General features: G+C 50.0%; 3 protein-coding genes across 3 annotated transcripts; 2 read left to right on the forward strand and 1 right to left on the reverse strand.

Moving 5' to 3' along the window:
• Positions 1 to 2,305: 2,305 nt before the first annotated feature.
• CIDEB (cell death inducing DFFA like effector b) lies at positions 2,306 to 7,434 on the forward strand. The gene is made up of 5 exons (XM_056863651.1): positions 2,306 to 2,358; positions 3,395 to 3,539; positions 4,653 to 4,802; positions 5,859 to 6,049; positions 7,296 to 7,434. Exons 1-5 carry the CDS (start codon positions 2,318 to 2,320, stop codon positions 7,432 to 7,434), a joined length of 666 nt encoding a protein of 221 aa, XP_056719629.1. The 5' UTR covers positions 2,306 to 2,317.
• Positions 7,435 to 8,767: 1,333 nt separating this feature from the next.
• On the reverse strand, positions 8,768 to 17,891 carry NOP9 (NOP9 nucleolar protein). The gene is made up of 10 exons (XM_056863595.1): positions 17,687 to 17,891; positions 16,359 to 16,766; positions 15,014 to 15,139; positions 14,390 to 14,531; positions 13,486 to 13,675; positions 11,887 to 12,027; positions 11,654 to 11,782; positions 11,275 to 11,505; positions 9,854 to 9,959; positions 8,768 to 8,956 (listed from the first exon to the last, which is right to left on the reverse strand). Exons 1-10 carry the CDS (start codon positions 17,889 to 17,891, stop codon positions 8,799 to 8,801), a joined length of 1,836 nt encoding a protein of 611 aa, XP_056719573.1. The 3' UTR covers positions 8,768 to 8,798.
• A 4,524-nt stretch (positions 17,892 to 22,415) lies between these two features.
• Positions 22,416 to 41,857, forward strand: RABGGTA (Rab geranylgeranyltransferase subunit alpha). Its single transcript, XM_056863652.1, has 17 exons — positions 22,416 to 22,474; positions 22,530 to 22,644; positions 24,749 to 24,859; positions 25,700 to 25,821; positions 25,903 to 26,090; positions 27,388 to 27,585; positions 32,735 to 32,818; positions 33,412 to 33,494; positions 33,580 to 33,681; positions 35,561 to 35,666; positions 35,770 to 35,821; positions 37,471 to 37,559; positions 37,718 to 37,806; positions 38,350 to 38,466; positions 40,024 to 40,137; positions 41,469 to 41,556; positions 41,709 to 41,857. Exons 1-17 carry the CDS (start codon positions 22,416 to 22,418, stop codon positions 41,855 to 41,857), a joined length of 1,866 nt encoding a protein of 621 aa, XP_056719630.1.
• Positions 41,858 to 69,120: the final 27,263 nt, after the last annotated feature.

Consider the following 69,120-nt stretch of genomic DNA (forward strand, 5'->3'; position numbering starts at 1 on the left):
GATCTGCCCTCCCATCAAAATGTCACCCTAGAGTGCCCCCTAGAGGCCAACCAAAGAGAAAGAAAAGGGATGCTAAGTTACAGTAAATGTGTAATTTGGGAAGAAGATGCATCAGATATGTTATCCAAGATGTTGCTCTGTGGTTAGATCTTCAGGAAAAAGCCAAGCCACAAGTGAATCAAGACTGGGGGATCCTGCCTAAATCTAAACCTGTGCCACCCAAATGTGGGGACCCAGCAAAGCAGAACCAGACGGACAATGAAGCTGACTCTGGATCAGAATTTGAATTACCAGTGAGTTTCAGATTCCTTGCATGCACAAACTTCCCATCTTGATAAATATATTTTTTATCCCACACTCCCTACTTGGGCTTTCATTTTCTTTTCTCTTGCAGGACATCGACCCGACTTACACCCTTCTCGGCTACCCTTGCTCCACGTTCTTCCAAGCAGAAAGCAACCCCCCTGTTGAGGACACCTGCATGTATCAGAAGCCTTTATGATACACCCTCCCCAGAGACTTTTTCCTCCCGGACCCTCTTCTCTCTAGGGTCAAATTCTCACAAACCAAAGTAGAAGCACGACATTTGAGATGCCGTTTGCTTTCTTCCTGATTGTACCTATTGTCTCCAGGATCAGAGGAGCCTGCCTATTATACTGGGTGCTGTGGAGCACAGGCAGGATGCTGCTGCTGCAACCATCTTGCTTGTGGGCTTCCTAGAGGCACCTGGTTGGCCACTGTGTGAACAGATTGCTGGACTTGATGGACCTTGGTCTGATCGGGCAGGGCCTTTCCTATGTACATTCTTCTCCCCACCCCACAAGTAAATTTATCCCAAGTAACCCCCTTAAGAAAAGGAAGGTAATAAGACTAAGATAATTTAAAATATACACATTTAAATCCAATTACATGTTAAAAGAATACTGAATTCTCCTAGAGTTGCTAAGTCTGGGTTGGGGAATTCCTGAAGATTTAGAGTGGGGAGCCTGTGTAAGGTGGGATTTGGGGAGGGGAGGGACCTCGTCAGGGTATAATGGCCACCCTCCAAAGCAGTGCTTTGTTCAGCGGAGCTGATCTCTGTTGGCTGGAGATCAGTTGTAATTCTGGGAGAGCTCCAGGCCCCACCTCTGGATTCTGAATCAACCAGGATTCTGAATCAGCACCACATTAATCAGTGAAAGTTGAGGAGTTTTAGATGGAGTTTTAGATGGGATAGTCAGCCATGTTCTACTTTGCAGAAGCTCTGACTCGGAGAGCATTGCATTCGAAGGATGTATCATTAAATAGTTTTTAAATGAGCTCCATGTTCCACATAACAGAGGCTCATTCCAGTTGAATAAAAAGATCAGGTAGTAGGTGGTGTGAAAGACCTCAACCTGAGACCCTGGAGAGCCGCTGCCGGTCTGAGTAGACAATACTGACCTTGGTGGACCAAGGGCCTGATTCAGTAAAAGACCACTTTATATGTAAACTACACCTCCTGCAGCTATTAAATGGATTTATTTTAATTTGTGTTGTGTCCAATCCCACCCTACTTTTCAGATCCACCAAATCAGTTTACAATAAAATGAGAATTTGACAGGACAACCGAACCTCAAAGTCAGCCATCAACAGCAGCTGAAAGAGCAAACAGCCAATGGAGAGTTCTACAGACCAAAAACCAGCCTCCACACACACAAAACCCTCCAGAAGAGCCAGCGTGGTGTAGTGGTTAAGAGCAATGGTTGGAGCGGTGGAATCTGATCTGGAGAACCGGGTTTGATTCCCCACTCCTCCACATGAGCGGTGGAGGCTAATCTGGAAAACCGGGTTGGTTTCCCCACTCCTACACAGCTGGTTGACCTTGGGCTAGTCACACTCTCTCAGCCCCACCTACCTCCCAGGGTGTCTGTTGTGGGGAGGGGAAGGTGATTGTAAGCTGGTTTGAGTCTCCCTTAAGTGGTAGAGAAAGTCAGCATGTAAAAACCAACTCTTCTTCTTTTTCTTAATTGGCGCAGTCCCTTCAACCACAACCATCCATTAACTCAGGCCAAAACTCCACTTTCCCCTGTGGTTCCTTTCTCTTCACAAACTTCTTGAGGCATTGCAACATATGAGCACCTCTCTTGATAAAATTGGCCAGCATTAAAAGCCAGACCGTCCAGCTGGCTCCCCCCGCCCCCCACCCGCCTTATCTGGCCCGGCGTTTGATTGCTCACCTTGGAGTTTGTCCCCTTCTCCTCCACTCCTTCCGCTAGAAGCTGCCTGGTTCAGAGTCCGGGCAGACATCACAGGCTGCCTGACAGCTGCCCCCCGCCACCCACCTCCTCGCAGCCCCATGGAGCACCTCAACTCTTTGGTCCCGTCTGCTCTGTTAAGGTGAGTAGCCGTGGCTGGGTATAGGGTTGCCAGCTCCGGGCTGGCAAGTTCCTGGAGGTTTGGGGCAGGCCAGGAGCTGGACAGGAATGTAATGCCCTCGAGCCCACCCTCCAAAGCAGGCCATTTGCTCCAGGGGGACTGGTCTCTGTCGTCTGGAGATGAGTTGCAATTCTGGGAGTTCTCCGGGACCCACCGGGAGGCTTTAGGGTAGGGGGAGAAAGGGGGCTGGAGGGTGTGACAGACAAAGGGGGTCAACTGGAGCCTTCTGTGTACAACCCGGGCATGTGGTATTGCCTGCCCTCTTCCCCCCCCCCCATGCCAGAATCGGTCTTCCTCTTTTTGCCACCCAGAATCTTTCTGGTGTCTCAACTAGACGAGAATATGAGAAAATCAGCTGTGTTTGAGTTCACAACCCTCTTAAATCTCACACCACGAGTGAGAAGATGGGGGGTTGGGGGAGATGAGTTCACAGAAAACATAGGGTTGCCAATTCCAGGTTGGGAAATTCCTGGAGGTTTGGGGAGGGTGAGGTATGGAGAGGGACAGGGACCTCAGTGGGGTACAGTGCCAGAGTCCACCCTCCAAAGCAGCCATTTTCTCCCAGGGAACTGATCCCTGCAGTCTGGAGATTGCCTGTAATTCTGGGAGATCTCCAGGTACGGTTGCCAGATCCCTCTTCACCACCAGCAGGAGATTTGGGGCGGAGCCTGAGGAGCGCGGGGTTTGGAGAGGGGAGGGACTTCAACGCCATAGAATCCAATTGCCAAAGTGGCCATTTTCTCCAAGGGAGCTGACCTCCATCAGTTGGAGATCAGTTGTAATAGGAGATCTCCAGCTAGTACCTGGAGGTTGGCAACCCTATCTCCAGGCCCCACCTGGAAGTGGGCAACCCAACATTCTGAACCAGCACTACATTGATCAGCAAAAGTTGAGGGGTTTTAGATGGGACGGGCAACCATCTCCCCCTTTGCAGACACTCTGGGTCACATTGCAGGACCCAACTTGGGATCATCGAAAGAATTTCTGTGTCCGGCAGGTCAGTCTCCAGCGCAGGATCAGGCCTCAGCCGGCGCATCTGGGCCCCAAGTCCTCCACCCCAGAGGCCCTTCCGGGTCTGCGACCACAAGCGCAATGTGCGGAAGGGGCTGATGGCAGGGACCTTGCAGGAACTGTTGACCAAGGTCAGTGTCCATCTCTTGCGCCGCTCCCCAGCTCCTGTCTCTCAACTGTGCCTTGTTCGGGACTGTTCCATTTCAACCCTAATTATTCACCTCTTTTGTGATCCGTGGTTTTGTTTTAATGTTCTTGTACGTTTACATTTTTTCATTGCTTACATAAATTAAATGCCTCACAATAACAGTTTTTTCATCAAGGTGGAAATCACAGTGGCCTACCTCACAGGGCTTTTCTGAAAGCAAAGGCAGAAACACATGAAGCTGCCTCATAATGAATCAGACCCTTGGTCCATCAAAGTCAGTATTGTCTACTCAGACCTGCAGCAGCTCTCCAGGGTCTCAAACCAAGGTCTTTCACATCACCTACCTGCCTAGTCCCTTTAACTGGAGATGCCGGGGATTGAACCTGGGACCTTCTGCATGCCAAGCAGATGCTCTACCACTGAACCACAGCCCCTCTCTCCCTCCCTCATATGAAAATCAGAAGCAGGGCTGGGTGCATGCCAGAAGTCCACTGGAGAGCAGGAAACCAGCAGAATACCACCTTGTTGGGATTCATCTTCCTCATCAGCTCCAGTTACTTCCCTTTAATTAAAAAAGCAATTTTCTAGTCCTTATGAAAGACATTCAACAGGCTGAAATCTTACAATACAGATAGTTTGCATTCATATAGTTATGTCAGCATTCAAAGAGCTTCATACACACTTTATCTTGTTGCGATTCTTACCCAACAGTCCTGTAAGGTAGGCCAACATCATACCCATGTTCCCTCCTCAGGGGCAGTGCCCTGGGATCTTGTGGTTGCTGCGCATTATTGGTGGCTTGTAGTGCAGCATGTGCAACTTCTTTGCTATTAGGCTTTTGAAGAGCTCAAAAGGGCAGAAGGTAGCTATTTTAAATAAATAATAATATAGGCAGGTTATGAACCTGACACTTTTCAGGGCATCAAATGTGCAGTGCCCAGACCGAGGATGTCAGTGTTTTCTTTTAGTCCAGGACGCAAAAAGCCCTGCCCACAAACAAACAGCAACGGCAGCATCTTTAGCACGGAAGCCTCGACTTGCCTGTTGTTCCTTAGTGTGGAAGCCTCAGCCTACCTGTCGTTTTCTCTCTGCTCAGGCCATGGAGACATTGCTGCTGTCTGGGGTTGTTTCCTTGGTGCTGGAGGAAGATGGCACGTTGGTGGAGAGCGAGGAATTCTTTCACGTTCTGGACGATAACACGACCCTGATGGTGCTGAGCAAGGATCAGAAGTGGAGCCCTGGGAAGGTGAGCGGGGGAAGCAGACCAGAAAGAGAGGGGGGGGCGTTCCCTTAATGGGTGGACAGTCAGGTGGGTGGGTGATAGGGTTGCCAGCTCTGGGTTCGGAAATACCTGGAGAAATTGGGGGCAGAGCCTGAGGAAGGTGGGGTTTGTGGAGGGGAGGGACTTCAATGCCATAGAGTCCAATTGCCAAAGCGGCCATTTTCTCCAGGGGAACTGATCTCTATCAGCTGGAGATCAGTTGAAATAGTGGGGGAGCTCCAGCCACCACCTGGAGGTGGGTGATCAACAAACCTTTGAACTCATCGATCACATTTTTTATTCCATCTTCCCTACAAGGAGCTCCAGGTAGCATACGTGGCTCTCCCTTCTATCTTCACAACGTTTTATCTTCTGGGGCCGGTTAGGTTGAAAGAGCCTCAACATCTTCATATCTGAGATAAGATTTGGTTTATCTTATTTCATCAATTGTAGGTGTTAAGTAGCAGACCTAATAGTCCAGACAAGCCCAATCTTATCAGTCTTTGTGAAGCTAAGTAAGGTCAGTACATGGATAGGAACCACCAAGGAAGACCGGGGCTGCTATGTAGAGGCAGGCAATGGCGAACAGCCCCCAAACGTCACTTGCCTTGAAAACCCTACAAGATGGAACTTCGCAGGGTTGCCGTGAGCTGGCTGCAACTGGACGGCCTTTAGGAGCAGGATTGTGGGTCAAAGGGAGAAATAATCTAATTCTGATAAAGAGTCAGGGGTACAACACTTAGATGGATTAAAAAGGAGCATCCAGTTTTTAAAACCTTGTTTTTAATAGGAAGGTTTCCAAACACTGCAGATGGCCAGCACAATTTCAGAAGAGGCATTCCTCCTTTCTGTTCACACCCAAGGGGACGCCTCCTCCCTGATTGCGCCTGCTGCTGTAATCCGCAATCCATACAGGCCCCCAATAGTGCTTTGTGGTGTCACAGCAACAAACAGTGGTGATAGTCTAGCGCGGGAGAAAGCCTTCCTCCGCCCAGGCCAGCCTGATCCGCGCAGCCCTCTCTCTTTCTCTGTCCCCTCCAGGGTGGCAGCCGCTCATACGCGCTAAGCCGAGAGAAGCCCCGGGACAGCCGGGACATCGCCCGCATCACGTTCGATGTCTACAAGCTCAACCCCCGCGACCTCTTTGGCAGCCTCAACATTTCGGCGACCTTCTACGGGCTCTACTCCATGAGCTGCGACTTCAAGTGCCTCGGGCCCAAGAAAGTGCTCAGGTGAGGGGCCCCCACCCCAGGATGAGGCACAACTGGGGGGGGGGGCACACACACCATCTTTTGAGTAACCGTAATGCCAACTATCCCAAATGCTAGCTATCCCATAGCTACCAAGTGGCAGCGTTGACTATCCCTCATTCTAGAGAAGAAAAAGAGTTGGTTTTTTATATGCCGACTTTCTATACCACTTAAGGGAGACTCAAACCGGCTTACCATCACCTTCCCTTCCCCACCCTGTGAGGTAGGTGGGGTTGAGAGAGCTCTAAGAGAGCTGTGACTTGCCCAAGGTCACCCAGCTGGCTTCGTGCGTAGGAGTGGGGAAACCAACCCGGTTCACCAGATTAGCCTCCACCGCTCATGTGGAGGAGTGGGGAATCAAACCCCGGTTCTCCAGATCAGAGGCCACTGCTCCAAACCACCGCTCTTAACCACTACACCACGCTGGCTCTCTATCCTGCCCTTTCTTCAATGAGATCAGTGCATGATGCAGTTTCCCTTTCCCTCCTCAAAAGCTTTTCTCCCTCTCCCATATTACTAAGAATCTGGGTCCATCCACTGAAGCTGATGGGTGGGAGATTCAGGACAAACAGACGGAAGTACTTCTTCACACAGCGCATTGTTAAATGGTGGAACTCACTGCCCCAGGATGTGGTGACGGGCTGCCAGCTTGGAAGGCTTTAGAAGGGAGTGGGCAAATTCATGGAGGACGGGGCTACCAATGGACAGTCATGATGGACATTAATTCCCTCCAGTATCAGCCGCACTAGGCCTCTTTAAATCAGTTGCTGGGCAGTTACGGCCAGGAGGTTGCTGTCATCCTTATGTTCTTACCACGTGAGGTAGATTAAGCTGAAGAGATGCGACTGGCCCATGGTCACCCAGTGAGCTTCTTGGCAGAACAGGAATTTGAATTTGGCCTGCTCAGATCCCAGTCCAACTCTCTTAACCTCTACATCACACTAGTGTCTAATCCCCTCCTTCAAGTGATAGAAATTCCCTTCAAATTTAGCCAATTTGTGGCAACTACATAGGGTTTTCAAGGCAAGAGACTAAGAGAGGTGGTTTTGCCATTTCCTGCTTCTGCGTAATGACCCTGGACTTCCTTGGTGGTCTCCCATCCAAATACTATCCAGGGCCAACTCTGCTTAGCTTCTGAGATCTGACTAGGTTGGGCTAGCCTGGGCCATCCTACTAGCCTACCCTTCATTTATAGCAGCTCTTTTTTCTTCCCCCCTGCCCCTGAAAGGGAGATACTGCGGGTGGTCTCCGGCATCATGCATGGAATCGGGCACATCCTCTTGGGCGCCTCTCACTACATCCGTCACCTCGTGGAGGGCGGCGAAAACTGGCAGTCACACAGTCGGCTGCGTGGCTACGAACACTGAGCTCTCCTCCTCACTTCCTCTCCCGAGACACCAAGGCAGAATTTCCTCACCGCAACCCCACCCAAAAAAAATCACACGGCTGCAATTTCAACGGGGACAGCGATTTAAAACTAATAGGGTTGCACTGGACAACAGGGACAATAAATAAAAATAGGGTTGCACTGTAAAAAAGGGCTCATGAAGTTACTTGGAAAAATGATTAGAGACTGATCTACATTACTGTGTGTCGTTTGCTGTTAGCAGGAGCCTAGTATGTAATTTTTGCATCGTTTAATGTGTCGTGTTAACACTTATGCTTTTCTTCAGTCTGGAACCAACCAGAAATCTTTAAAAAAAACAGACTTCTACAATCCTGATCCTATTTAATTGTTTATCGAATGGCCCATCCTGTTGATTGTATTTACTCACTCTGTGTAATCTGCCTTGAGTCCCATTGAGAAAGGCAGACTACAAATAACATAAATAAATAATTTTTTAAAAAAAACAAAAAAGATGGGGCCTCGAGTTCCATGTTGATTTTCTCCCGTGGACCGACATGGAGACCCAAAGACTTTGCCCTGTAACTTGGGAAAGGGCGAGCCCTGCTAGTTTAGACAGTGGCGGTCTTCCATCGAAGCGGATCACTGGCTCTTCTAAGCCAGTAATGCCTGCTCCAATTGGCAGGAGCTCTCCAACATTTGGCCGGGAAGCCCTTCCAAAATTTGTGGCACAAGATCCTTTTCCAACCTGGGGGGCACCAGGGATGGTTCCTGGGATCTTGGGTTTGCAAAGCATGAGCTCTACCCAACAAGCTTTGAACTCAGGCCCCACACTAGCCAGGGCTCACGAACCTTGCTGGGTTTCTCCATGTGTCCCATGGCCTAGCAGTGCTGTTTGATACAACTTGCAAGAGCACCAACCGTCTGGGCTCATTGCTGTGTTTCTCAGCAGTACTGCACGTATGCACCAAGGCTTGTTCTCCTAAAGAAACACAATGGCCAAGAGCTGGAGAGGGGGGCGGTGAGGCCTCAGCAATGCACACTCAGCAATTCAAGGATCAGCTATATCAGCTCCCACAATCCACCCGCCCCCCATTTAATTCAGTAGCGCGGTTCTCCCAAAAGAAGTTCACAGCCAAACAGGTAAAGAAATAATTATCTTAATAACTGCAGAAAAAAACAAGATCCATTAGGGACTAGACAAGAGAATACAAGGGTGCCTCCAGCACCCTCTGGCAAAAGTCTTCCAATGTCCTTGTGATGAGAAGCAGCAATGAGCACAAACACATGGCGCCCCTTTCCCACCCCCCCAGAGGCCAGCCCTCCAGTGCAAAAGGCAGTTGCTACCATCTTTCAGCCAAGAGGGCACACCCTCCTTCTTCCAAGTCAGTCCTCCAAGATCTCCGCAAAAAGCTCCCTTCGCTTCTTCTCCGCCTCTTGGAGGCGGTCCCAGTCCCGGCGGCGCTTGAGGAAGTGTGTCAAGGCGAAATTGCGGACCAGGTGGTGGCCAAAGGGGTCGTTCCGTAGCTTCTGTTCGTGCTCCGCTACGAAAGGAAGGAGGGAGAGGGAAGTGCATCGTGGGAACCAAGGACCAAGCCCTGCTTGGCTGGAGGTGTTTTGGACATCTGGAAGCAGGGCTGGGAGCATCCCTGGATGGCACACAGAGTAGACAGTGCTAGGCCAGATGGATTGGTGGTCTAATTCGGGAGAAGAAGGCAGCTTCCTACGTTCATAAAAAGGTATGGAGGAGCCATGGCTCTATGAAAGAGCCTCTGCTTGGCATGCAGAAGGTCCCAGGCTCCTTCCCAGGCATCACCAGTTAAAAGAATCAGGTGATGTGAAAGACCTCTGCCTAAGACCCTGTAGAGCTGCTGCCAGTCTGAGTAGACAATATTGACCATGATGGACCAAATGTCTTGATTCAATATCAGGCAGCATCATGTGTGACTGGGGCATCTGGCAGGGCTCCATGCCTTTGAACACATGAAGCCGCCTGATACTGAATCAGACCCTTGATCCATCAAAGTCAGTCTTGTCTACTCAGACCGGCAGTGGCTCTCCAGGGTCCCAGGTGGAGATCTTTCACATCACCTACTTGCCTAGTCCCTTTAACTGGAGATGCTGGGGATTGAACCTGGGACCTTTTGTATGCAAAGCAGATGCTCTACCACTGAGCCACAGCCCCTCCACTCCCTCAGAGCCGCTGTGCATAAAGACCCCTGAGCACGAAAGAGGAAGAGGCTCACAAATCTTTTTCGGAATTGCTCATAAGGCAATCATCCCAGCCAGGATGCACTTCTCATTTGGGCCACTGGGGGCACTCACTAAGAACAAACAGAATTCACCCGGATCTCTGATCCACGGCCAGTGAGTGGCTGCTTACTCTCACGGGGACCTCCTGCAGAACCATCTCCCTGGTTGAAGGAAAAGGGAAGTCTTACCCAGTTCCTGGGCCATCTCCCGCTTGGCTGGGAGCGTGGCTCTGCTCCAGATGGCATCCAGAACACGGCTCCCGTGCTTACTGCAGGCCAGAGGTAAGTAGTGACCCTGGGAATGAAAAAGGAAGAGGAGGATCAAGGGACACATCACGTACACAGGAAGTTGCCTTATAATGAGTCGGGCCCTTGGTCCATCGAGGTATTGCCTGTTCAGACTGGCATCCGTTCTCCAGGGTCTCAGGTGGAGGTTTTTCACATCACCTATTACATGATCCTTTTAACTGGAGATGCCGGATATTGAACCTGGGACCTTCTGCATATTAAGCAGAGGATCTGCCACTCAGCCACGTCCCCTCCCCACAATCTCTCTTATTCTGTGTGATTTATTCTGCTGCTGGTCATGAAGGTGAGAGGCACAGGGTGGTGTAGAGAAATAACACCCCCGTCCCCCTGTCCCCCGGCTAAGGAAAACACAAAAGCGACCCTTTCTCCAGCTTCTGAGGTTGCTCACACATTTTCAAGAGTCTTTTATCCAACGTGGCACAGAATACAACAGCCCCGGGTAGGAGATAACTCCCTCAGTCCTGCAGTGTGTGTCTCACTCCCTCCAAACATGAGATAGTTTATTCTGTTTTAAACTGTTATGCCGCCTTTCCATCCCATCAGGGTCCCCAAGAGGCGCACATCAAAAATGTTAAAATATTTGAACAACTGAAAATGTGATTAAAATCATAAACTACAGTAACACACACAAACACCACCAGAACCAGGAAGGAGGGCCAGTAATTGTTACTGGGAGTATGCCGAACAAAACAAAAAAGTCTTCACCGACTTGGGGATGACACCAATAGAGGGGGAGAGATGAATCTCCCTGGGGAGGGAGCTCCAAAGTTTTGGTGCCACAACCAAGAAGGCCCTTTCTCAGGTTGCCACCTGTCTAGTCTCAGATGGTGGGGGCAACCAAAGCAGGCCCTTCGAAGATGACCAGAGTGAGTGGGGAGGTTCGTATGGGAGAAGGGGCTGTGGCTCAGTGGTAGAGCATCTGCTTGGCATGCAGAAGGTCCCAGGTTCAATCCCCAGCATCTCCAGTTGAAGGAACCAGGCAAGTAGGTAATGTGAAAGACCCCTGCCTGAGACCCTGGAGAGCCGTTGCCAGTCTGAGAAGACAATACTGACTTCGATGGACCAAGGGCCTGGCTCAGCAGAAGGCAGCTTCATGTGTTCATGGTGGTCCTTAATTCAATAAAAACACATAAACCACCAATACAAGAACCAGGGAGGAGGGCCAATAATGGTTATTAGCGGTATGCCAAACAAAGGAAAAACAAAACAGTTCTCTTGCTGCTGCACCACTCTTGCCGGGAGTTCTGCCGCTTCCGGTGATAACGTGCTTATTTTGGCCTCGGTGCCACGGCCCTTATTACCTTAAGCAGGCGCAGAACTTTGCGCCTCTGCTTCTCGGCGACGGAGGGGCTGGCCAGGAGGGCGTCGAAGACGTGGCTGCCCGCAGGGTCACAAGCCAGCGTGACCAGATCCTCGGGAGCCATGGCGGCCAGGCTGCGCAGAACAACGGAAGGGTCGGCGAAATGCAAGCAGTGCTGGAGAACCAAGGAGCCGTGATAGGAGACGGAGCTCAGAGGGCAGGAAGGGGCGGCCTGCGGGGGTGGGGGGAGAGAGAAAGACCCACAGATGGGAGGAGGCACAGCAGCCAAGAGCAATTCAGGCGCATACCCTTCCCTCCTCTTTCCCGCTCTGGCTTCCAACCCCTCTGTTACCCAACCCCTCACTGCCCCAAGAGCCTACCTGATCCTTTGTTGCCGTTTCTTCCTCCTCCTCTTCTTCCTCGCCATAATACACCTCATAAGCCAGCAGAGAGGCAATAAGTGGGGCACACACCAGCTGGCGAGAAGGGGGCTCCCAGCAGTGGAAAGCCTGGGGGGGGAGCAGGACAGGAAACAGCAGTGAGGCCAAACTGAACAACGGGGTGTGAGAGTTATAGACGTGGAGAAGGGAGGGAAGAAGAAGGGATTTCTCACCTCCAAGAGTACCTGCAGCGCCTCCTGCTGGTGAGCCCCGTGTTTTCTGCAGGCGCCCAGGAGTGCCGTGACCACACCCAGGTGCTCAAGGGCCAGCATCTCTTCCAGGCCAGGGCTCAGCTCTTCAAACAGCCTTCCTAGCTGGAGAGGAAGAGGAAGAGTTGGTTTTTATATGCCGACTTTCTCTACCACTTAAGGAAGAATCAAACCGGCTTACAATCTCCTTCCCTTCCCCACTCCACAACAGACACCCTGTGAGGTAGGTGGGGCTGAGAGAGTGTGACTAGCCCAAGGTCACCCAGCTGGCTTCCTGTGTAGGAGTGGGGAAACAAACCCAGTTCACCAGATTAGCATCCACTGCTCATGTGGAGGAGTGGGGAATCAAACTCAGTTCTCCAGATCAGTCCACCGCTCCAAACCACCACTCTTAACCACTACACCAAGGAAGGGGAGAATGAGGGAGCCAGGAGAGCAAAACACATGCCCACTTGGCTCTATTTCCCCCTTCTCTTACCCGCCCTCGGTTACAAGATTGATTGGGCCCATCTGCACAACACCACGCTGTGCACATCTGCCCAACACACTGTGCCAATTTCATGGGCGGCCCAGAGAGTCGCTGCCCTTTTACACAGCACAGTTTCGACCCCTCTTCCCTGCGTCAGCCAAGTAAAATTCCCCCTAAGGCAAGCGTTTGAAGAGCTCACTCGATCAAAGCAAAAAGTGCACTGCAGAACAGCTCAGCTCCCTTTCAAGACTTCAACCTATCCGCAGGTTAGCTGGGGAGATACAGCTGAGTTCAGATCCGCTGGCAAGCCCTTTAGATCTCAGCTCTCTTAGAAACCAAGGTATATATATACCCCTCTGCAATACAGGGAGGTGCCACAGCTCAGAGGCAGAGCATCTGCTTGGCATGCAGAAGGTCCCAGGTTCAATCCCCAGCATCTCCAGTTAAAGGGACTAGGCAGGTAGGTGATGTGAAAGACCTCTGCCTAAGACCCTGGAGAGGGGCTGTGGCTCAGTAGTAGAGCATCTGCTTGGCTTGCAGAAAATCCCAGGTTCAATCCCCAGCATCTCCAGTTAAAGGGACTAGGCAGGTAGGTGATGGGAAAGATCCCCGCCTGAGACCCTGGAGAGCCGCTGCCAGTCTGAGTGGACAATACAGACTTTGATGGATTGAGGGTCTGATTCAGTACATAAGGCAGCATCATGTGCTTGCATTCATACGAAGTCACCCCACCTCCTTAATGCAATATTTATGGGCTTGAAGCCAGCATGTCACCCCACACATCACAGCCGCAACAGCAACACAGATTTCAAAGGCTCCCCTACACAGTTACAAACATGGACGGAACCATTTCCCCAGCTCCACCCCTGCTGGCCGACAGGAAAGGTCTGCACCAGGAAAGTGACATGGTCGGCCACAGTATGAACAGAGAGTTGGACTTGATGGACCTTGGTCTGATCCAGCATGGCCCTTCTTATGTTCTTATGAGAGGGGGAGGAGCAGATGGCCCACCGCTCCACCAGTACAGCTTCCCGGGGACTGCAGCCAGCCTCCAGGTGGCCCCCACAAGCCAAACGTCGAGGGTTCTCACTCACCAGCTTGCAGGAGGCTGCCTGGATGAGCCGCTGCAGAGTGAAGTTAGCCACTTGGTGGGCTGCCAGGGCCTGCAGCTGCCCTTTCACGTGAACCCTGTAGAAGGAGCGCAGGGCCTTCGGGGACGACACTTCCAGCACCTTGTCCAGAACCCGGCTGCACGTCGCGTCCTTCAGGAACACCAGGAGGGCACTGGGGGGAAGAAATGTCCCAGTCAGAAGAAGAGTTGGTGTTTATAACTTGATTTTCTCTATCGTAAGGAGTCTCAGACCAGCTTACAATCTCCTTCCCTTCCCCACAATGGACACCTTGTAAGGCAGGAGTGGTTGAGAGAGTTTGGAGAGAACTGTGACTAGCCCAAGGTCACCCAGCTGACTTCATGTGGAGGAGTGGGGCATCAAACCCGGTTCTCCAGATTAGAGTCTGCCACTTTTAATCAATACACCATGCTGGCTCTCAGGAGATCCAACACACACCCACAGAACAAACATACAAGGTCCGCCCTGCCACACTCTTAAAAGCTATCAAAGCTCATCTTCTGAGCCTCAGAGCCAATCAAAAGTCAACCACAGCATCCCTAACCAATCAAGGGAGCTGTAGCTGGGTTCACATGTGAGTCGTTGCCAGTCAGCCAATCGCAACTCACACCCATTCTGGCCAACAAATCCAACACATATTTATCCCGCCCATCCTGAAGGCAACCTGCGTGGTTCTCCCCTCCTCTATTTTAGCCTAACAACAACCCTGTGAGGTAGGTTAGGCTCAGAGTTCAAGATCATCCACTGAGCTACAAAGTGGAGCAGGGATTTGAACCTGGGTCTCCCCAGTCCTAATAAAACACTCTAACCACTACACAATACCGGTTCTCAGATCTAAAAACACACCGCAGCCAATAAGATGGCTTACCTTTGCCCAGCAGCCGGGTTGCAAGAGCTCAGGTAGCCAATCACAGAGCAGCACAACTGGGAACAAGCTTCGGGCAACTTCCTGTGCAAGACCTCCATCGCCACCTGGAGGCAGAGGCTGAAGAATTTGTTGGTGATGAAATCTGGGAAAAGGGGGAGGTTTGAGAAGAGTTCAGACGGCACAGGAAAGGGCTTTCCATACCCACCCACTGCCTCTCCCCATCTTAGATCCACGACCCTGAAGGTTCTTTTAAATAAGGTTGCCAACCTCCTGGTAGAACCTAGAAATATTCTGGAATGACAAGTGATCTCCAGATGACAGTTCCCCTGGAGAAAATGGTTGCTTTGAAAGGTGGACTCTATGGCATTATACCTCTGCTGAGGTCCCTCCCATCCCCAGGCCCCATCCTCCAAATCTACAGGAATTTCCAAACCTAGAGCCGACAACCCTATTTTTAAGCCGTGCCATCTGTTTAAGGGGATCCTATTTGGGGGGAAAGGAAGCCCAGAAATGTTTTAAATAAGCAAAAATCAATAGATGCTTAATTTCAAAATGCTTCTTGCATTTTGGAGGGCCACCATAGACAGCAAATGCCAAGATTCCCAGCAAGTGGCACCATCTCACCAGAAATAAGCTTCTGAAAGCTTTCGCTGAACCCCTGCAAAAGAGTCAAGAAGGAGTTTGGGACCTCAAAGTCCACGGGTGCCTCGCTTCCCGATTTGGCTTGCTTGGTTCTGGAATGCGAAGACCCTGGAGGGTCAAGGGGGGGACAGAATGAATGAATGAATGAGAGAGAGAGAGAGAGAGAGAGAGAGAGAGAGAAAGAGAGAGAGAGAATCAGATGAATTCAAATGCAGAGATTAACCAACAATTACATACCAGATAATTATTTCAAGAATGCATGACATCATAACATGGTTACATCACTCAAGTAAAAAGATGCCTTTGCATGCAATCATATCGATACTTCTTGTTGCCCAGAGTGTTTCTTAAAGTCCACACACACTGATGGGAGTCTAAATTAGCCACAACCATCCAGGAAAAGAGATGGGGGGGGGAAGGCACATACCAATGGGGAAACCAAAAAAGAAATTGTACTGACCAGAAGGAGTGGACATTAAAAAAAGAAAGATGGGGGGGGTGCAGGGCTGATCTACATGTTCAGAGAAAGCTCGTGGTATAGCCCTCCCCAGATTACTCCACTTCAGGATGCAACTGGAGGAAACCACGTGTCTGAATGTTCCCTTCTTTCACATACACCCTGTGGGCACCATGGCGCCTGCTGACACCTTCCCTGGTGCCCACCAAGTGCTTTTAGAAAGTGGGTGGGAGCAGGGGTGCCTTTTGCCCAGCAGGGCTTTTGATTGGCTGGGCAGAATAAAAGACATCCTGTTAAATAGAGCTTCGGCCTGAAATGTGGCAGAGGTACTAAAGACGAAGAAGACGAGTTGGTTTTTATATGCTGACTTTCTCTACCACTTAAGGAAGACTCAAACCAGCTTATAATCACCTTCCCTTCCCCTCCCCACAAGAGACACCCTGTGAGGTAGGTGGGGCTGAGAGAGCTCTAACAGAGCTGGACTTGCCCAAGGTCACCCAGCTGGCTTTATGTGGAGGAGTGGGGAAACAAATCCAGTTCACCAGATTAGTCTCCGCCGCTCAAGTGGAGGAGTGGGGAATCAAACCCGGTTCTCCAGATTAGAGTCCGCTGCCCCAAACCACCACTCTTTACTACTACACCATGCTAGCTCTCCACCACATCGAGTGTGTGTGTGTAAAAAGTGCCGTCAAGTCACAGCTTGTAGGGTTTTTTAGACAAGAGACGTTGAGAGGTGGTTTGCCATCACCTGCCTCTCCGTGGGCTGAGAGAGTTCAGAGAGAACTGTGACTGGCCAAAGGTCACCCCAGCAGGCTTCATGTGGAGGAGCCCCATATCTTGCGGCTGGTTTGCATTACCATCTGCACTTACCTAATACCTGGAGCCCCCGACCCCCGTCTGAGCCGACTCTGGCCCCTCCAAGCGCCTGCAACAAAGTCCGCACCACAAAGCTGGCATGGGCATCCAAAGCGAAGGCCGACAACTCCCCCTGCACGGCTCTGCCCAGCTCCAAAACAAGGTCCTCCAGCGTCTCAGAATCCTCCGCTCCATCCTTGATCAGCAACAGGGCTCTCAGAATGGCGGCTTCCAGGATGTGGGCACCGCAGGAGTGGCAGGCCACCAAGCGCAGGGAGGGGACCAAGGCCCTCAGCAGGCGGCACAAGCTGGCAGGAGAAGCTGAGGACACCAGGGCCTGCAGGAGCAGAGAGCCAGCAGGGTCCAGGGACAGAGGCACGGCCACTGCCTCCGCCTCCTCCAGAACGTTGCTGACAAACAGACCTGTGGATGGGAAGGGAGAAAAATGCAACCCATCAATAATGCTTCTGTGTGACGGAAGAATGTAACATCACAGGCAGTTCGTTTGGGAATCAGCTTGTTACATTATGGTGGGGAGAGGACCAAGGGGAAGGAGTTACGCCAACCCCCAACATTCCTATCCTACCATCACCATCCATCTTTCAAGATTTGATTACGCACTCCTCCAACCTTCCTAAGGACTAGAAACTTGGGGGCTTCTTTAAGAACCTTCAGATGCATCCAAATGCACTGAATCGAGGTAGCGCCATAGAATATACAGAACTCCAGATAGGGGTTGCTTCACTAAATGGCTTCAAGCCAGCACTGAGCCTCAGAACCTATTTCTCTTTGATACCAAGGCCCATTTCCAAGGCATGGAAAAACAGCTGCAAAGGGGCATTTTCTTCATGGGTAAAAGTAAAGGTCCACTGTGCAAGCACCGAGTCATTCCTGACCCATGGGGTGACATCACATCCCGACATTTACTAGGCAGACTTTGTTATATGGGGTGGTTTGCCAGTGCCTTCCCCAGTCATCTTCCCTTTACCCCCAGCAAGCTGGGTACTCATTCTTCTTCGTGGGAGAGCCCTCAAATTCCACTTGAACTTATTGGTCTGTGGGTGAAGACAGGGAACCGCAGCCCCCAGGAAACGGTTCAACCGTAACATCTTTCAGATTACAGGTTAACTTCTGCTGGGTTAACCAACCATCTTCTGCTGTCCACCCACACCACTCCTAGCCACACGCCCCCTCCCACAACACTCCCCACTAGCTTACACACTTAAGGTAGTCAGGAGTAAAAATTTCCAAGTCCTTTCCCTTTTTAATGCAACGCCTGCCACACAAACACAATCAAGCAGATAACCACATATCTACCTTATCCCCCCCAAAAAAAGTCTTACCCTTCTCCTCATCAGAGCCAAACCCAGATTTCAGGGTTTCATGGGCCTTTTGGAAATATTTGGCTTCTGCAGGCTCCAATCTGGGGAGCGACCCCTCCTGGCTCGCCTTCGAACCTTCCTTCTGTGCCGACGAGACAGCGGAGCCCTCTTTTCGGGGCCTCTTTCTGCTTCTGCCTCCTTTCTCACATTGGGGAGGTACCCCCATGGCTCCAACAGGGTCTCACTACAGAAGGCAGCCTGTGGTAGGAAAACAGCAGTTACTGGAGAATGAAGGAGGGGGGAGCAAATGAGAACAGAAGGGGGATTAACGGAGGAAGGGCCAGGGAGAGCTGCGTTCAAATCCAAAAAGTAGGCTGGGTGACCTTGGGCCAGTCACAATAGTCCCACCTAGCCTACCTTACAAGGTTGTACTAATGACAAGAGGATAGGGAAAGAAACGATACACCACCCTGAACTTCATGGCAGGAGATTATTAATAATAATGATTAAAAAGACTGCCAGCACAGGGAGAGGGGAGAAGGACAGGGAAAAAGCACAACTGCCATTCTCTTTCGTCACAAGGTACCCATGCTTTTTATTTTAGCCCTTGATAGGGCATTTTATATATGACTTTTATACAGGTCGGTATGCAATGTTTGTTTGTTTGATTTTCTTTATACTGCCAATAATTCTATTTATTGATTGATTTTATCTCTACCCCACTCTTCTCCCTAATGGGGATCCAAAGCAGTTCACATCATTCTCCTTTCCTCCATTTTATCCTCACATTCACCCTGTGAGGTAAGTTAGACTGAGAGACTGTCACTGGCTTCCATGGCAGCGCGGGAATTCAAACCTGGGTCTCCCAGATCCTAGCCTAACCACTGGTTTTATTACAAGCCGCCTTGAAAGCCATTTGGCTAAAAGAGGTGGGCAGATGGGCAGGAGAGGGCTGCAACACCCAAGGCTTGTGAAATCAATAAATAAAATCCAAGTGGAGTTTTACCTCTGTCGCTTCAGTACTAAGTTAGGAGGCTGCATCACCTGTTGAGCTGCTGCCTGTGCAAGGCAACTGTACTTCTGTTGATGCAGCCCAAGACCGCATTTGCCTTTTTAGCTACCGCATCACACTGCTGACTCATGTTCAGTGTTTGGTCCACTAAGACCCCAAGATCCTTTTCACACCCACTACTGCTCAGACAAGTCTCGCCCATCCTATAATTATGCATCTGATTTTTCCTACCTAAATGCAGAACTCTACATTTGTCCTTGTTGAAGTGCATTTTATTAGTTCTTCTAGCCCAATTCTGCAGCCTGTCAAGATCATCCTGCTCTGTCTTCTACCGAATTTGCTACCCCTCCCAATTTAGTAGCATCTGCAGATTTAATAAGCATCCCCTCTGTTCCTTCATCCAAAATCATTTATAACCCATGCACGCTTGCTCAGAAATAAAAGATCTGCTCGGCAGGGTTTTAAGATTTGGACAAGGAATAAAACTAGCCAGAGAGGAAGGGAGGACCAAAGAGGCATTTGGGGGTCCAGGACTCACCCAAAGGACTTCCCCTCTTGCTGCTGCAGCTGCTACCGACCCGGAACCGACAAAACCTTCCCCTTCCGGGGCTGCTTCGGTCCCGCAACGAGCATCGCAGGAGTCCAGTCCAGCCACCTCCCACCATGCACCGCGCGCTCAGCATGCCACACTCATCGCTCCCCGCAATGCATTGCGCGCAAAGAGAGGGGAGGCTTGCCACACTGCATCCCGTCATGCACCGTGCGAGACAGATTGCCTTCTAGCCCACAATGCATTGCGCCTAGCCTTGGTTTAACCCCATGCGTGCCTTTACCCTTTAGTGGATGGGTTCTCAATAAGGGGGGAATTCCCCCCGGGTGGGGGAATTTTAGGGTTCCGGGGGGGGGGATTGGAACCACTATTCAGCAAAGAATGATGTCCTGTAGATTATGTGCAATCTGTAAAAGTATAGTTTGTTTTTAATTTAATCTGCGACATTCAATAAAGTTTACGACTATCTTGAGAAGGGGGAATTATATTCTGAACAATGGTGAAAGTGGGGAATGGAGCAAAAAAGGCTGAGAACCACTATTTTAGTGGGGGGGTTTCTTACATTTCTGTTTATTCTGATCGTTTTTAAACAGGACAGTTTGGGCCAATTGGAAAAGTAATTGGTAAAATTTCTCAGAGTAATTCTTTTTAAAAATTATTGGGTGATTTTAAGTAACGTGGGACTGGGATCTCATCTGCCACTGGTCCATTATCCATTCTTAGGATGATTTCTGTAGGTTTTTTGAGGGGGTGGCTTCACACTTAAGAATATCTAGGAAGACAACTTCGAACTAAAGAAACATGGTTAGGATGAAGTGCTAAACCGATTGCTAGACACAGACTGATTGATTAATATTCTCTCTCAAAAAAGCAGCTTTCTCAACGGTTGGAAAATTCCTGGAGATTTGGGGATGGAGCCTGGGGGTGGGGAGGTGCATCAGTGGGGTATCATACCATAAACCAGCCCTTTTTTTTCATCTGAACTAATCTCTATGATTGAGATCAGTTGTGATTCTACAATGTCTACAGGTCCCACCTGGAGCTTGGCAACTCTAGCAGCACTGTGTTGGGGGAAAGCTGTAGGTCACTTGGCGTATTAAGGAGTACTATATTTAGAGAAAGGATAGGGAGGAGTTACATTCTTCCCCTCCCCCAATTTTTGACTTTGGAAAGGCATCATTTTTTGCTGCCTCTCAAGGACATAATTTGGGGTCATGAAGATGTGGTGCCTGTGTATGACAGGCAGGCCAGGAACACAACAGAGGAATTTTCTAATTTCTAGGGTTGCCAACTCTGGGTTGGAAAATTCCTGGAAATTGGGGGGTGGAAACTGGGAAGGGCAGGGTTTGTCTCCAAAGCAGCCCTTTTCCCCAGGGAAACTGCTCTCTTAGTATGGAAATCAGCCGTAATCCAAAGAAATCTCCAGCCTCCACCTGGAGGTTGGCAACCCTACACAGAACTCCTTTCTGCCGGGCAGCTATTAACAGCATGGAGCCTTGGTCAGAAATGAATGGTGTCCCTCCCAATGTTGGTGTATGAATACCATTTTTACAGCTCACAGGAGGCCTGCAGAATTGGGTTCAACTCCCCCACCCTCCCCCACTTGCCTTTCTCCCTGCCTCTGGCACCAGGTTTCTGGATAACCCTGTTGAAAGAGGCATAACTATAATCCTCTCATCCCAGAAGGCTTCTAGGAAAGGCCAGATCCGGATGTGTTACATTCCCTTCCTAAAATAGTCCTGAGCCTGGAGTCTCAGGGAGTAATTATATGAAAAACTCTTCTTAAGAAAAAAGGATCGGACAGATCTGGTCAACCAGGCGTTCCCAGCCTAAGGAATATAATTCATGTCCAGATGTCACTGTCTTTATTTTTCTTTCCTCCTGGCATTGACTTGAGCCACATCTGTTCAGGGTGGGAATTTCTAGATGCCTGTAGGTGTGACCCGTTCCTTGCCAACACCAGATATTTCCCATGTCTGCTTCATAATAAAGCAGAAGCAGTCTTCGCGGAGAAGGCAGAACATCCACATTGGGGTGGGGCGGGGGAAGGCAGTCTTCCTTTAAAATAATAATAATTCTATGCTGGTTGAACAGCTTGATTTGAGTCCAGCAGCCCCTTAAAGACAAACAACATTTTCAGGGCATAAGTTTTGGAATGTCAAAGCTCCCTTCGTTAGATACTCTTGAAAGCTTACACCTCAAAAGTCTCTAAAAGGCTACTGGACACAAGACTAGCTCTTCTCCTACTGACCTACCCTCAGAATCTATGCTGGTTGTAAACGACTCCAGCTACAAGGTGATTCGAATAATGAATGTCATAGGATCTGTAGTGGCCTGCCTAATACAGGATGGCCAGTTTCCAAATGCTACAGTACTCTTTTCAACCAGGAAGAACAAAAGAGCCTCTTAAGAAGAATTATGTGCCACCCGGAAGCAATGATAAAATCTCTCCCTCTCGAAACCGAGCACTCTAAAACATGAACACTCATAGCGTTCTCTTGCACCTTTGACACCTCACAGTTTCCTCTCCGAAGATGTCACGGGCAGAGCCGAAAGGAGAGTGTTGGTTTTTTTTAATGTCCAGATTTATCTTCACTTGACTCACATTCTTACTGCCAGAAAAGCAGCAGCACCCACCCACTAAAAACTACAATTAGGAGCAATTGTTCACCCATAACAACATCACACTCATGCAGAGTCATATCAAGGAGGGGGATGCTGAAAGCTCAGGTCTTTGGAGAGGAATGTTGGATTCGGTGGGAAAAGAAGCCTGCAGCATTTTATTTCCTCCTTCGCCCTTTTATTTGAAAAATGATTCATCTGTGCTTAATCCCACAATGTTCTTTCAGTGTTAGGATTCCGTTCTGAAACACGTGTGTGTGTGTGTTTGTTCACTCACTCATTCGTTTATTCATTCAAAACATTTATTGGCCCCACCTGGAGGTTGGCAACCTATACAGGAGTCCTGCTGGACACCACTATATAGCTATACCCACTAGTCTAATTTCTCCTAGCCCATGAATGACTCCACCCACACCCCTGCTCTGCTTCAGGGCGGCTTGATGCCAAAGTTCCTTTCTCTAAAGTTGCTATTATTAATCACGTGTTTTCAGGGCCATTTTTTTTTCAAAGTTCAGCCACCACCGTCCCTTTAAGAAAAAAAAAACCCAAACGCTGCCCCTTTAAGAATGGGGACGCTCTGGTCCCTCCTGGAGGATTCGACTCTCTCATTCCACGTGCTCCAATGGTAGGTTCCATCTCCGTTCCGCAGCAGCCCATTCTTCCCCCTCGCCACACCCCAGGTGGACTCGTCCACACGCGTTCCCCCCCCCTCCCGTTGCTGTCAGAGCCGCTACGGACGAGACCACTCGGCTTCGGTCGGTTCCATATCTTCCTCTCATCTCCCCCTCCGGGCTGGTTGGTATCGCCCCCTACAGGCTTTCCGGAGTAGCCCAGCGGCTCCCTTCCGTGATCCCCTCAACGCCCCCCGGCTGCTTTTGGAATGGTCTGTTCCTTTGGGAGTCTGAACTGATTTCCGTGGAAGAGACCATTTCTTCTGTCCAATAGGGGTGGGCAGGGAGCTAGGACGTTCATGGGGAGGTAAAGCGGAATATCCCGGGTGGAAGGGAAGGCCGGCCTCCCCAGTGCTGAATGGGGAGGGGCCGTGGCTCAGTGGCAGGGCGCCTGCTTTGCGCGCAGAAGGTCCCAGGTTCAGACCCCGCCACCTCCACTTAGGTGCACGACAGCCCTTCCTGGATGGCCACGCTTGGTGAATCCCATAATGCCACTGGGCGTTTGGGTTGGGAAGGTTGCAACGTGGTCTGTAGAGTTGCTACTTGGCATATCCTCACCTGGCTTGGCCCACGGGAAAGGCGTGCCATAGGGTTGCCAGCTCTAGGTTGGGTAATTCCTGGAGATTTGGGGGTGGGGCAGGGTTTGGGGAGGGGAGGGAGCTTGGCCATAGAGTTCACTCCCTGAAATTTCTCTGGTCCCCAGGGGAACAGATCCCTGTAGTCTGGAGATCAGCTGTGATTACAGGAGATCTCCAGGCCCCACCCAAAGGCTGGCAACCCTGGCCACTCTTGACGCAAACATGGCAGCATGGAAAAGAATAAACTGCCCCCAGCGATCAGTAATAAAGGGACAATAATACCGGCCCATCTTACAAGGGTTGTTGTGAAGATTGCTGGTTAATGTGCTGTCTAGGTCCTCGGTGTGATTATTCAATTATTTCCTAAATTGCTTTCAAATTCCCGCTACCAGCCAAAGCATTGGCTTGGCAGCCTGTGCTTCCGTCCTGGGCTTGTGGGCAGGTAAAGGGAGGTGGGGGGGGTGCCATGTGCAGACCCAAGAGGATTCCAAAGGTCTAGCAAGCTGTCCGTCAAACGGTGCACTTTGCAGGGAGGGGGAATCCAAATGATCCTTGCTCAGCTTGTGAAGCTCACAGGGAGGCAAGGCCTGTTCTCTCGGCCAAGCCTACCTTGCAGGGCTGTTGTAAGGATGCAGTGAGAGAAGGCGGTGCTGTCGCCAACCCTAAGCCTTGAAATTTAGGTGTGATCAGTGGTGTCACACCCCCCCCCCCCGGTTGTGCTACGCGAGAGCCACTGTGGTATAGTATATAAAACGCAGGACTCAGATGAGGAGGGCCTGAGCAAATCCCTGTTGAACTATAGGGGTCCTTTGGCCTATCACTTCCCTCTCCCCCAGCAATCTGTGCTGGCTTTGATTTGAGGAGGAAGCAGGGGGGAGCTGTGCCCACCATTGGCTTGCACTCCTTTGTAGGAAGGCGAGATAAAAATAATTAATAATGAAAAATCTTCCCATGACGCTCCCTTTGTTTTTCTGTCCTAGGAGACGTGATTAGTTCATTTCCCCCTTTGGAGTTGTTTTTGCTGTTCTGCTAGTATGGTAAGTCGGGGGTCTTTCTCTCCCCACCTATCTATCCCTTGGCTAGAGAGCCAACATGGAACAGAGGGTAGAGTGTTGAACTAGGATCTGGGAGACCCAGGTTTGAATCCCCGTGGACGCTTGCTGGGTGTCCTTGGGCCAGTTACAAACTCAGCCCAACCTACTTCATAGGGTTGTTGTGTGGATGAAAGGGAGAATGTTGTAAGCCACTGGGACCCTGTAGGGGAGGAAAGTGGAGTATAAATGAAGTTAATAAAAATAACTTCACCCAACTGGTCTCTGTCAGGATATTTTTCTTCCTTCCCTCTGGACGTCCATACACAAACTCCCAGACTTGTACCCCACGCAGAGAGCGCCTCTGTCACCTCCCGCATGGTTGTTGTTTTTTTGCAACAAAAGAAAAGAGGTCCACACCAAACCAAACAAAGACAAAAAACAGCAATTGGTGTAAGGGAAAAGTATTTAATAATTAAATTGCCCCAATGCGTTTCGAATACCCTTCCTCAGCAGGATCTTTCTTAAACATCCGAAGCAAGCAATGAAACGATCATGAATACTTTTCCCTTGCACCAATTGCTGTGTGTTGGTTTTTTCCTCCCGTTGCCCATTGCAGCATGGCCGCCTGAAGGTCAAAACGACGGAGGAGCAGGCGGAAGCCAAACGCCTGGAGCGGGAGAAGAAGCTGCACCATTATGTGACGGCCACCAAAGCCATCTTTGAGAAGGTGAGAATTGGAGGAGGAGAAAGGTGGGAGCAGACCCTCGGGCGGGGCATCAAAGGCGTTGAGGTGTATGAGTCATGGAAACGGGAAAACGCGATCCACAAGCCCTTTCCTCCGTAGCAAAAACTTAGGAGCTAGAGTGCAGGGTGACCTTGACCCCTGGCCGTTTCCCATCGCACTGGGTGGAAAGGCCTGGCAATACCAGCCCTGGGCTACCTCCTCTGCTAAAGCCCAACTCTGCTGCCCTAATCCTCATGGTAGAAAACCCCTCCTACGTTGGGGATTGGGAAGGATGGACCGGGCAATTACGGAACAGACTTTCAGCTTCCCTTTCTCCCATAAGAAAGGCCCTGCTGGATCAGACCAAGACCCATCAAGTCCAGCAGTCTGTTAACACAGTGGCCAACCAGGTGCCTCTAGGAAGCCCACAAACAAGGTGACTGCAGCAGCATTGTCCTGCCTGTGTTCCACAGCACCTAATATAATGGGCATGCTCCTCTGATCCTGGAGAGAATAGGGATGCATCATGACTAGTATCCATTTTTATTAGTAGCCATGGATAGCCCTCTCCTCCATGAACATGTCCACTCCCTTCTTCAAGCCTTCCAAGTTGGCAGCCATCACCACATCCTGGGGCAGGGAGTTTCACAATTGAACTATGCATTGTGTGAAGAAATACTTTCTTTTATCAGTTTTGAATCTCTCACCCTCCAGCTTTAGCAGATGACCCCACATTCTAGTATTATGAGAGAAGGAGAAAAGCTTCTCCCTGTCCACTCTCTCCATACCATGCATAATTTTAGAGACCTCTATCATGTCTCCCCTTCATGTCTTCTCCCACAGAGGAAGATGGGACAAATGGACAAAGAAGCCTTGGAACTGACCAGCCAGATCTTGGGTGCCAACCCAGACTTTGCCACCCTCTGGAACTTCCGGCGGGAGATCTTCCTTCATATGGAGGAGGAGTGAGTGAGGAGGCAGGGGCGGGATGCAAGCAGGGGGAAGGGACGGTGATGTATAAGCCCAAGATGCGTTTTCTACCACAGGGCGCCGGAAGAGATGCAAGCCCTCTGCAAAGCAGAGCTCTCCTTCCTGGAGTCCTGTTTGCGCATCAACCCCAAATCCTACGGAACGTGGCATCACCGCTGCTGGGTGATGGAGCATACCCCAGAACCGGATTGGGCCCGCGAGCTGGAGCTGTGCAACAAGTTCCTGGAGAGTGACGAACGGAACTGTGAGCCTCCTGCCCCCTCCTTCCAGCCCTGCAACTGGGATGTTGAGAACTTCTTGGCCTTGTCTTTCCAGAATAGGCCGCAAACCTATGGGGGCAAGCCTTGTCCTTCCTCTGCCTTCCATAGGGGAGGGGCCGTGGCTCAGTGGCAGAGCATCTGCTTGGCATGCAGAAGGTCCCAGGTTCAATCCCCCGGCATCTCCAGCTAAAGGGACTAGGCAAGTAGGGGATGTGAAAGACCTCTGCATGAGACCCTGGAGAGCCGCTGCCGGTCTGAGTAGACAATACTGACTTTGATGGACCAAGGGTCTGACTCAGTATAAGAAAAGGGCAAGAGTCCAGTAGCACCTTAAAGACTAACAAAAATATTTTCTGGTAGGATATGAGCTTTCGTGAGCCACAGCTGACTTCTTCAGATACAGCTAGAATGTGAATCCATCTGTCTTTTAAGTAGAGGAGAGTGAATTCAGACAAGCATTAGTATGTAAATGTTAACAGTATGTAAATGTGAATAGCAGGCGTGATGTGATAAGGTGTGGTATGCAGAAGAGTCTGTGATGTCCAGGGAAGAGATGGGATGGGTCTCTCTCCCCTGGACATCACAGACTCTTCTGCATACCACACCTAATCCCATCACACCTGCTATTCACATTTACATACTGTTAACATTTACATACTAATGCTTGTCTGAATTCATTCTCCTCTACTTAAAGACAGATGGATTCACATTCTAGCTGTATCTGAAGAAGTCAGCTGTGGCTCACGAAAGCTCATACCCTACCAGAAAATATTTTTGTTAGTCTTTAAGGTGCTACTGGACTCTTGCCCTTTTCTACTACTGCAGACAGACTAACACGGCTACCCACTGTGACTCAGTATAAGGCAGCTTCATGTGTTCCACCAAACAGATGCCATTGATGCTAAATAAGGGCCCATCGGTTGGCAAGCAGAGGTCCCAGGGGGTGAGTTGATGGACCAAGCTTTGGGTTGCCAACCTCCAGGTGAGACCTGGAGCTCTCCTGGAATTACAACTGTCCTCCACACGGCAGAAATCAGTTCCCCTGGAGAGAAAGGCAGCTTCAGGGTTACAGACTCTATGGTGTGTCCTCAACTGTCGGTGAAACCCCTCCCCCAATTCCCCCCTCCACAGTCTCCACCCCCAAATCTCTAGGAATTTCTCAGCCCAGATGTGGCAACCCTCGCCAAGCTCAGGAGCTCTTTGGGGGAGTTTGTTTGTGGGGTGGGCTGACCTCCGACCTTCACACTTTCCTTTTCCCCCCCTCTGTGCTTCACTCTGCAGTTCACTGCTGGGATTACCGGCGCTTCATGGTGCAGCGGTCCCAGGTCCCTCCCCAGGACGAGCTGGACTTCAGCGACAGCCTCATCACCCGGAACTTTTCCAACTACTCCTCCTGGCACTACCGCAGCCGACTCTTGCCGCAGCTACACCCAGATCCCCACCAGCAAGGCCGGATCACGGAGGAGGTCCTTCTCAAAGGTTGTGCATCTGGGGAGGGGGAGGGTGGAAGGAGGGAACCAAGCCTGTATCCTCCCATGATGCCGCATTTCTGCATCATGAGAGGATCATGGGAGGGGGATACTAACCCGCTAGAGCAGGGGTGTTAAACTCATTTGTTACGAGGGTTGGATGTGACATAGATATCACTTGGTTGGACCGGATGATGCCTTGCCAGCCCAAATCAGAACTGGGGGGTGGTGGCTGCCTTGGCTGGTTTGCGGGCCAGATAAGAACTCTCAAGGGACCAGATCCAGCCCACGGGCCTTATGTTTGATCCCCCTGCGCTAGAGATCCAGAGTGTTGTATGTGCCATACTGGTAACAAACATAGTGAGCACATGAATGAGCATGTGAAGCTGCCTTCTGCTGAGCCTATCAGCACGCGAGGCTGCCTTTTGCCGAGCCAATCAGCACGAGAAGCTGCTCCCTGCTGAGTCAGCCCGATTCTCCGCCTCTCGGGGTTAGTCTTGTCTACTCTTACCAGCAGCAACTCTCTAGGGTTTCAGCTAGAGGTCCGTTGCATCACCCGATCCTTCCAACTGGCCGTTCTAAGCATTCTTAGACCCTAGTAACTTCCACTGAACCAAGTGGGACTTCCCTCCAGGTGTCTCAGATCGGACCACAAGGTCCTCTTTCCCTTTTAGAGGGACCAAAACCACAATGTTGCCTCCCGCTGGGCACCCTTCAAGATTCCCACGGTGCTTTCAGCCTGACATCTCGCCATCCAGAAAGGGCTGTGCGGGTCAGAACTGGTTAAGGGAGAGTGCTGTTTGCATCTCTCCGGTGACTCGGGAGGAAGTGGCTGCCTCTAGGTTTCGAAGTGGATTTATGGGCAAGTTGGATGACAAAGATTCCTGTCTCCTTTTCCCAGCTCAGGAAAGGACTACCTGAGCAGCCCTCTGTTCCGTCATGGCCCCTCCTCAGATGTAGCGATGGCCACAATCATAGAGGGCTCTAAAAGGGGATGAGACAGATTCCTGGAGGGGAGATCTATCAGTGGCTACTAGCCACTGGGACAAAAGGGAACCTCCACGTTCAGAGGCAGTCAACCTCTGGATCCCAGTGCCAGGAGGCACCATCAAGGGAAGGCCTCAGGGCAGGGCAGGGGAGGGGGACATGAGGGGGCAGTGGGCTGCTCAGGTAGTCCTTTCCCAAGCTGGGAAAAAGAGACAGGAGTCTTTGTCATCCAACTTGCCTATAAATCCACTCTGAAACCTATAGGCAGCGTGGTGTCGTGGTTAAGAGCAGTGATTTGGAGGTGGACTCTGATCTGGAGAACCAGGTTTGATTCCCCACTCCTCCATGTGAGCGACAGACGCTAATCTAGTGAACCAGGTTGGTTTCCCAACTCCTCCACATGAAGCCAGCTGGGTGACCTTGGGCTACTCACAGCTCTCTTCGAGCTCTCAGTCCCACCTACCTCACAGGGTGTCTTTTGTGGGGAGGGGAAGGGAAGGTGATTGTAAGCAATTTGATTCTCCCTTAAGTGGTAGAGAAGTGTTTGCATTTCTCTGTCTTGTGTGAGACAAGATGAAGGACCAGATGGGCCACTGGTCTAATCCAGCAGGGCTCTTCTGATGTCCTTAGACTGGGAGCGGCTCTCTGTATTCTCAGGCAGAGGTTCCTTTGCCAGGCCTGGAGACAAACCTTGTGCAGCCGGAGCAGGTACCTGTACCCGGGCCCCTCCCTTCCATGTGTCAAAGAGAGGGCAGCCAGGCACCCGGGCTCTGTGCCCAGCTCTGGCAGAGGTGACTTCAGGGCTCTAGAAGCCTCTCTTTCCCACTCCGCAGCAGCCATGCAGGGTCATGAGTCAGAGGGGAGCGCTCCCTTAACTCCGAGGCGTGGAGGTCCAGGCACGAAGGAGAATGGTTTCTCAATGAGTAAAAGTATACACAGGGATTCTTTGCCAGTGCCCATCCCTTCTCTTCCGGGCAGGTAACAGCTCAAGGGGGATTAGCCGTTGCCACTTAAGGGGGGGCGTTGCTTCTGACTCTTTGCTTTCTTTGGTGCGTTCTGCCACTTGACCACTGCGGCATCTCAGCGGTCCTGTGGAGCGGAGAGAAGGCAGCACAGGAACCGATCCCGGAGCTGAAGGGCAGCGCCCTGTGACTGGGGAGGGGTCAGGAGAAGACGAAGTCAGGAGCAAGCCAGGTGGAAGGACAAGGTTCCCTCTGTTCAGCTGCTGTCACATCTCCTAAATCTGTCTTCTGTCTGCTCTTCAGCCAAACCTCAAGGAGACCACATATGCCAGCAGTGCTCTTTGCCTGGGGCGGGCTGGTGTCGCAGGGGGGCTCGTGGCTCAGTGGCAGAATATCTGCTTGGCATGCGGAAGGTCCCAGGTTCAATCTCTGCCATCTCCAGTTTAAAAAAGGTCCAGGCTGTAGGTGATGTGAAAGGCCTGAGACCCCGGAGAGCTGCTGCCAGTCTGAGTAGACAATACTGACGTTGATAGACCGAGGGTCTGATTCAGTATGTGGCAGCTTTGTGTGTCTTCGTGGGGGGAAATATCACCAGGAGGGGCTGTGGCCCAAAGGTAGAGCATCTGCTTGGTGTGCAGAAGGTCCCAGGTTCAATCTCCAGCATCTCCCATTTAAAAAGGACAGGCGGTAGGTGATGTGAAAGGCCTGAGATCCTGGAGAGCTGCTGCCAGTCTGAGTAGACAATCCTGACCTTGATCGACCGAGGGTCTGATTCAGTATGAGGCAGCTTTGTGTGTCTTCATGGGGGGAAATATCACTGGGAGGGGCTGTGGCTTAGTGGTAGAGCATCTTCTTGGCATGCAGAAGGTCCCAGGTTCAATCCCCAGCGTCTCCCAGGCGGTAGGTGATGTGAATGACCTCTGTCTGAGACCCTGGAGAGCCGCTGCCAGTCTGAGTGTCTTAAGAATAATCTGTACAGAATCCAGCCTGCCTGCATGGAGACTTGCGGGAGAGGCTATTGCTTTATGCATGGAGACTTGGGGGAAAGGCTATCGTTTTAAGCTTGGTGCATACGGATTCTTCCAGCAGTGAGTTCCACACATGGTCCCAGGCAGTGGAAGTTCAGACTCTACTCTGTACTTTAATATGGCACCCTGCGTTGAGCACTTTGCTTGTGACACTTTTTATAGCCTGGGTCAGGGGGTCAAACCATGCAAATGCATCAAGGATCCTGACTCCCTGACTTATCCCTTCCAAGCCCTGAAACTCTACACGCCTCCCTCCTCTCCCTCCCCCCCAAAAAAACAGGTTCCTGCGTATTTTAAATTGCCCAGAGGCCTTTTTGTGCTTTATAGAATTGCGAGGCTGAAAGCCGGCTAATCCCTCCCGCGCACCAAGGCAGCGCTACTGGGTACCCAAATGTTCTCAAAGAACTGAGCCCTCCAAAAGGGCATGTGACCATTCAGACCGCCAGGATCGGGAGGGCTCGTGTCTTCCCAGGCTGCAAGGAGAAGGGAGAAAGCTCCGTTCGGTGTGCCAGAACTCCTGCTGAGAGGGGCGCACTGAAGGCCCGTTGCGCGTAGAGAGGGACTCCTTCCCGCAGTCACCGTGGGACTTTTTTTGCCGAGCCCCACATGCAGCAGAGGGTGGGACTCTGGCATGTGGGAACCGGCCTGCCTTGGCTCTGTGCCACAGCCTTCTGATGCGCTCCGTCCACGCCTTCTCCTCCTGTTCCGCCATTCTCGGCTGCCTGAAGTGCCCTCAACGCCCCTCGTTCCTGGGACGCCCTCAGCTGCACAGAGTTTCCTTCCTTCAAAGCTCACCTTCTCCTAGAAGCCTCTGGTTTAATCATCCCAAACCGGTGTGCGGTTCACCCTTTCCTGTCGATCTCGTCTGCTGCCCTCAGGACAGGGGCCCCACTCTTTCGCTCACAAGCCTTTGTAAAGAACCGCAGGCATGAATGAAGGACTGCATGATGCTTTGGAGGTTACGATTCCCCAGGGGGGGTGGCAGGGGGGATGGTCTCACTTTTATTATTATTAATTTTTTATTTTTATTGAGTTTTAGGGATTACAGGAACAGAAAAAGAATGAGGGAGAGGGGAGAAAGTAATGGCAGAGACAGTGTGACATCGGAACCTTGAGTTGGAGCTGGGCTCATAATCTGACTATACAAACCATTGTCTTAACTATACAAACTCAGAATTAAGTAGTTTTCCCAGGTTGTCAGTCATTTTATAGTGTTAACCTTTCCCATACTATCGTTAAACTAAATCTTTCTGATTTTAACCAAGATATATAAACAGCTTTTAATCTAAACATATCTTTCGTAAAAGGGGTTCCATTTCTGTATGTGGTCATCCGTCATCTTTCTTTGTAGCGGATTGGTTAGTTTCGCCATAGATGCATATTCGTATATTTTTGTAATGCAGTCTGTCAATGTTGAGATTTTTCTTTCTTTCCAGTCCTTTGCAAATAAAGTCCGTGCAGCCGTCATCGCATATTGGTACAGTTCTTTGTCCGTTGAATTAATCTGCGGTGGAGCCACTCCAAGCAAAAAATATTTGGCCTCTATGTCAAAATTTTATCTGAAACATCTCCTGCAATTCTCTGTGGATCCTTTTCCAATACTTTTGTGCTTTTTTACAAGTCCACCACTGATGAAAATAAGTTCCCTCTTTTTCTGAACACTTCCAACAATTCGCTTGGTTCGATTTGTACATCTTTTGTAGGTCCTTCGGTGCAAAATGTCATCTATTCACTTTTATTATTTTTTACCAAACTTTCATCCCACCTTTCTGCCCTGACCAGGGCGACTAGCAATTTAAAACATGCCTGATAAAATCACGTTTTAAAACCACTGAAATCCACCACCAACCACCTAAACAAACATCATTAAAACAATTGAACACCAGAGTTAAAATACAGATGAAACTGTAAAATCAACAATTGAGACATTAGTTGGGAAGGAGGGATCATTGAAGGGATGCCAAATGGAACAAAAAGGAAGTCTTGGCTCCAGCTCTGTGTTTGCAAAGCTGCTCCCTCCTCCTTCGCCGTCCGTTTCAGCGCAGCTGAGGGAGGCTGTGGCCTGCAAGAACTCATGCCACAATGCGCTGGTTAGAGGAACTGCTCCCCTGCAGTCCCACGGTCCCGATTCCTACCTCTCACTCCTTCGTTGACTCCGCTCTCCTTGCTTTCTCTTCCCCAGAACTGGAGCTGGTCCAGAACGCCTTCTTCACCGACCCCAACGACCAGAGCGCTTGGTTCTACCACCGCTGGCTGCTCGGCCGAGGTAGGAGCTAAGCAAGCCGCCAGGCTGAACCCAAAGGGGGCACAGGCTTGTGAGAAAAAACCCTGCTTTTTTTTTTTTTCAGACATCTAGCCCCACCTCCTGGCCACATGCTCCCAAGAAGCCCACAAGTAGGGCACGAAGGCAGTGTAGTCCCCACACACACACACACACGACCAGTAGCCTTTTCCAGCTACTGGTATTCCAAGGTTTACTGCCTCTAACCATGGAAGTTTCATTTACCTGTCCTAGCTAATTGCTGCTTAACCGGCCTCTTCTCCTCCTTGAATGTGTCAAATCTCTTTCTGAAGCCAGCGGAGCCTGTGTCTTGCAACTGCAAATTCCCTTAATTATATGTTGGGCACGGAATGACTTTATTTTGTCTTCCCTGAATCTGCAGCAGATGGGTTGCCCTGGATGACCCCAAGTGCTCGTGTTCTGGGGGAGAGAGTGAGGTTGAGGAAAGAGGGCTCACTAAATTCCCGTTTGTGTCTTGTTAATTGTTGCTTTTTAATTGCTTATGCAAAATCAGTTTTCAACCCTTCTGTTTCTCCCATGTGGACGCCTTCCCTTTTCCTCTCCTCCTCCTTCAACAGCGGACCCAGATCCATCTATCCGCTGTCTCTATGTGAACAGAGAGGATGCCTCCTTGGCTGTGGCGTTCTCCCACCCCATGGCGGTAAGTAACCCCAGGCGAGAGGAGAGGGGCATCTCAGGGATCTGCCTGGCAGTGAACCTGGAGAATTCCTTCTCTCGTTACCCAGGTGGCTCCGGCCTCTCATGACTTGGTTGTGTTTGGAGATGAATCCCCGCTGGTGGTCCGGTGGCGCACACCAGATGGCCGAAACAAGCCTGGACTTATGTGGGTATCCTACGCAGTGGGGAGGGGCCAGAAACATCCTGAATGCCGCCCTCTGTATGTAAGGGGAAGAGTCCGATGCGGCGAGCGAGACCTGAAGTCTGTTGTGGCCCCTGACGGCTGGTTTCAGTTCCTGAATTTTTGGAAGGGGAATTGTGTGTAGTGTGGGAGCAAAAGGGTCTCTGTCAGTTTGCGTAGATGGAAAGGGGAATTGGAAGGCGAGGGAGTGAGAGGGCCCTGATCCATTTCTGAAACGTCGAGTGTATCTGTCACAAAGTTGTTTCAAGGACGGGCCTATTGACCTAGAAGACTTTTCCCATAATCCTAGGTGCTCCAGCGTGGTGTAGTGGTTAAGAGTGGTTGTTTGGAGCAATGGCCTCTGATCTAGAGAACCGGGGTTTGATTCCCCACTCCTCCCCGTGAGCAGCGGACGCTAATCTGGTGAACCTGGTTGGTTTCCCCACTCCTACACACGAAGCCAGCTGGGTGACCTTGGGCAAGTCACAGCTCTCTCAGCCTCACTCACCTCACAGGTTGTCTGTTGTGGGGAGGGGAAGGGAAGGTGATTGTAAGCCGATTTGAGTCTCCCTTAAGTGGTAGAGAAAGTCGGCATATAAAAACCAACTCTTCTTCTTCTCCGAATTGATCCAAAAGCAGTCTGCACAAGCTTAGAAGTCCTTGGGTATTACTTCCTCATTTCTGGGGCTAGTCCCTGACCCTGCTGGGTTAAAGAACTGGCTCAGAATTGGCTCCAAGAGGGCAGGAAGATTTTCATCCCAGCTCTGATAAATAGGGTTGCCAACCTCCAGGTACTGCTGAGAAAAAAATAGTACTGAGCAACTAATTATGCAAACACAAATTGTTTAGTGAAAAGTGCAAACATAACAAAACATAAAAAAATGAGTTACAACAACAAGCAGCAAACGAAAATACAATTTACACAAGCATAGGTCCCAACAGGGGCCACCAATTAACTCTTTAAAGGTGTCTTATTGGTCCCACGGGACTCTCTGAATCATACAGTCTTTGAAATTGACAAAGGTGACATGGAAGATGTTAGAAATGTAGTCCGGATAAATTGACGTTTTCACCGCCGCTCTGGCGGCTTCGTCGGCAAAACCGTTCTATTTCAAGAGACAATGCTCCTGTAAAAAATGCAATACATGCCATTTTTCCAATAAAATTATTTTTAAAATCATTTTGCGCTTGACTACTTACATCTGTAATAACTTAACATTTCTTACAGCAAAATTACCAAGACATACCTCAGTACAATGAAGATTTTTCACTAAAAAAGTGAATTCCACTCAAATGCGCTTGTAGAGCTGCTCCGCTCTGCCAGAGCGGCGGTGAAAACGTCAAGTTAATCCGTACTGCGTTTCTACCATCTTCCACCATCACCTTTGTCAATTTCAAAGACACTATGATACAGAGAGTCCTGTGGGACCAATAAGACACCTTTAGAGAGTGAATTGGTGGCCCCTATTGGGAGCTATGCTTGTGTAAATTGTATTTTCGTTTGCTGCTTGTCGTTGTAACTCGTTTGCACTTTTCACTTGTCACTAAACAATTCGTGTTTGCATAATTAGTTGCTCAGTACTATTTTTTTCTCAGCTTGCCTTGTTAGTACTAGGTGCCCGTTTCTTTAGTAACCTCCAGGTACTAGCTGGAGACCTGCTATTACAATCTCTAGCCGAGGTGAACTGATGAAAAGGGCCACTTTGGCAATTGGACTCTATGGCATTGAAGTCCCTCCCTAAACCCCACCCTCCTCAGGCTCCCCCCCAAAAACCTCCAGGTATTTCCCAACCTGAAGCTGGCAACCCTAGGGCCTCCACCCATTTCGGGAGGCTTTGTTTCCCCTTAATTCTCGGATGCTTTCTCAGCTGTGCGACTTGCCCGCCACATCCCTCAACGACCACTGGCCCCAGCATACCTTCCGTGTCCTGTGGGCAGAGGGCCAGGCCCAGAAGGAGTGCGTCCTTTTCAAAGGTAAGGCCGAGGCAACCGGCACAACCCCCATATGCACCGTCCCTTCTCTGCAGGCTCCCTCACAGCCTTCCCTCACACTCTCTCCCCTCTCTTTCTCCCACAGGACACAAGGACTGCTGGAGCCAAGACTCGGTCACGGAGGAGCAGGTCTTCAGGTGAGGAGGGCGAGGGAAGGTTTGCTCTCCACAGGAATCCTGCCAGGGTGGGGCTCCCCCTGATGTTGAGGAGGCCTCCGTTCCCCTCCAAGGGCTTCCTCGCACTTCCGCACAGGGCTGGTTCAAGGTCGCCTGCTGGCCCACAGAGGTTTGCCGCCTCTCGTGGGAGCAAACTGGGTCCCAGTGGTGCCAGCAGTGAGTTAGGGGTTCACAGCAGTGCTGTGGTTTCAGGAGGAGATGACAGTTGTCAGCTGTGCCCACCATCTCCCCCCGGAGAGTGTCGCATCGGCGTGTGGTCCCTGCTTGGTTCCCGGCTGGTGTCCTTCCTTCCAGTTGGCAACTATTTGGCTTCTGTGGCAAAGGGCTGTTGCATGATCTCTGGCTGTTCAGAGGTCTCGTTTGTGGTTACCCAATTTCTCCCCGGAAGATCCTGATAACTGCAATCCAAGCGCGCTTACGATGATGCAAACCCCGCTGAACTTGGAGGAACTCGGTCTCCGGGTCACTAGGCCTGCGAGGTGACCCAGGGACATAATAAAATAATTTCTAAGCGGTTGATAAGGAGGGGAAGTGGAAGCAAGGGAGAGCCACGAGGTGCGATTTCTTTAGAGAAGCTTCCTCTCTGCGCAGGGGGATGTTTCCTAAGCACAAGGACAGGAAGTGGTGAAAGGTTTTTGTCAGCTTGAATCATAGAAGTGAAAGGGGTTGTTTGGGATTCTCCGATTGTACATAGCGAGCAAACATCCTTATGGTCTCGTTCGTTTGCCCAGAGGGTCCCAGGGCCCTCCCCCTGAGGATCTGGAGGAAGGGTTGGATGCTGCACCCAGCCTGACAGCAACAACTGCTGCAGAGTCGCTAAAGCTAAAAAGAAGTGGCAGAAGAGAGGGGAATGGGGGGAATCCCCATGTAAAAGTGGAGTGGAAGCAAGGATAAAAAGAGGAAGATTCCTTGCTGCTTTTACAATCCTCAGAGTTGGAAGGGGCCTTAAAGGGCAATCCCCTGCTTAAGGCCGATCCGAAGGTGGGGCATTCTCAGGTAGTTGTCCAGCCACCCTTTGAAGAATTCCAGAGAGAAAGCCTGCTCCTCCATCCTGAGGTCATCGGCTCTGTTATTGAGCCACATTTAGTCACTGTCTCCTAATAAAAGCATCAGAAGAGCTCTGCTGGATCAGACCAGTGAGGGTTCATCTAGTCCAGCATCCTGTCTCACACAGTGGCCAACCAGGTCCTCTGGAGGTCCAACAAACAGAGGTTGAGGCCTTGCCCTGATGTTGCCTCCTGGCACTGAGATTCAGAGGTTGACTGCCTCTGAACGTGGAGGTTTCCTTTAGTCACTGATAGACCTCTCCTCCATCAATCTGTCTAATCCCCTTTTGTCTGTGCCCGTGGCCATCACCACATCCTTTGACAGCAAATTCCACATTTTGTTGGGTAAGGAAGTATTTCCTTTTGTCTGTCCTGAATCTACTGCCCATCTGCTTCATCGGATGCCCTCGAGTTCAAGTATTGTCGGAGAGGGAGAAAAAGTTCTCTGTGGCCATTAATACAGGGGTAGTTAGTTGTAGGTAGAAGTTTGCTCATACCTGCACACCCCTTTTTGAGACCTCCTTCATCACCCTGCTCCTTCTGTCCCTCTTCCTCCCTCCCCAGGTGCGAGCTGTCTGTTGAGAAATCTACAGTGCTTCAGTCTGAATTGGAGTCCTGCAAAGAACTGCAGGCCCTGGAACCCGAGAACAAGTGTAAGTATCCAGGCAGGCCGCCCGATTTGCGTCCCTGACTCGCGGGAGGAAGCGGGCAGGTGATGGTGTGCAGCTACCGGCAATTCTCACCCGTGTTAAGGTTGTGCGGGAGTCCGCCTGCTCTGCTTTCACACTGCTCTGTTCTGTGTTCCCTCTAGGGTGTCTCCTAACAATCATCCTCCTCATGAGAGCCCTGGACCCTTTGGTTTATGAGCGCGAGACCCTCAGCTACTTCAAGACCCTGAAGGTGGACCCGGGAGGCCGACCAGGCATTTCAGTTTCTGATCCCGTCAGATCCTGTAGCCTTTACGCTGTCAAAGGCTGCCTGGCAAAAATGAATAGTGACACTGAGCATGAGAAGAGGGTCCCTTTCCCCTTGATGATCCTCCTCTCCCACCCCGCAACCCCCCCGCCCCGGATTAGTAAGACGAGGTGCCGGATTCAAGAGGCTACATTTCCAAGGAGAATTCAGCCAGGGCACCTATTTATGCATTTATTATTTAATTCATTTATACCCCGCCTTTCTCCCCACTGGAGACCCAAACTGACGTACATCATTCTCCTCTCCTCCCTTTCATCCTCACAACAACCCTGTAAGGTAGGTTAGGCTGACAGAATGTTACTGGCCCAAGGTCACCCAACAAGCTTCCACTAGGGATTCGAACCTGGGTTTCTCAGATCCTAGTCTAACACTTTTAACCACGCTGACTCTCTTGCTTTTTCACATGAGGGAATGAATGCCTGGTGACCTCTGTTTTGTTTGTTGCTGCCCCCCCTCCCCCCAACGTAGGCTGCTGACCCCATGCGCTCAGCTTACCTGGACGATCTGCGCAGCAAATTCCTGATAGAGAACAGCATCCTCAAGATGGAATATGCCGAGGCTCGTGTGGTGGATCTGTCACAGAGGGTAGGGGCAAGGGGCTCAAATGGGGGATGCGGTGGGAGGGGCTGGAGGGGCACTAAGCAGGCTACAGCGGCCCGTGGGAAGGAAAGCTCCGTTCGGTAAGTTCAGACAGTCGACTGCAGGCCAACAAAGCTGGAGAAGCAGAGCCAGGCCATTTACCTGAACAAAATGCAAATTCTGTACTGATTTTTTTTCCTGAAAGGTAAACCTTTAGATTGGATAACACTGGTGGGAAAAGCTCGTTAAGTTTGATCTAGTTCTCATGCCTAGATGTGAGGTGAAGGAGGAAATTAGGTGATTAGTTTTTCACATCAATGATATCCTAAGGTGTGGGTTTGGTTTTTTTACGAAGCTCCTGGGGGGGCATTTTTGCAGGTAGAGGTCCCAAATGCCCCCCCCCCCCCAAGGAGCTGCAGAAAGCCGCAAAAAAAAACATAGGGTTTAAATGGCTGGTATGGGAAATTCAGCTTTTCAGGTTTCCCCCCCCAAAATCGGGACCAATAAACCTGAACCCGAATTTTACCATGTTTGGTTTTTTTTTGCTCAGCCCTACATAACCTCAAAGGTAAACCTTTGTCATAAGAACGGTCATTAAAACGTGGGATTCACTGCCCGAGGTTGTAGCAACGACTGGAGCCGTAAACTGCTTTGAAAGGGAATTAGATTCATGGAGGAGAGGTCTACCAGTGACTAAAGGGAACCTCCAAGTACAGAGGCAGTAAACCTGAATCCCAGGGCCAGGAGGCAACATGAGGGGAAGGCCTTGGTCTCTACGCCCTATTGTTGGCCTTCCAGAGGAACTGGTTGGCTGCTGTGTGAGACAGGATGTTGGACTAGATGGACCCTCACCGGTCTGATCTAGCAGGACTCTTCTGATATTTGTTTGTTGAGTCTTTTCCATGCTATGCATAAGCAAAAGAAGCTGGAGGGGGTTCCCACAAAAGCAAATGTATCCCTCTTAGTAAACACAAACGCCCTCTTTTTCTGAGATAATGATAGGCTCTATCTGTACAGCTGCCAATTTCTCACATCAGTATCCTGCCATCCTTCAAAGGAGCTCAGTGAAGTTTGCATGGTAGATTGGCTGAAGGAGAGCCACTGGTCCAAATTCACCCAGTGAGCTTTGGGGCCAAGGGAGGATTTGAACCTGAGTCCTAGTCCTACAGTGTAGCCTGGGGTGTCGAACTCAATTGTGACGAGGGCCAGCTCTGACATCAATGTCACTTGGTGGGGCCAGACCATGCCTCGCCAGCCCAGATTGGGGGGGGCTGGCTAGCGGGCTGGATAAGAGCTCTCAAAGGGCCAGATCAGGCCCTTGGGCCTTATGTTTGAAACCCTTGGTCTAGCCTGTACTCTGTATGGCATTCGTTGGTTTTGAACTCAGGATACAATCACAAGTTACACTTTAAATGATCCACTGTACCTTCTGTACCGCAATTCTTTATATGCTTCTGCTTCAGATAAATATACTGATTCTTACAGGCTAGGGAGCGGATGGGAGAACCAAGCCCAGATTTCTCAGGTAAACTTACTAAGCCACCTCTCTTTCTTCCTTCTCAGGGCCTCACCATCCTTTGCCACCTGGAGCACCTCTTGTTGGTCACCCACATGAACCTGTCGGACAACTTCCTCCACTGCTTGCCCCCCTCCCTGGCCATGTTGCGCTGCCTCGAGGTAAGATCCCCCCCTCCCCTCTCTTCCCTACCTGCCACCATTACTCAGCTCTCCTGAATGATCCTCCCCAGAGCAGTGCATTTGTTTCTCACAATGCGATCTAAAGCCCTACATGGCTTAGGACCAGGGTATCTGAAGGGCCACCTTCTCCCATACGTTCCTGCTCAGGACTTAAGATCACAGGGAGAGGCCCTCCTGACAGTCCCATCGATCAAAAAAGCTCGTTTGGTGGGTACACAAGACAGGGCCTTTTCAGTGGCAGCCCCTCAATTAAGGAACAAACTCCCCAGGGACTTTCAGTTTTTAGGAGTCAGTAGAAAATGGACTGGTTTAGTAGGTGGATTCTATGGCATTGTACCCTGCTGCGGTCCCTCTCCTTCCCAGACACTGCCTTCCCCAGGCTCCACCCCCAAATCTCCAGGAATTTCTCAAGCCGGAGCTGACAATCCTAACCCCCCACACACACACAACACACACACACAATTACCTCACTTCATCTTTGACCAAACCACCCCAGAAGCCTGATTTGCCCATTACATGACACTTTTTAAATAAAATGACCATTAACACTGAAATCAAACTTTCTAATTTTAATGAGTGATTGTCCCCTAGACAATATGATTGGCCCCCAAATGATTTTTGAGATAAGCAGCAGGTGTGTTTTCAAAATACATCTTGGAAGCGCTTGTTAATTTCTCAAGGAAGATGAAAAAGGCTACATTTTGGCACTTCTTTGCAATTAAAAGAGCAATAAATCTACCATTCCTTCAGCTACTTTAATTAACTGTCAAGGATAAAAGAAATCCTGTACTTTCATCCTGACCGGCTGGTGAGTTCTACTGCGGTCATAAGAATTACATAAAAACACATATGAATAGCATAATTTAAAAAATGATTTAAAACAGGTGGTGGGCGCGACCACAGAATGGCTGCCATAGGAGGCGGAGCCAACTAACCACAAAATGGCTACCACAAGAGGTGGAGCCAACCACAAAATGTCAGTGAGGTTTTGCATAACTAGTAGTAGAAACCCTTCAGCCTTTCAGGCAGAAGCTATGCTTAACAATGCCTTTTAAAATGACTACCGTATATTGTTTAAAAATATTTTCTTGCTTACACACAGCTTACCTTCCGTCACACAGTGAAGTTCCTTGTGTTGTGGTGGCATTTTCCCCCCAGAAGTAATATTTTTTGAATCAGCACAGCCAATCAGAAGCCTTTCTGGGCAGAAGCCTCACCTAGCCCCATCCATGTTGGGGACCCTCGATTTAAAAAATACATGACACTCGGGGAGGGGACTTGCTTTTCTAATTCTCCTGTTTGTGCCATAGGTGCTGGAAGTGAATGAGAACCAGATCCAGAGCCTAGGAGGGCTGCCCCCGCTCCCTCACCTGGAGGAACTCTCCCTTTGCAACAACCGTATCCTTCACGCTTGGCTACTGAAGCCCCTTGCTCACCCTCATGAGGCGGGGAGATCAAACCAGGGTGGGGAGTTTCCTTTGTTCGAACGTGGGCATGGGCAGGTCACTCTAGGAACCGCAGCTCTCCTTAACTCAGCTGCCTTCCCCCAGGCATCCGGCGACCCTCTGACCTCCGACCTCTGGCCTCGTTCCCAAAGCTCGCCCATCTCAACCTGCGGGGCAACCCTGTCTGCCAAATCCCTGGCGTCCAATCAGAGCTTGCCGTGCTACTGCCCAACGTGGCGACCATCCTCACCTGATTGGCTGAGGGGAGACCCCCTTCAAGGCCATCCTTCTCCCTGCAACACGTTGACACCTTTAATTTATTGGAATGAAGAAATAAAAAACAATTGAGAAGAGAACTGGGCATGCCCGTCCTTCTGTGTTTACCAAAACACCATTCACTCATCCACATGAACACATGAAGCTGCCTTACACTGAATCAGACCCTTGGTCCAGCAAAGTAACTATTGCCTACTCAGACTGGCAGCAGCTCTCCAGGGTCTCAGGCAGAGGTCTTCCACATCACCTACTTGCCTGGTCCCTTTAACTGGCGATGCCAAGCTTAAAATTATAGCCTCTCCCACAAGTCTCCATGCAGGCAGGTCGGATTCTGTACAGATTATTATGATACTCAGACCGGCAGTGGCTCTCCAGGGTCTCAGGCAGAGGTCTTTCACATCACCTACCTGCCTAGTCCCTTTAACTGGAGATGCCGGGGATGGAACCTGGGACCTTCTGCATGCCAAGCAGATTCTCTGCCACTGAGTCACAGCCCCTCCCAGCAGGCTCCATCCGCATTCTGCTTCTCCTCCCCCCACTCCCCGTCTCTTATCTATACATAATAATGGGGGGTATGGAGTTTATTAATTTTGCTTTTCCCACCCCTTTCCACAGCCACTGAGAGGTTCTCATACATTCTTATCTGTCACTGTATTTTCCACTGCTACCACTTACAGATAAGATACTTTAAAAAAAAATTAAACTTTGGTTAAAAATGTGAAGGCCTGGAGGAAAAATGGGGGGGGAGCTTTTCCGAGGCCTTTTTTACCATTTTTCTGCCAAAAATTCAAAATTTGGGGGAGTACTGAAAAAATCTCCTATGAAATAGTTTGTCGTTTGGAGTGGCAGAAAGTGCCCTCAGGTCACAGCGGACTTATGGCAACCCTGTAGCTCTTTCAAGGCTGGAGACGAACAGAGGTGGTTTGCCATTGCCTGCCTCTGCGTACCGGCCCTGGACTTCCTTGGTGGGTCTCCCATCCAAATCCTAACCAGGGCTGACCCAACTTAGCTTCCGAGATCTAATGAGATCAGGCTAGCCTGGCCCATCCAGCTCAAGGCAAGAGTTGAATAGAGGTGGTTTGCCATTGCCTGTGTAGCAACTCTGGACTTCTTTGGTGGTCTCTCAAGATACTAACCAGGACTGACCCTGTTTAGCTTCCAAGACCTGACGAGATTGGGCTAGCCTGGACCATCCATGTCAGGGCATTATGTCTTTCAGCATGAGTGAGATGCTTTTAAAGACAAGGGGGGCATTCTGTAGACATGTATGTGTCTAAAGTGCCGTCAAGTCGCTTCCGACTCATGGCGATCCTATGAATCAAAGTCCTCCAAAATGTCCTATCTTTGACAGCCTTGCTCAGATCTTGCAAACTAAGGGCCGTGGCTTCCTTTATTGAGTCGATCCATCTCTTGTTGGGTCTTCTTTTCCTGCTGCCCTCAACTTTTCCTAGCGTGATTGTCTTTTCCAGTGACTCTTGTCTTCTCATAATGTGACCAAAATTTCCAGTGACTCTTGTCTTCTCATAATGTGACCAAAATACGATAGCCTTAGTTTAGTCATTTTAGCTTCTAGGGTCAGTTCAGGCTCTCAAATACAAGATGGTTACCTGATCTTCATGAGGACAGCATGCAGGGCTTTCATGGCTCCTGTGGCCCTTTTGACCTGATTCTTCTGCTGCGGTTAACCTTTTCACCTCTGCCTCAAACCATTGTGACACACATCATGTAGCTTATTGCCCTACCTTGCTGGGAGGACAAAAAGATCACACGGAGAAGCGGGGCAGAAATTGCACCAGAGCCTCAGAGCAAAACTCTGGAAGTTTCACTGAGATAGCAAAAATTAGGATATAGGGGCTAAGGTGGCATTGGATACATCAGCGTGTGGTTTTTTTTCTTAAGCATTGGGTATATTTGCGGTTTTGCTTGTAGAAAACAAAAGAATTTGTCACGTTTAAATTCCATATGTGTTTCAAATATTGCAAATTGATATGCTAAGTAGGTTATAAATGATGCATTTTCTGTTGTTAAAGTGGTTGAATTCATTTAGGTTTGATAGGAAAGCAAGTGTTGTATGCATTTCAATTTTTCCTGAAAATTCTGTTTTTTCTGGCCGGGGGGATGGGGAAAAAGCAGGGGGGTTTTCCATGGCTTCAAAATTTCTGGACATTTTACATCTCTGACCTTGGTAAATAATAGTGCAATTAAGCATAGGAGAATAAGAAAATGAAACAGTGGGGTATAATGCCATGGAGCCACCCTGCAAAGCAGCCATTTTCTCCGGGGAAGCTGATTTCTGTCACCTGAAGATGAGTTGCAATCCCAGGAGATAATCAGCTACCACCTGTGGGTTGGCAACCCTAGCCTGCATACATACTTCCCTTGCAGAGTTAAGATGTCATTTACCTCACAACTTTCCAATCCCTTAATATTAAACATTACAGCCAGGGTGGTGTAGTTGTTAAGAGCAATGGTTGGCGCGGTGGAGTCTGATCTGGAGAACCGGGTTTGATTCCCCACTCCTCCACATGAGCGGCGGAGGCTAATCTGGAAATAAGGCCAGCTGAGTGACCTTGGGCTAGTCACAGCTCTCTCATCCCCACCTACCTCACAGGGTGTCTTTTGTCGGGAGGGGAAGGGAGGGTGATTGTAAGCCGGTTTGAGATTCCTTAAGGGTAGAGAAAAGGGTATAAAACCAACTCTTCTTGTTCACTCCTGCACATGAAACCTGCTGGGTGCTCTTGGGCCAGTCACAGCTCTCTTAGAGCTCTCTCAGCCCCACCTACCTCACAGGGTGACTGTTGTGGGGAGGGGAAGGGGATTGTAAACCGGTTTGATTCTTCCTTCAGTGGGAGAGAAAGTCGGCATATGAAAACCAACTCTTCTTCTTTTACTACTTTGTTATACACAACTATTATTTATATTAATAGGATAAACTAGCGTCACAGCTTTTTTTTTTCCATATTAGCCATACACCTTTTTTATCCCAGACTTCCAGGGGGTCAGAGGGGTGCACGTGGTTCCTACTCCCAGAAAAGCAAATGTCCCCATTCAGTTCTTGGCCGAGGGAAGAAAACATTTCACAGCAGCCCGTCTTATCTTTCTTCATCCACACAAACACCGCTATCTGTGCACCTGCCGCTTTTCAGAACAGAGTCAGCACAAAAAAAAGAAGAAGAAGTGGTCCTTGCCGCCAGGAGAACACAAGCCGGATTTCGACAGCGGGGTGAGGCGCAGAGTGGGGAAAGCGACAGGCGCGGCCACAGTAAGGGAGGATGGACTTCTTTTTCTCGGTGTAGGTGGGGAGAACTCTTTCCATAAAGTCACTGCTCTTTTCCCTCCCTACTCACAAATCCTCCCGTTGCTGCATCCAAACCTGATTTCTGTTGCCTCTGAGCCCTGAACAAAGGCCCCCGCCCTCCCCGTTCTCAAAGAATTCACTGTCCTGAAATTGCCTCTTTCAGGAGAGAGGATCCGGTTTTAAGGGTGGAGGAACACATAAATCAAAGTGGGAGAGGTAGGATGCCCTGACCTGGATGGCCCGGTCTTATCAGATCTCAGAAGCGAAGCAGGGTCGGCCCTGGTTAGTTCTTGGAAGGCTATGACTTGATGGCATTTTCCACCACCACCAGCAATACAAAAGTCTCAGCCAGAATGGGGACCCTTCAAAGAACTTGTTTCTAACCATTTCAATCCAGCAGGCTTCTCGAGCAGAAGGCAGGCTAAAGAATGGGGTTGCCAACCTCCATGTGAGGTCTAGGATCTTCTGGAATTACAGCTGACTTTATAATACCAGTTCCCCGATGTCTGATTTGCAGACTTCAGAAATTTATTTATTCACCAGCCGAGGAAAATGGATGCTTCCTAGAGCAAGGAGTCCCCAACATGGTGACCACAGGCACCATGGCACCCTCCAGCACCTTTTCTGGTGCCCACCAAGTATTTTTAGAAAGTAGGTGGGGCACTTGGCCAGTACCAAAGCTTCTGACTGGCCACTGGAGATCTGATCTCCTGTGCAAATTAAGGCCTTTTATGCAGGGACGTTACCCTGCGGTCAACCCACCGAACTGCTTCGGGGCTTCCCTTTGATTTGGCAGGCGTTTTGCAACCTTCAGATGTTGCCTCGCTCTCCCCCCGCATTTTGCCCGCATTTCCCAGATGCTGCTTTTAGCCTGAATCTTGAAAATGCAGGGGGGATGCGGGGGGGGGGGAGCGAGGCAACCTCTGACGGTCGCAAAACGCCTGCACAATCAAAGGGCAGCCCCGAAGCAGTTCGGTGGGGTGACCGCAGGGTACCGTCCCTGCATAAAAGGCCAATAATAACATTCTTTCAGTGGCAACTGGCGTTACAGTATTAGTTTTATTCTTTCTGTCTCACAGCTCTTTCCCAGTGTATTTTATAAATTACCCCCTTCTCCCTTGCACTTGGGGTTCCTCTGTGTGCCTGGCTCCACCTCCCATGCCAGCCAGCGTATAATGGTTAAGAGTGGTGGTCTCTGATCTGGAGAGTTGGGTTTGATTCCCCACTCCTCCACACGAGCGGCGGAGGCTAATCTGGTGAACTGGGTTGGTTTCCCCACTCCTCCACATGAAGCCAGCTGGGTGACCTTGGGCTAGTCACACGCTCTCAGCCCCACCTCCCTCACAGGGTGTCTGTTGTGGGGAGGGGAAGGGAAGGTGCTTGTAAGCCGGTTTGATTCTTCCTTAAGTGGTAGAGAAAGTCGGCATATAAAAAACCAACTCTTCTTCAGGCATTTTGCAGTTGCGCCCACCACCCTGTGTCAGAATTCCAAAAGTGCCCATGGCTCAAAAAGGTTGGTGACCCCTGCCCTAGAGTGTAATGTATGGCATCACACCCCTCCAAGGTCCCTCCCCTCCTTGAACCCAAACCTCCCCAGGCTCTACCCCTGAGATCTCCAGGAATAGAGCTGGCAACCATACGGATCAAAATGCTCAAACAAATTCAGGATGCCGAGGCCCCCACTACCACCGCCTTGGTTCACGCACCCTACGCTTCCAGTAACGTGGGCCTGACTCCAGGAGCCAAAGGAATCTGCTTTGACTTGTCGATTCCTGGGAGGGCAGTGTCTGATGGGCATGACGGCTTGGCTCCGGTTGCGCATTCCTGGCGTGCACATGCCCTCCGTCGCCCAATCGATGGCGCCTGGATATCCCTTCAGAAGATTACTTTCCTTATTTGTGTCTCTTGCTTCGCCGTCTGCCGTGGGAACCCTAAGCCAGCCAATTGCGCACGGCTGCAGCAGCCGGACACGGAGTTTGCCTCATCCCTGCCACAAAGGTGTTTCCTAACAAATCGCTGTGGCGTCATGTGCAGGCACATCACCTAATTCTCCCGTGACGTCAGCGGAGGGCTTCCCCTCCCCTCCCAAACGTGTCAAATCCTCTCCTCCGTTGCTTCTGGTGGTTAAACTGCGATTGTTTTACTTACTTGACAAACCAATAAGCCGCTTTTCGAAGGGAAAATTTGTAAGCGGCACACGGCAGTCGTAGTAGAAACATGTTTTTAATCGGAATTGAAAATATAAAATCCAAACTACAGCAAAGGGGAGAGGGAATTAACAGAGCGGGGGGAAATGTATCAGAAAAAGAACATAGAAGCCAACCTCCAAAAATTACTGAAACAAGCCTTCCCATTTTTCTGTGCAACACCTGCAGAAAGGTGACTAACTCAAGGAAGGGTTCTGGGTCGGCAACTAAGAAGTCCCTGCTCCTTAGAGGTGCAACTCAGACCTGGGAATAAATTGGGCTATGAAGCAAAGGCTCCTTGGCTGATCTTGAACTACGAGGAAGGTCAGATGGGGTGAGGTACTCCCTGTGACACCCAGAACCAAAGGTTGCCAACCTCCAGGCAAGGCCTGGTGATCTCCCAAAGTAACAACTGATCCCCAGAGGACAGAGATCAGTTCCTTTGAAGAAAAGGGCTGCTTTGGAGGGAGGGCTCTATGGCATTGTACCCGGCTGAGCTCCCGCCGCTCCCCAAATCCCAGCCTTCCCAGGATTCAGTCCCAAATCTCCAGAAGTTTCTCAGCCCAGAGCTGGCAACCCTAACCCAGACAGCACCCGTGCCAGAACCACTTGGCAGCATGCTAATAAACTCTGCAACCATTTCAATATTGGCCTGGTGTGATCCTGCCCATTGGCACCCAATACCAGTCCAGCAGTGGCTTTTGCCCTGGTTTCAGTTTCCACACAGGGTTCGTGGGCAGTGCCAGAAGGAGCAGGCAGCATTCAGAGGAGATGCTCCGCAGCCTTCAGTATGGCTCTTCGAGGCACGTGCCCAAAGAAAACAGACGGTTGCTATGCTCGGCTCCGCCAGTTAAAATTGCCCTCCTCCCAGCCTCCACAAGACAAATCGGTTAAGCAATCTGAAGCAGGCCGCCCTATTCTCTGCATCTCTAGGGTTGCCAACCTCCAAGTGCAGCCTGGAGATCTCCCAGAATTACATCTGATCTCCAGCCCACAGAGATCAGTTACCCTAGAGGAAATGGCTGCTTTGGAGGGTGTACGACATTATGCCCTACTGAAGTCCCTCCTCTCCCCAAACCTCACCTTTCCTAAGCTCCACCCCCAAATCTCCAGGAATTTCCCAATCCAGAATTGGCAACCCTACTGCATGGGCAGAGCGGGCACCGCCTCACCATGGTCAGGATGAGGAGGTAGGTATTGCACGCACTCCAGGAGCACCCTTTTGCAATGCCGTGGTGGCCATGGAGAGGGCACGAGAGCTGCCGTTGCCTGCTTGTAGGGTTGCCAGATGCAGCTTAGGGAATTCCTGGAAGTTTGGGGGTGAAACCTGGGGAGGGCAGAGTTTGAGGAGGGGAGAGAGCTCAGTGGGATTGTCGTGTCATTCTAGGACTTTTGTTTCTCCAGGACTCTATTGTATACCGTAAACTCCATCCTCTGGAGCTGCTATTTCCTCCAAGGGAACCAATCTCTGCAGTATGGAGATAAGTTGTTATGCCAGGAGAACTCCAGGTGGTTGGTAACTAGGGTTGCCAGGTCCCTCTTTGCCACCAACGGGAGGCTTTTGGGGCAGAGCCTGAGGAGGGCAGGGTTTGGGGAGGGGAGGGACTTCAACGCCATAGAGTCCAATTGCCAAAGAGGCCATTCTCTCCAGGTGAACTAACCTCTATCGGCTGGAGATAAGTTGCAATAGCGGGAGGTTGGCAACCCTATTGGTAACCCTAACCTCATCATCTTCCCAACTCCCATGACCTGCTTGTGAGCTGGAATTCCAACCATCTCAAGCTCCTCTGATTTCTCCGCTCCAGACTCCACGCTCTGTGGATGTCCCTCCGTCCCGAGCTGCTTCCCTTCCTCCAGTTACCCTACCAGTCCATCCAGCTTATTAATTCCCCAGTCAGTTCAGCTCAGCCTGGGTGGAGCTCCCTGGGGTGCATTTTGTAGAAGAGTCATGGCAGGGTTTTCTTTAAAAAAAAAAAAAATTCCTCCCTGTCTTCCTTCTTCTTCCTCCCATTCTTAGGAATCAACCCTACTGTCTCTCATGATCTAGCAAGGCTGGACTCGTTCCAAGCAATACTTTGCTTTTCTGGGGAACTCTCCACTTTGCTTCCTCTGTCTGTTTGACTAAGAATGGATGGAATGCGGCAAGACACCTGTCAAAAATCTGGATCACACAAGGCTTCCTTTCCTTTTGTAGGGTTGCCAACCTCCTGGTGCAGCCTGGAGATCTCCCAGAATTACAGCTGGTCTCCAGACAGCAGAGATCAGTTCCCCTGGAGAAGATGGCTGCTTTGTGGGGGGGAGAACTCCACCCTTGCCAGGCTCTACCTCCAAATCTCCAGGAATCTCCCAACCCAGAGTTGGTAACCCTATCTTTACCCCACCTGCTGGCAGGTTTGGAGAGCCTGTTCTGCTAGGGTTGCCAGGTCCCTCTTTGCCACCGGCAGGAGGTTTTTGGGGCAGAGCCTGAGAAGGGTGGGGTTTGGGGAGGGAGGGACTTCAATGCCATAGAGTCCAATTGCCAAAGTGGCCATTTTCTCCATGTGAAATCTCTTATCGGTTGGTGATCAGTTGTAATAGCAGGGCATCTCCAGCCACCACCTGGAGGTTGGCAACCCTATCCATGTCAGATAGGTCCCTCTTCGCCACCGGCAGGAGGTTTTTGGGGCGGAACCTGAGGAGGGCGGGGTTTGGGGAGAGGAGGAACTTCAATGCCATAGAGTCCAATTGCCAAAGCAGCCATTTTCTCCAGGGGAACTCATCTCTGTCGGCTGGAGATCAGTTGTAATAGCAGGAGATCTCCAGCTAGTACCTGGAGAGTGGCAACCCTATGTTCTGCTCGAGGATACAGGTCTCAGATTCCCCCAAAGGGCTGAGCTGCTGGCCCGAAATGGAGGCAGCTGCAGAGGCGGAATGCACATCTAGGGTGCCGCATGCAGAGGAAAGCTGCATCCCTGGATCTCCTGACTATCATGTGACAAGCACAGGACCACGGAGAAACAGACGGCATGTGATCGCAGCGAGTTTCAGACCAAGAGGACTGACTTCATCTCTCTCTGTGCTGGTTTCGGCCAGCTGAAGATCAAGTTGTTTCTCTGGTAGCTACAAGACTGCGTTTCAGCCAGGACTTCACCTTGGATACTGTTTCCATGCCAGGGATGGCACATCTTCTGAAAAGGCTAGAGGCTGCAAGAAAGGAGGTGCTTCCAATCAGGCGCAGGGAAAGTCGTCTCTCTGTCTGAGTCCCTGAAGAGCAGCTGCCAACCAGAGTGCTGAGCTCGATGGACGGAGAGTCTGACTCTGCATCAGGCAGCTTCACGTGATTCTTCAATTTGGGGATTGACTCCTGCACCCAGCCCGTGTGGCCGCGCCTTTCTCCATCCCTCTTTCCCTGTGGGGTTCCCTCCCTGTGGCCTGTTCTGACATGCATCTTTGCATACAAAGAGCGTTGCCCAAATGCTGCTCAGCCCAGTTCACAGCCAGGACTTCTTCCTGGAGATCCTCTTTCCTACTCATGTCTAACAAAGGGAGCTTCGACTCTTGAAAGCTCATACCCACCCAAAATCTTGTTGGTCTCTAAGGTCCTCACGAACACATGAAGCTGCCATATACTGAATCAGACCCTCGGTTCATCAAAATCAGGATTGTCTACTCAGACCGGCAGCGGCTCTCCAGGGTCTCAGGCGGGGTCTTTTACATCACCTCCTGGCCCAGTCCCTTTAACTGGAGATGCCGGGGATTGAACCTGGGACCTTCTGCATTGCAAGCATTGCTACCACTGACCCATGGCCCCTCCCTGTGCTACTGGACTGTTCTACTGGACTGTTCTACTGCAAACCAACACAGCTACCCTCTGAAACTCCTTCCTGGGTACTGACTCTAGCTCCTGAGGAATAGGACGAGTCTGGTTGGCTGCTTCAAAACAGAGCTCTGGGAATCTAGCCTAGATTGGGGGGTGGGGGCAGAGGACACCTGGGTTCCATCTTCTGGCTGAGGCTCCTGCTCCATAATTTAGCGGCATCTCCATCTGTGTGGGGTGGTAGATTCCTCACTGGGGCCGTGACTCAGCTAAGGAGGAAGAGTCCCTAGAAAGAGCCAGCAGTGGCCTGGGAACAAACCAGCAAGCCAGCCAGCGATTTTGCATTCTGGATGTTAATGGGCTTGTGTGATCACTCATGGCTCAGACAGGTCTGCCTGTGTGTGTCCATGAAGGTTTTGCAGATCAGCTACAAAACAAGGGAATGCCATATGAACACCTTGTACGTCTTCTGAGCGTTCCAGCACTACATCTCCATGCTGGGGAGGGTGGGGGGCTAAGCCTGTTGAATTTTGGCCTACCGCCTGGGACCCTTGCCTAGCAGGAGGGCAGGAAAGGTGGGTCCAAAGTGTAGTCCTAATTTGAAAGCAAGGCAGAGAGGTCCTGATTTATGCCGGGGGGGGGGGGGGAAAGCTGTGACAGATACACCCATGTGCCACATGTGGTGAGGACCAGCCACATGCCTGTTTGTGGGGCGGGGGTGTCTTTCTTCCTGCCTGCTGCCCAGCTCAACAAAAGCCATATGCCACCCTCCACACACACAAACCAAGACCCAGGAGGAACTGCCCAGCACCAGAGTAACTTTGCCTCGTGGCAGAAAGGGTCCCTGCCATTCATGTACCTGGATGCCAAAGGGGTTGAGTTACACTACTGACATCTGAACCAAACCTAGGTCTACATCTGTGGGGACTGACATTTCTGATACCAAAGATCCTTCCGAGAAACTGGAACAGCTTCACTTGGCCCTGTGACACCGACATGTACTTCTATCTTGTTAGGGACCAAACGCTAATGGTGGCAAAACAACAAAGTCCAGGTTCATACCATCCCCCATTGCATGATTCTCGGGGCAGGGAACTGCCTTCTTGGCTTTGAGCGATAAAGTGCACTGGGAAGTGGAATGGAATGGTATAGCCTGAGCTATCAAGCACACTGGAATGTGGAATGCAATGGTATAGCCTGAGCTATCAAGCACACTGGGATGTGGAATGCAGTGGTGTAGCCTGAGCTATCAAGCACACTGGGATGTGGAATACAATGGTGTAGCCCGAGCTATCAAGCACACTAGGATGTGGAATGCAATGGTATAGCCCGAGCTATCAAGCACACTGGGATGTGGAATGCAATGGTGTAGCCTGAGCTATCAAGCACACTGGGATGTGGAATGCAATGGTATAGCCCGAGCTATCAAGCACACCGGGATGTGGAATGCGATGGTGTAGCCCGAGCTATCAAGCACACCAGGATGTGGAATGCAATGGTGTAGGCCAAGCTATCAATTACACTGGGATGTGGAATGCAATGGTATAGCCTGAGCTAGAAAGCACATTGGGATGTGGAATGCAATGGTGTAGCCCATGCTTGAAAGCACATTGGGATAGGGAATGCAATGGTATAGCCCGAGCTAGAAAGCACATTGGGATGTGGAATGGTCTAGCCTGATCTGGTCAGATCTCTGAAGCTAAGCAGGGTCAGTCCTTGGAGGGGAGACTACCAGAGAAGGCTCTGCAGAGTCAGGCAATGGCCAACCACCTCTGCTTCTCTCTTGCCTTGAAAGCCCCTTGCTGGGGTCGCCCTAAGCTAGCTGCACCTTGATGGTACAGACATAAATACAAGACACATTGCTTTACAGCCCCATGTACTTTGGAGCAATAGATAAATAAAAAGGGCACTGTAGTTAGTAGACCAAGGGCCAAATGTGACCCACCTGAGATATTCTGCAAAAAAAAAATTTTTTTTGAGCTGTTCAAGTATAATTCCACTACAGTTACATTATTGGAGTCACAGATATTGCAGAGCTAACTGGTAGAAATGAAGTCACAATGTCAGAAGCTATCCATAGATTTTGTTGAGGATCAGTCACACTCTAAGTTTCTTTCCCTGGCTTTGCCAGCCTGGGGATGTTTTCTAATTACCACACATCTTACCTATCAGTGTGACTCAGGTTCAGGGGAGGGGCTGTGGCTCAGTGGTAGAGCATCTGCTTGGCATACAGAAGGTCCCAGGTTCAATCCCCGGCATCTCCAGTTAAAGGGACCAGGCAAGCAGGTGATGGGAAAGACCTCTGCCTGAGACCCTGGAGAGCCGCTGCCGGTCTGAGTAGACAATACTGACTTTGATGGACCACGGGTCTGATTCGGTATAAGGCAGCTTCATGTGTGAACTGACTGATGCCCATCACGTAGACACAGGATCCCTGGAAATTTGGAGATGAGTCTACGAATCTCAGAACTACCTTGAAATTTTGGGCAATGTCTCCATCCACAGGGTTCTGTGGAAGTACATTCTGTCTGGAGCCAGAACTGAGACTGAATACAGCCCACAGTGCCAAAGAATGGTGCAGTCTCTTCCATGAACACATGGACACATGAAGCTGCCTTATACTGAACCAGACCCTTGGTCCATGGAAGTCAGTATTGTCTACTCAGACCGGCAGTGGCTCTCCAGGGTCTCAGGCAGGGGTCTTTCACATCACTTCCTTGCCTAGTCCCTTTAACTGGAGATGCCGGGGATTGAACCTGGGACCTTCTGCATGCCAAGCAGATGCTCTACCACTGACCCTCAGCTTCTCCCCATTGACATGATCAAACCTGATCAATGAGTAGCACCAAGACCCCTAATGGAGCGCTTTTGTATGAATAAAGTTGACTAGACTTTTTGTTATTGCTGTTGTATTGATGGTGGTGGAAAATGCCATCAAGTCACAGTCGACCTATGGAGACTCCATAGGGTTTTCAAGGCAAGAGATGTTCAGAGGCGGTTTGCCATTGCCTGCCTTTGAATCATAACCCTTTTTTGGGGAGGGGTCATGGCTCAGTGGTAGAGCCTCTGCTTGGCATGCAGAAGGTCCAAGGTTCAATCCCCGGCATCTCCAGTTCAAGGGACCAGGCAAGGAGAGCTGCTGCCGGTCTGAGTAGACAATACTGACTTTGATGCAACAAGTAGAAGGCAGCTTCATGTGTGTTCAACCCTGAGCTTCCTTGGTGGTCTCCCATCCCAATACTTTTTTTTTTCAATAGAATTTTTATTGACAGAAAAAGAAAACATTTTTAACAACAAAAATAAATTACAAAAAGAAATTAGACAATTAAATGTAAAAAAGTTCCCTTCCCTCCCATGTGATATGTGCCCACCCACCCCCCATTGTGACTTCCGGAGAAGTACCTCTTAACTTTATATCATCCCGTGTATATTTGGTTTCTCTTTATTACAATATTTTATTTACAACTCTTTCACAATCTTCGTAAATCAATCTTTGCCATGTTAGCCCAGTGTATAAAGGCATCCCATCCCAATACTAACCAGGGCTGACCCTGCTTAGCTTGTATGATTTGGCTAGCCTGGGCCATCCAAATCAGAGCTTCCAAATCCATATGTTTGACTAGCTAGCAGGCTACACTTTGCCACTGTTATCATTAACAAGATCCACATGGCCACCACACAGGTGGATTTCCGTTCACTGCTTGAAAAAAACTTCGACGCTCCTGGGTTTGAGCATCAGATTGGGTTTAGGGGTCCCAGGTTCAAATCACTATTCAGTCGTCTTCAGTTAGATTGGAGTCCAGTGCCTCCTTAGAGAGCAACAAAAGTTTCAGGGTCTAAGCTTTGGAGAGTCAAAGCTCCCTTCGCCAGATACTTTTGAGAGCTTTGACTCTCGAAAGCTCATACCCCAAAACTCCTGTCTGTCTCTAAGGTGCTCCTGGATGAATCCAGCTCTTCTACTGAAGACCAACACCCTCTGAAACATTCAGTCATGGGTGACCGTAGGCCTGTCAGCAGCGGCAGCAGCAGCAGAAGAATTGTTTTTTATATGCCAACTTTCTCTACCACTTAAAGAAGAATCAAACCGGCTTACGATCACCTTCCCTCCCCCTCCCCACAACAGACACCCTGTGAGGTAGGTGGGGCTGAGAGAGCTGTGACTGGCCCAAGGACACCCAGATGGCTTCATGTGGAGGAGCGGGGAAACGGTTCACCAGATTAGCCTCTGCTGCTCATGTGGAGGAGTGGAGAATCAAACCTGGTTCTCCAGATTAGAGTCCACTGCTCCAAACCACTGCTCCTAACCACTATCCCACCTCGTAAGGTTGTTGTGAGAATGAAATAAGGGCAGCCTTGAGGTTCTTGAAGTAAAGGTGTGCTCTGAAGAGGGGTCTGCGTTTGGGGTTGACGGTGGGGGGAGGGTCTGGGGAAAGCCTGATCCTCTGCACTCCCCCCCCCCCAGCCAACCTCCACCTTCACCCCTCCCTCCCCAGGTCAGCGGGGCCAGGGCGGGCTGCCACCCCACCTCACCCAGGCCCCCACCCTGCTGCCCATGCCTGGGGAGTGCGTCACCCTCCTGGCCGGGCCGGGGAAGTGGTGCAAGAGGCGCTTCCCCTGCGCCATCCTGCCCTCCCCGGATGCCTCGCATATTTAGGACGCCGCCCGGCTCCACCCCGCACTTGAGAGAGGCGCAGCCGACGGCTCCGGAGCGCCGACCGAGCAGAGGAGGGGAGGCCCGGCCGGGACTTGTGCTGCTGCCGCCGCCGCCGCCTGCCAGGTGGGTGCCAGGCGCGAAGTTGGCAGGGTGGGCAAGGACCCAGGTCATGGGACCCCCAAGAGATCCGGCGGAGGGCTGGAGCGCGGAAAGGGGCAGGGGCGTGCGGGAGATGTGGGGGGGGGGAAGAAGAAGAGAGGTCGCCTGGATACAGGGTTGCCAACCTCCAGGTGGGGCCTGGAGACCTCCCCTGGCCCCCATTCCACAGAGATCAGTTGCCCTGGAGGAAAGTAGTAGAAAAGAGCAAGAGTCCAGCAGCACCTTCAAGACTAACAAAAATATTTTCTGGCAGGGATCTGAAGAAGTGAGCTGTGGCTCACGAAAGCTCCTACCCTGCCAGAAAATATCTTTGTTAGTCTTGAAGGTGCTGCTGGACTCTTGCTCTTTTCTACTGCTGCAGACAGACTAACACGGCGACCCGCTGGGAATTACCTGGAGAAAAGGGCAGCTCTGGAGGGTGGGCGTAAAAGAGGGGCGTGGGAAAGGGGGGCTCGGAGAGTGATGGCTTTGGAGGGGGGCGCCGAGGAGGCGGTGAAAGGCATCGGGGGGGGGGTACGGAGGGGTGAGATGTCCTTCCTCAGGTGGGTCTCTTGTGGGTGAGACCAGGATCCGAATGGAGGGGGGGGGAGGCTCAGAAAACCAAGGTGTATTTTACTTTTTGGGAAGTCCGCGTGTTGAGGACGGCGGGGTTTGGCCCTCTGGCCAGGTGGAGGGAGACAGGTGCCTGGGTCGCTGAGCGGCGAATGGAGGAGTCCCCCCGATGGAGCCTGAATGATGCGGTCAGGGAAGGGCCGGGCGAGGGCGAGCCGTGTCCGGGACATCGGTGGGGCAGTGGAGGGAGCGCGCCGGCTGGGATGCCCCACTGACTGACTGCGAGGAAGCCGGGCGGGGCGTGGGAACCCCGCGTCTTGTGGCCAAAGGCAGCCGGTGTCAGAGAAGGACCAGGAACCTGACCATGTGGGGAGCCAGGGTGGCCTAGTGGTTAGAGTCTCACAGACTCGGATCTGGGAGGCCAAGATTCACATGAAGCTGCCTTCTACTGAACCAGACCCTCGGTCCATCAGAGTCAGTCTTGTCTACTCAGGCCGGCAGCGGCTCTCCAGGGTCTCAGGCAGGGGTCTTTCACATCACTTACTCACCTGGTCCCTTTAACTGGAGATGCCGGGGACTGAACCTGGGACCTTCTGCATGCCGAGCAGACGCTCTGCCGCTGAGCCACGGCCCCTCCCCGATAACAAAACCGAATCCCCCACTCTGCCGCAGACGCTTGCTGGGTGACTGGGCCAGTCACCCACTCTCAGCCTAGCCTGCCTCACGGGGTTGTTGTGACATAAAATGGAGAACAATGGGAGCTGCTTTGGGCACCCATTGGGGAGAAAGCTGGGGTATAAATAAAGTATATAGTAAATAAAAACTCATTGTGATGGAGAAAACTAATATGCCCACCTCTTCAGAGATTGGTTAGAGGTGGGGGGTAGGGACCCCCCCCCCACACCTCGCCCCTGTAATGTGTTTCTTAAAGAATTTTTTCTGGCTCTCTCTCCGTGATTCGAGGCAAGTGTCAACCCTTTACTACATAATTTAGTTTTATGACAACCCCTATCAGGCAGGTTAGACAGAGATAGCAAGGGAGATACACAGAGAGAGAGGGAAATGCCCTCAGATTATCCAGCAATCTCCTCCGGCAGGGCAAAGATTTTAAAACTGGGCTGCAGCATAAAAGAAAATAAGCAGGGGAGGAGCGGCTTGGGAAATGGTGAAAAATGGCTTGCGACAAAGAGTTATGGGGGGTGTGAATAAAGTATGCATGCAAAAAAAAAAGATCTTGGAGAGAAGTTGGGGGGGGGGGTCAGATCCCAAGGAGGGTGTTCCAGGAATTAAAGAAATCTAGAAACCTTGGGGTGTGGGTTGGCCGCCCCCAAACTTGATGTTGGGGTTGTAAAGAAATCAAGGATGCTGAATTGGGGGAGGAAGGTGATATTCACCTCAGAGAAGTGAAGGAGTCCCCTGCCTTCATGGAAGGAAGCATGTGGGGCAGCACCCCAATTTTGATATTGTTCTAGTGGCTAATTCTGAAAAGAACAGAAATATCCAACTTCCAGTGGTTGTAAGCTGCAAGATCTGGCCTGTTTCATCCCATCATGAACACCTGAAACTGCCTTATACTGAGTCAGACGCTTGGCCTATCAGAATCAGTATTGTCTACTCAACTAGCAGCTGCTCTCCCGGGTCTCAGCTGGAGGGCTTTCAGACTGTATCCTCTTTTAACTGGAGAGGCTGGGGACAGAACCTGAGACCTTCTCTGTCCAAAGCAGATGCGTTATCAGTGCACCACAGCTCCTCCCGTGGCAATGAACTTGCACTTTGCACATGCTCAGAAACACTCTCGCCTTCCTGGCTGCTTCTATAATCCAGAGGTTTAGATGGGAACACCGATTGAGGCTTGTTCCCTTGCTGGGTGGAGTTACTAAACTTATGAGCTACCACATGCATTTCCTGGACTCTTCGTCTTTCTGCTCTCGGATCACAGAGGGAGGGTTGCTGTCCTGGGGAGTGGGGGTCCCAACAGGGTTGAACGCATGAGGCTGCCTTCTACTGAATCAGACCCTTGGTTCATCAAAGTCAGTATTGTCTACTCAGCGGCTCTCCAGGGTCTGGAGGTCTTTCACATCACCTACTTGCCTAGTTCCTTTAACTGGAGATGCCAGAGATTGAACCTGGGACCTTCTGCGTGCCAAGCAGATGCTCTACCACTGAGCCACAGCCCCTCCCCAAATAATATTGAACACACAAAGCTGCCTTCTACTGAATCAGACCCTTGGTCCATCAAAGTCAGTATTGTCTGCTCAGACCGGCAGCGGTTCTCCAGGGTCTCAGGCAGGGGTCTTTCACATCACCTACTTGTCTAGTCCCTTTAACTGGAGGTGCCGAGGATTGAACCTGGGTTTCTGTGCTTTTAACAACTGTATTATAGACAGAAGTTCCACAGGTGCTGTTTTTTCTCAACACGGCAAAATAAACAACCCTCCCCCTGCCAGATTGTTGTGCTTTCCCTGCAAGAAAAGGGAGGGCAGTTTCTCTAGAAAAGAGTCTCGTGGGATCCAGGGATCCTGTGTTCTACGCCGGGTGCAGGCTAGTGTCTGGGAAGCCACAGCTTCTGGGTTCCCGGCTCCAGGGCTCGTATTGCTCTTGCCTCATTACCATTGGTGGCTCAACCAGAAACTCCATTTCACCTGCACCAGCCAGACGAACCGGCAAGACCCACAGGTGTTCTCCCACTGCGGAGGCACACACGCCTTATGGCATGAGCTCACATTAGCCTCCATTGGGTACCTGGCAGGGACACGGGCGGGGCACAGAAGAAGATGACTAACTTTTTCCTCACCGAGGGATGTTCCCAAAGATGCTGTCCCCACCACACAGGCACACACAGGCAGCTCGTCTGCTCCACACCTCCATACGTTCCTGAAGACCTCCTGCTGTTCCTTTGCCTATCCTGGTCAGGTTTAAGAGGGCCAGCCTCAACAATCCTAGGTCTTGGCAGTAGAACTAACCTGAGACAAAAAGCAACAATTGGTGCAAGGGAATAGAATTTAAAATTTAACCCTGTGCATTTCACATGAGCCTCTTCAGGGCAGAAGATTCTTGGCCCTTTTAAGAAAGAGCCCTGGTTATCCTGAATTCGTTAGAGATAACATCCTTCTTAAGGATTAATTTTCTCAGGTAACAACGTTAGTGGCCAAGTTTTGTAGAGTAGCATTTAATTATAGGAAATCTAAATAGAAATGAAAAGCTGTAGAGCGGATTGATTGTTTAATTTTATATTGCTGACCAGTTTTTAAATAGAGTAATATTTTGTATAGTGTTTTAACCAAAAGGTATTGTTTTATACTGCCGGTTTGGGTAAGGCAATGTACCTGCAAACATTTTATGTTTGTTCTAAGGACTGTAAAATGGAATAAACTAAACAGAGGCTTCTTCAGGGGGACCGTTTTCTGCTCAAGCATCCCATGCAAGCAATAAAACAATTAGGGGTCCTTTAATGATTAAATTTTAAATTCTATTCCTTTTCACCAATCGTTGCTTTTTTGTCTCAGTTTTGTTTTGGTGCAGCCCCCTTTTTTCTGCTTGAGTAGAACTAATCAAATACTGATGGGCTTCGGAGTATGTGCAGAGTGCATTTGGTTCAGCACTGGGGAGTAAATGCAACCTCTAGGAGCCCACCCCCTCAACACTTCTGTGGTTAGCAGGAAGGATGGTCTGGACAGAGGGGATCATGTCCAAACCTTCCCTTTTTTCTAAAAGATCTGTCACCCCACCCCCCACTCTCGATCTGGGCTGGTGAGGCATGGCCTGGCTCAACCAAGTGGCATTTATGTCATATCCGGCCCTCGTAACAATTGAGTTCGACACCCCTGAGCATGTACTTTGCACGTGGAAGATCCCAGGTCGAATCCATGCTGTCTTTATTTCATCTTCATCTTTATCCCTTCCTCTGCTGGAGAGCTGATGCCATTCAGAACAGAGAATACCGAGCTAGTTGGATCCAGGGTCTGACTAGGCAGACGGTTGTGTGTGCGTGCGTATCAGCATAAACACCATGCATGCAATCTCTACGGCGGGCATCAGCTGGTGCTTTCGAGCTGGACGCACCGATATCCTGCAAAACCTGAGCCTGTAAGCGATGGCACAACATGCAAAACGAAGCAACAATTACAACTGGAAAACACTTTAAACAACAGGATAAAAACTAGGCAGCAACAGAGGACACAAAGGGCCTTTAAAACATTCAAGGCAATCCTTTTCAAAGTGGTGGGTTACCAAGAGATGCTGTCTAGGTGAGCAGGGTGGGGAAGCTGTCCTAAAGAGCCCCCCCCCCTACAGACACACAAAGGGAGCTTGCCAGTCGACCATATGATATCTATTCTGGCCTTAATCTGAGCGCAGATGCCTTAAACATCTGGAGTAAGGTGAAAGGAGAGGGTGATTTTGAGCATGTGAAGAACTCCCTTTCCCTCCTGACTGAGCCATCAAAGTGGCCCACATGAACATCTGGGTTGCGTGGGAAAGTGTCCTGAACTCAAGCCCTGTCATTGAATTTAGCACTGGCATTCTTCCCGATCTATTACTCAAGACAGGGACCTGGCTGCACCATGATCTGTCAGGGCAGTTCTTTCTCTCTGCAGTTCTCTTCCTTCCTCATTGTCTGGCATAATCCTGCTCAGTTTTAAGAGCCGAGTGAAAACTAACTTTTATTCCTAATCCCTTCTGTCTTGTTTTTCTTGGCCAGGATAGCTTTTATTTGTTTTTCACTGTTTGCTACCAACTTGTAAAAAGGAAGATTTGACACTGCTTTGTTGGGCTGACTTATTTTATGATTGCTATCTGATTGTTTTACAGCCGGTCTGTTTGTTTGATAAAACCTCCAGTCTCGGCCGGTAGGTTTTCAGGGCAAGAGACGACAAACAGAGGTGGTTTGCCATTGCCTTCCTCTGTGCCACGCCCCTGGACTTCCTTGGGGGTCTCCTGTTCAAGTAATAACCAGGACCAACTTTGCTTAGCTTCCGAGATCTGACAAGATCCGGCTAGCCTGGGCCATCCACATTGGGGAAGGTTATTGTGAGTTTGGGAACCTTGGTTGGGCTGAAAGTAAGGTTGCCAACCTCCAGGTACTAGCTGGAGCTCTCCTGCTATTACAACTTATCCTCAGCCGATAGAGATCAGTTCCCCTGAAGAAAATGGCCGCGTTCACAATTGGACTCTATGGCATTGAAGTCCCTCCCCTCCCCAAACCCCACCCTCCTCAGGCTCCACCCCAAAAACCTCCCGCTGGTGGCGAAGAGAGACCTGACAACCCTAGCTGAAAGAGATGCAGGGTACAAAAGTTTTAAATTATGGGGGAACTGCAGAGAAAATATTTCCCACCACTGGCTGGGATGGTAGTCTTATCTATGTAAACTTGCCATTTGGAACGCCGTGGAATTTTGCCTCACCAACCTCTGTCTAGACAGCTCTTAATAATTCTCATACCTCCAGTTAAAGGGACCAGGCAAGTAGGTGATGTGAAAGACCTTTGCCTGAGACCCTGGAGAGCTGCTGCCGGTCTGAGTAGACAATACTGACTTTGATGGACCGAGGGTCTGATTCAGTAGAAGGCAGCTTCATGTGTTCTGGGGAAGGGTCTTAGCTCAGTAGTGGAGCATCTCCTTGGCATGCACAAAGTCCCAGGTTCAATCCCCGGCATCGCCAGTTAAAGGGACTGGGCAAGTAGGCGAGGTGAAAGACCTCTGCCTGAGACCCTGGAGAGCCACTGCCGGTCTGAGTAGACAATACTGACTTTGATGGACCGAGGGTCTGATTCAGTAGAAGGCAGCGTCAAGTGTTCACATGACCGTGTCTTCATTTCCAGAAACAGAGGAATAGTCGCCAGGGTTTCCTTCTGTCGATGCCTGTCCTTTAACTTCATGGACCTGAAATACATTATACTAGGATGAAGGATGCCGGCTGTATGAGTTTTTAAAATTCACTTGCCTATTTGCATTCTTTGTAGCGTGGTCTTTGATTTTTAGTGAAATTGAACCAGTAGGATATGCTGGTTAGAGTGTCAGCCTGAATAGCAGTTCAGTGGTACAGCATCTGTTTAGTGTGCAAAAATCCCAAGTTCATAGGGTTGCCAGCCTCCAGGTACTGGATAAAGATTGTACAGCACTAATGGCTAACAATAAAACTTACTAAAGTCAAACTCATACAGTTGTATTAATTCGTTTCTGCAACATATGCAAATTTACTATTTCTAGCGCTTTCAAGTGCGGGCGATGCGTAGGGCTGCCTGGTCCCTCTTCACCACTGGTGTGAGATTTTTGAGGCGGAGCCTGAGGATGGCGGGGTTTGGGGAGGGGAGGGACTTCAATGCCATAGAGTTCAATTGCCGAAGCAGCCATTTTTCTCCAGGTGATCTGATCTCTATCGGCTGGAGATCAGCTGAATTAGCAGGAGATCTCCTGCTACTACCTAGCAGTTGGCAACCCTAGCGGCACAGCACGACTTTCCAGTGCATCAACGCCTTACTTAAGTGCCTCTGTACTTCAGCGTAGAGTTCTGTGGTTTCAACCACTTAATACTTGGACTTTAGGATTGTTTATTATTGAACAATATCCTTTTGGCTTATAATATCAGCCGAGTTGGCTTGTATGTTTAGTATATGGCTGCTGTAATCCACATGTGGTTTAGTTGGTTCCTGGTTCTTTATTCATATTGTGGCGATTATTAGTACATTTCATTACTTTGTTGTAAATGTATGTTAAAGCGTCTGTTTATACCTGATGCTTTGTAGTCATATTTTGCTAAGATAGAAATAGTAAATTTGCATATGTTGCAGAAACAAATTAATACAACTGTATGAGTTTGACTTTAGTAAGTTTGGTTAGCCATTAGTGCTGCACAATCTTTATCCAATCACTGAAATTCAGCATGAGACTTTCAGTCTTGAATTCCACTGCCTCCAGGTTCTAGCTGGAGATCTCCTGCTATTACAACTTATCTCCAGCCGATAGAGATCAGTTCACCTGAGAAAATGCTTTGGCAATTAGACTCTATGGCATTGAAATCCCTCCCCTCCCTAAACCCCGCCCTCCTCAGGCTCCACCCCAAAAACCTCCCGCCGGTGGCGAAGAGGGACCTGGCACCATTTCCCCCCCTTAAGATCCCTATTAGCCCCCTGCCTGTTATATTCTTTGCTTGCCTGTTCCTTTAGATTGTAACCCTGAGGGAAGAGCTTGCTCTAATTTTGGCGGTGTGGCTAAAAGTAATGTCTTTATTATTACTGTTAGTAATAGCCTCACGCCAAGTGACCTTGGCTTGCCATCTGACTTAACCGTTGGCAGAGCAGCTGCTTGGCATGTAGAAGATCCCAGGTTCAATCCCCGGCATCCCCAGTTAAAAGGACCAGGCAGGAGGTGATGGGCCCTGACCAAACACTGGTCCCACAAAATGATTTATCATGTTTTTTGGGTTGAATGTAGTTGTTTTCATAGTTAATTTAGGATAGTACCTCTTTAAATTTCTTGAGACATGTAGCAGCATTGAAGCAATGATGGAGGGGAAATTGGTGCTTCTTGCACACACCTGATACCTATAAAGAAACTACTCACCTGTGAGATATAAAGAAACTACTCACCTGTGAGATATTACTTCTACACTTTTTGTATCCCTGCGTGGAACTGGTTGACGTTGATCAAAATAATATTGCTGGCAGTCGTATTTGAAGTGAGAATAAGCTGCTTTTGTAAGTATAAACATTTAAGCTATGAAATGAGCTGTCTTTAGTAGCATAGAATTTATATTCAAATGATTGTAATGGAAAGGGTTTAAGAATAATTTTGTATTATTAAGGGGGGCTGAAGAAGAGATTAATATAAGAAATCGAAACGGCCGTAAAAAGGAAACCTTCGTGGGACCAGTGTTGACTGTATACCCTTCAAGGGATTGTTAATTACTTACCTTGTGCAGGATTGTACAAATTTGGGACTGTATGTTGTTCTTTGGCTGCTTGTTGGTGATGCACTTCTTTGTGTTGTTTGTATTACATCTCAGTATATAGTGTATTGTGTTATTGTGTAGCATTATAAAATGTTGCACTTTGTAGACATATTTTCACATCTATGCTGATTTCCAAACCTTAGGTACTAGCATAGAGGTGCCTTTTTCCTAAGTACCTGGAAGTTGGCAACCCTATGCACCATGTAATCACCTCCCTGCAAGTGGAAAAGAAAAATTCCCGAGCACTTTGGGGAGGAAAGTTTTAGCTAAATCCATTCCCTGATAAGAGATCAGTTTCCCAGCTGCTTTGGAGAGTGGACTCCATACCCCAGTGAGTTTGCTCCCCTCCCCAAACCATACACTCCCAAGGCTCCACCCCAAAATCTCCAGGAATTCCCCTACTCGAAGTTGGCAACCCTATCTGCAAAGACTGACGGTTGTAAGGGAATATTCAGTGACCAAGCAGCGCCATGACTCTGTGGTTTATGCATCACTTTAAGTTTTAATCACGTGGCTGCTTAAAATAATGCCCCCTCCTCACAGGTGGCCCTGCCCAAGATTGTTCTTGGGTTTGCCCAAAGGGCAAAGAGACCAGGGCAGCAAGCATAGGATTGCCAGGTCCCTCTTTGCCACTGGCAGAGATTTTTGGGGCGGAGCCTGAGGGCAGGGTTTGGGGAGGGGAGGGACTTCAATGCCGTAGAGTCCAATTGCCAAAGCGGCCATTTTCTCCAGGTGAACTGATCGCTATTGGCTGGAGATCAGTTGTAATAGCAGGAGATCTCCAGCTAGTACCTGAAGTTTGGCAACCCTAAGCAAGCAGATTGCTAGACGAATGGGGGCAGGAGCACTCCAAAAATCCAACTGTGCCCTCTATCAAGTTGCTATTTGAACTCAGGTTTAGTAAATATTCTAGAGATTAAATTTATCTGAATAAGCTGCAGGGCGGGGGGCTATTTCAACCAAGTCAAAGTTCATTTCCCCCTTCCCTTGGCTCAGTGTCGGCAACCCTTCTCCCTTCTGTGTGTATCCACTGCCTACAGACCCCCCCTGCCCTTTCCCCTGGTTTTTCCCAGCTTCAGTCAGCATCTGGATCACAGGTCAGCCTGGGCAAAGGGCGGAGATTTGGTGTGCTTGGAGATCCCCTGGTTCCCTTTTCCTAGCAATACTCATGTGATGCTCTTCCTGACCCCCTAAGAGTCTTTGGACTCAGAGGGCCAAGAGGAAGGCATACAAAAGGCAAATACATCTTTACACAAGTGATTAAAATGTGGAATTCGCAGAGGATGTAGTGATGGCCACGGGCACAGACAGCGTCAAACGGGGATTAGACAGATTTATGGAGGACAAGTCCATCAATGACTACTGGCCACGGTGACTAAAGGGAACTTCCACATTCAGAGTCAGTAAACTTCTGAATGCCAGAGCCAGGAAGCAACATTAGGGGAGGCCCTGCCTCTGAGCCCTGTTGCTGGACCTCCAGAGGGCCTGGTTGGCCACTGTGTGAAGCAGGATGCTGGACTAGATGGACCACTGGTCTGATCCAGCAGGGCTCTTCTGATGTTCTTACTAAGGTAGGAGACACTCAAACTATTGAACCTCTGCATTCAGAGGCAGTCCTCTGTATCCCAGTTAGGGTTGCCAGCTCTGGGTTGGGAAATACCTGGAGATTTTGGGGGTGGGGCCTGAGGGGTGTCTGAAAATGAATACCCAGTTTCACTCAGCCTGATATCTGTTTTCAAAGCACTATCTGTAAGCCACCTGGCAGTAATTGTCTTTTAAAGGAGAGCAGGCCTCTGAGCATGTGCAGAATGTCTTTTCCTTACCAATGAATAACCACTGTCGGGTTTCTGCCCTCAGCTCCCTCCCCCCCAAAAAATCTGAGATTCAGGCTAATGCTCAGGCAGGTTTGAATTTCCACCATCTTTACAGAACGGCAAAAGAGGTATTTCCCTGCAGATCTCCTGGGGCGAGGGGTGAAAAATATCCAGGCAGTCTTAGGACCACCACCTCGCAGTGTGGAACTATTAAGGTCTTTGAGAGGACCGAAATACATCTGTGCCCAGAATAATACATTCTCTGAATACTGAGACTGCTGACGCTCCTCCACATGGGTTGAGGGCACAGCACAGTCTACCTGCCAGATATTAGGTGGTGATTTCTAGATTGGAAGAAGTGATAATTGAGGACTCTCCCCTTTGATTAATTAATTGCTGTCTCCTCCACGTTTGCGGAAGCAGTCTGAATCCTACCCCACAGCCTTTTTGCCTTGTAACATCTCTTGTGAGATGAATGCCGATATGCTAATTAAATCAATAAAGGACGCTTGGCACACTCAGACGCAAATCCCTTTCTCCTGGAAAGCGGATGACGTGCCAGACGGTAGACATGCAGCTTCTTCTAAGACTTCGACATGCATCTCCTTAAGATAACCGCTAGGCATGGAAATTGCAGGTGGGGGGTATTAATTGGCACTAAAAGCTAAACTACATTTTGCAATTATCTACAATTTGCAATTTCCATACCGTTTTTTAAAAAAAACTTTTTAGCCTGGGAATAGGGCTGCCGGGTCCCTCTTCGCCACTGGCGGGAGGTTTTTGGGGCGGAGCCTAAGAAGGGCGAGGTTTGGGGAGGGACTTCAATGCCACAGAGTCCAATTGCCAAAGGGGCCATTTTCTCCAGGTGAACTGATCTCTATCGGCCGGAGATTAGTTGTAATAGCAGGAGATCGCCTGCCACCACCTGGAGGTTGGCAACCCTAGCTGGGAAAGAGGCCATCTTTTCCCAAGTGATTGGGGCTACACACTGATATACCACTGTAGTACATACCTAGTGGTGTATGGAAGTTACTACTGCTAATAGTGACATCATATAGCAGCTCCAATAGACCAGAGTAGCCCGAACTTGGAAGCTAAGCAGGGTCAGTCTTTGGATGGAAGGCAATGGCAAACCAGTTCATCTCTTACCTTGAAAACCCCATGGAACTGTGAAAATCAGTTGCAACTTTAATGTGTTGCAAGCTTTAATGTGACATCACCAGGCCCTACCCCATGACATCATCAGGTCTCATCTGGTAAATCTCAGGGTTTCGGATAATGGGGACCTAGGGTTGCAACTCTCTCTTAGAAAGTCCTGGAATTTGGGGGTCATGCCTAGGGAGGGCAGAGTTTGAGGGGAGGGAGGGAGCTCAATGGTGATGTAATGGTGATATCACTCTAGGACTTCTGTTTCTCCTAGACACTACTGTATACCATAGAGTCCACCCTGCAAAGCTGCCATTTCCTCCAAGAGAACCAGTTTCTGTAGTTTGGAGATGAATTGTAATTCAGGAGAACTTCTGGACACACACCCCCCAGGAGGTTGGCAACCCTAGCCCTACCCCTGGTTATCATAAAATGTCTGTCAGCTGGCTACAATCCTGGGTGATTGCTTTAACTATGGAGATTTAGCTAACAAAGCTCAGGTGGAGATATAAAGCTCATCCTAAAATGTCTGTCAGCTGGCTACAATCCTGGGTGATTGCTTTAAATGGGGAGATTTAGCTAACAAGGCTCAGGTGGAGATATAAAGCTGGAAATTGGGATTCCTGAGCAAGAGAAGGTGTGGGAACATACAGGAAACAGGTAAAAAAATAGCATTTCAATGCCTGTAGGTCCAAAATATTTCCCCCCATGCCTGGCTATGAACAAGGGAGCATGGGTGATTGGATTTCTCTGGGTTTTTGTGAAGGTCGGGGGTCCAGGGATGTTGGAAAGCTGGGTTGTTGTAAAGGAAGCAAGTCCTTGTGGTTTGGAGAAGAGGGTGAGATCCCGAGGTCACCACCCTGCTTTCTGGCAGCCTTCCCATGGCTTTTATTAAGGCCTGGCAGGCAGAAGTTCAGCCAGTGATGACTTCATGGAGATGCACTGAAGATGGGGGGAAGGCTTCTCTTGTGGAATTCTTGTCTCTTCGGTCAGAGTTAAATAGTTTAGTCGGTGAAAGTTCGGTCGGTCAAATCTGGGACTTCGGAAGGATCACCAAGAGTTTAGTGTGGTTTTGTGGTTCAGAGCAAAGAAGGGCGAGAATGTGGGTGTCCAGTGTGGCTTGCAAGGTTTGGACGGAGAAGCAGGACCAGAAATACACTGCATGTGGGATTTTCCTGCTTTTATAGCTGTTCCGTAGAATACATCCTGTCTTCTCCCCGAGAGAAACCAGATAGCAATGTAGATATGCCCTAGAATGGAAAACGGTTGTCCTGGGAGCTGTGCCAACCAACCACTATTAGGGATACAGTGGGTGGGCCAAACGCCTATTGGCTAGGGTTGCCAACCTCCAGGTGGGGCCTGGAGAGCGCCTACAATGAGACCTCTTCAACAAGCTACAGAGGTCAGTTCCTCTGGAGAAAATGGATGCTGTGGAGGGTGGGCTCAAGGCAGGGTCGCCAGGCCTTCCCGGCCACTAGCGGGGGGTGGGGGTAGGCTTGCCAGATCCAGGTTGGGGAATTCCTGGAGATTTGGGGAGGACAGGGACCTCTGTGGGGAATGATGCCATAGAGTCCACCCTCCAAAGCAGCCATTTTCTCCAGGGGAACTGATCTCTGTATTCTGGAGATGAGGTGTAAGTCTAGGGGATCCCCAGGTCCCACCTGGAGGCTGGCTTCCCTAACCCAAGAG

This window comes from Euleptes europaea, chromosome 18 (genome assembly GCF_029931775.1).
Source record: "Euleptes europaea isolate rEulEur1 chromosome 18, rEulEur1.hap1, whole genome shotgun sequence".
Taxonomy (NCBI): domain Eukaryota; kingdom Metazoa; phylum Chordata; class Lepidosauria; order Squamata; family Sphaerodactylidae; genus Euleptes; species Euleptes europaea.

Excerpts from the sequence above, each read along its gene's own strand:
- CIDEB (XM_056863651.1), top strand. The coding sequence starts at position 2,318 with ATGGAGCACCTCAACTCTTTGGTCCCGTCTGCTCTGTTAAG. Across the intron at positions 2,359-3,394 it reads GTCCCGTCTGCTCTGTTAAG|GTCAGTCTCCAGCGCAGGAT; the intron begins GTGAGTAGCCGT and ends TGTGTCCGGCAG. Across the intron at positions 6,050-7,295 it reads GGGCCCAAGAAAGTGCTCAG|GGAGATACTGCGGGTGGTCT; the intron begins GTGAGGGGCCCC and ends TGCCCCTGAAAG.
- NOP9 (XM_056863595.1), bottom strand. The coding sequence starts at position 17,891 with ATGGGGGTACCTCCCCAATGTGAGAAAGGAGGCAGAAGCAGAAAGAGG. Across the intron at positions 16,767-17,686 it reads TGGCTCTGATGAGGAGAAGG|GTCTGTTTGTCAGCAACGTT; the intron begins GTAAGACTTTTT and ends TCCCATCCACAG. Across the intron at positions 9,960-11,274 it reads AAGTTCTGCGCCTGCTTAAG|GGTCACTACTTACCTCTGGC; the intron begins GTAATAAGGGCC and ends TTTCATTCCCAG.
- RABGGTA (XM_056863652.1), top strand. The coding sequence starts at position 22,416 with ATGGGGACGCTCTGGTCCCTCCTGGAGGATTCGACTCTCTCATTCCAC. Across the intron at positions 26,091-27,387 it reads GGAGAGTGACGAACGGAACT|TTCACTGCTGGGATTACCGG; the intron begins GTGAGCCTCCTG and ends TTCACTCTGCAG. Across the intron at positions 41,557-41,708 it reads ACTCTCCCTTTGCAACAACC|GCATCCGGCGACCCTCTGAC; the intron begins GTATCCTTCACG and ends GCCTTCCCCCAG.